Here is a 72,089-nt window from a genome sequence, read left to right on the forward strand (position 1 = left end):
GCCATCAAGTTGATAGAAGCACTCCAGACAGTAAGCACTGAACTTGACAGGGTATTCATATTTCTATCTTTTTCAGCATGAAAGGCAAAAAGATGAAATCTGTTCTACTCAGACACTTAAGAGAGAAGCCAGTCATCCACTGCAGAAACATGTTGGTCAGGGACACTTGGGAGGCAGTGCCAAGCAAGGGCATGGAGATCAGGTGCACATGGCAGTGGCAGCACTGGGTGGGGTAGGAAGGGGCCATTGGAGAAGTCAGTACCCTGAGTCAGGCTGTGAGGAGCATGAAAGCAGCCAAAACAAAGCTCAGAAAGAAGGCAAGGAAGAGGGGAAGGACATTGGCAAAGAGATACCTGCAGAGTTGGGTGAGAAAGGGAGCTAGGGCTGGCTGGCAGTGTGGAAGAGAATGGTGAGTGATAGAAGAGGTGCTGGGAGGAGAAAATTAACATCTAGTTCTTTCTTCTCTGCAGGGCTGTGCCCTGTCCTGGGAAGTGTGAAGTCCGGGGTCCTCGCTGAGCAGTGGGCATAGTGGTGATGCCCCTTTCATGGTGCATGTTGATGCCCCTTTCATGGGGCTGCCAAGGTCAGTGCTGGATTCTTTGAAACCATTCAAGCTCAGAAAAAATTAGTCCTTTTTCACACTTTGTATTCTTTGTCAGAGGGATTTTTCAGATGGACGTTTTGTTGTTGCATGAAGGAATAAAACCATGCATTGTGGCCACAAAGATTAGTAGTCAGACCTGTTTATGCACGCAGCCATCCAACTGCTGTTATTTGCATCCATATAAACAGAAGCTATGCTAAATTCTGGCCAAAAATCAAACCCATTGTGAGCTGCCTAGAAGGCTTTAGCAGATGGGAACCATATAAATAAAATGTGATGTTGCTATTAACTGGCCCAGCAGTTCAGTGCATTTCTAACAATGATTATTTGGAATGGCATGAAGACTGTTCTATCTTGAAGGATGAGCTTATCTTATCTGCCAGACTGAGGCATTTAAAAACAAAATGTACAGTCCTTCTTCTTTGGGGGCAGTGATGCTTTGAACCCCATTGCTTCCCACAGAAAAAGGGAATTGCTGCACAGTTTGGATTAACTTCTGTGCCAGTTACATTAGAAAATTCATGTTACAACTCTGCATGGCTAGTATTCCATCCTAGTTCAGCACCTACTCTCTCAGCCCTAGCCCCAGTAATGACAGACTGTTCTTTGCTCCTTTGAGATACAGCTCATTTCAAATGAAGGACTACTTGACTCTTTACAGCAATACTATATCCTATATCAGAACAAAGTAGAGACTTGAACACAAAGTGCACCAGCATTTGGTTGTGGAAAACTCAGGCTATATACATGTGAACCCAGTGAGCAGAAAGAAATAAATCCATTTCCTCAGTGTGATCCATGTTTCCTGTCCAGTTCTAAAATCCCCAGTTAGGAAATACCTCACAGGCTCTTCCTGGAGTATTGACCAGCCCTTTAAAGTGAGCTGAGATAATGACTCCCAAACAGCTGTTTTCAGTTCTCTCACGTATCACAACTCCCTGTCCTTCATTTCAGACCTTACATGTTTTCCCCAGGCTTTCTCTTTCTTATTCATGAGGTGGTTGTTGCTCTCTACATTCTTTTCTCCATCTCACTAGCAGGAAAGAGAGCAGTTTTCTAGGGTTTTAACCCATTTTATTGGTTGGTATTGTTGTCCTTTGTGCTCCATTCCCATTTTTTACCAAAGGCAATGCTTCCCAGTGCTGATGAGACCCTGTGGTGGCTGCTGCACAATTCTACCATTTCAAGAAGCTGAATTGCTTTTCTGGAAGATTTCACAATTCACTTTAGTTGAGAGAATCATCTTGTCAAAATACAGATTGAGAAAGTCTATCAGGAATGGCAGACTGTAGAGGGAGGCCAGGGTAGGGGCTGAGTTACTCTTGCCTTGGTGCCACTGGTTCTCAGGGATTGTTGTCGTTGTGCCTGGAAGTGTGGAACTTCCAGATTTTAAAAAGCCATTTTGATGGCTAACGTTAGACAACAATTGAGTAATACAGGTGTGCTCCCATGTGGTGACTGTGAACTAAATGATAGCAATATGTGAGCTCAGGAGAAAACACTGCTGGAGTAAGGAAAGCATCACCTTGGGCTCTGCTTTTCTAATGTCTTTTTATAGAGTGAGTGTCAGCTGATCAGAAGAACTCCTACCAGCTCTTGAACCGCTGCTTTATCAGCCCAGAAATGAACTTCATTTACTCGTCTCTGTATACTCTCCATGTATTTACACATGCCTTTCTCGTGGAGCTTAATCTATATAAAGGTCAAATGCTAGGGGAGTGGGTGTGTAGGGACAGCAGAGCAGGACCCTGACTTGGAAAAGACTGTATTGCATAAATTGCCATATCCTTTAGCCTGTGCCTTGATTTGGTTTATCTTTTTTTTCCAAAAGTGCCTCAGAAATACAGCCAAAAAGACCAGAGCTTCACTGCTGTAAGAAAGCAGGGCTGACTTACTACTACTAAAGGAGTAGGGGATCTATTTATGGGTTACTTTCCCAGACACAGAGATATTAAAGCTCATCCTCACAGGCTTGCCTGCTATCTTCTCCAGGGCTGTGGAAGGCGCCTTGCCACACAGTTAGCATGACCACTGGCCTTGGTGCTGGGATAGCAGCCCAAGTGTGGGCACACACACACACATACACGGACAAGAAAGGTGAAGAATATTTTTATGACATTATTTTTATGGTAATCTATTTCAATGGTTAATTTAGTTTAGGGCACTGATTTATAACAAGTTTATAGATCTTCTTTACTGTTCTTTGTTGAATTATGGAGGTGGCATGTGTGAAATGGAAGTACTTGGCCTATTGTTCTGCTTCTCACGCAACCAGTATAGTTGAGACAATAAAAAGATCTATAAAATTAATATATACAGAGAGAAAGGGACAGAGACAGAGAGAATATGTAATGCTCTAGAGTTTGATATCACATTTATCTCTCCCAGAGAGGTTAAGACTCAGAATTTACATGCAGAAATACCAGAAAGATCTTACCCTCTTATGTGAAGAGAAATGACTTCTAAGCATCCAGGCTATCATTGCATTTATTTATAAAGCCAATTTTCATGGTGTAATTTTTTGTGGTTTTTTTAGGCTAGAACCATATTGCTTTGCTTACAGCTTGGAGCTAGGCCATCTATTGCTGAGGGCTCCCTGACCTGGAGCTATTAGGCAGGCTTTTATAGAGACATAACCACGCTAAGATTTCAATTCCCCATTTTCTTTATACTAGTGCATTATATCATATTTAAATGTACCTGCATGTGAACACACACACATCATAATGCGCAAATATTTATACATCTCTCAACAAACCCTATACACTCACACTTATGAAATGTGATAATAACATTTTTATCTTACCTATGCTAAACTGTGTTCAGTGTATACTTCTGGCTACAGAGGCACTTGACTCCCTATTCTACCTCCTCTGAGGCTCTTTCTGCTATTTCAGGCCATTGAGAAGTGATTTATTTAAGGTCTGGTATCTCAGGTATTTTAAGACTTAGCTGATTTCCCCTTCATATTTATAATACAATATTGTTTCCTGATAGCCTTACTTTTATGCGTCATTTTACGACTAGGAAATCAGGACATTTTAACATACTTTTGCTTTAAAGTTTTATTTTGTAATTATCTTGTATGAGAAAGTAAGGAGATGAAAGCAGGTATAAAATACACAAAATAGTACAAAGCACATGTTTTGTATCATTAACACGGTTCCTTTGAATGGCTGATTGTTGGTTTGCTCTTGTAGCAACAGCAATAGCAATGCTCCCCTGGTCAGAGGTATGCTAAGACAATTCTTAATCAAAGCTTTAACGCAACCTTGCAATGAAATATGACCAAGGCAATTAATCCACATTAAAATGGTGAAACCACTTCAGAGCCCTGATATCTTGTCCAAGATGTGCAAATCTCTCCAATGATGTATTTGCTAACTGCTGCTATTTTAAACTGTCTTCTTTCCCCAATCTCTCCTCTTTGATTAGTTTTCAGTATGTTAAATTGGGTAAACAAATTGTGGGTTGATAGCTGTGAAACTGGTTGATGTGTCATCCCTTTATGTCCCTAAAGGACAGCGGTCTTTTTTAATAAACCTATTAATGTACCATCATTCCTTCCACAGAGTATAAATATATGGTAATATGAGGTCTGTTTTCTTGTCAACACACATCACCACTTCTATTTGAAGAAAACAGAATAAATGCACCAAATATAATGTTACAGTCAAATGGAAAGAAAATTTCTGGTTTCTACTGTCAAGAAGAAAAAGCAGAACAATAATTTGAATAGAATTGCAGTTTATCCTCTTTGGTGTTAAAGAATACCAATTTATTTTATAAACTACAAATAATTTAAATATTTCAACAGTTTTAATGGAATTTAACAGTTCTAAGATGGATATTTTGTCTCCATTTGGTGTATATTTCATCCTGTGCAATAGAAACCAGTGTTGTCCACACAGTCTAGGTTGAAGGTTACCGACACTGACAAATTATCAAATTCCTTATTCTGTTTTTAATAAACAATCTCCTAGAGTTTTTTTCTCTCCAGAAACATAAATGATAAACCTCCAAAAGCCTTATTTTTGGAAATATACCCTAGGAAAGAGAAATGGACTTATTTTCCTGACAAAGCCAAAAAGTTGGAGAGAAAGACCAAATGACAGAATCTGACTTAGTCTCCATCAAATTACTGGAGAATATTATTTGGTAATAAAAAGGAAAATACATTTGGGCTCTACATTGTTCACAGATACAGATCATAACAGCCTAGAATGGCTCTTTTAATTTTTTTTTCTTTTTTTTTTGGAGGAGGAGTTGTTAATTAACAGTTCTGTAAGGATATTTACTGGAACAGACAACTAGAGCAACTAGTGGTACAACAGAACTGCCTAATGTTTTTTTTAAGCCAAGTCAGCTTATTATTTCCATCAGATATTGAATTTCAAATATTTGCAGTAGTAACATCACAGGCTACAGGTGTAAGTAAGGCAATATTCAGGTAATGCAAAGTTTTATCTGAGGGTAAGTACCTGCAGGTAGCATCATATTGGTACAAAAAGCTTAGATTGTCTTTGCCTGGAATATTTAATTTTATTTGCAAACACCTGTCAACAGAACAGTTGTGGCTTACTTTTTGAACATATTGTGTTCCACACATTCAAGAAAGCATTTTATTGTATTTTTGAAGCTGCTAGTTGTTGAATGCTAAAAAGAACAGTTGCATTCACATCATGTCAGGAAGGATAGAGTTTCTCCTATATTCTGTATATATCAAATTACAACCTCTGGTAAGGCTTGTAATACCTGCCAGGTGATGGTAGGAAGTTTAAGGATACAGAACCAATTAGTTAAATGCCCCACCCAATGATTAGGTTTGTTGGCCTTGCATTATGGCAGTATGTTGGTGCAAGTGTCTGGAAGCTGGGCAGAATCACTCAATTATCAGAAGCCTGGAGGCTCTCCCTGTTGCAGAGCCTGTGGTAAGTAAAATAAGGGCCTTTTGTTCAGAGAATGGACAGACTCTGAGCCCTCTGCATCCTTGCTGAAGTGGAGATGGGCTGCTAACATTTTGTGAAGCATTAATACAAGCTAAACTTTCAAGAGTGCTCAAGCCTTCATAGGTGTGCCTCCAGTTGCTGTGAGAGTCTGCAGTCTGTAGGGGATGTGTACCTTGGCTGCTGACTTGTTTGTGTTTCTACTGAACCCACTCACTGCAGGAATGGAACTTTAAACTGTGGCTTGAATCAGCTGTTGGAAGGAGTCATCAAGGAAGATGAATAGGCTCACTGCCAGATGAGATCTTTGCACTCAGGTGTGTCTTTCAAAATGATATATACTTGTCTGTCCTCTCTTGTTTTTTTACTTTTTTTGCTTCTGAAAGTGTCCAAAGCTATTATTTTATCCTCTGTAAAAATTTTTGCATGTGCAGTGCAGAGAAGATGGCAAAAATTAAATTGGTTTCAGTCTGTCAAAGAAAATGGATTTAAAATATCTATTAGGACTGAAGAGCACTTATGTGCACCTCTTCTTAGACATTTCATTTTGTAAACAGCTTGATCCAGAGGGGCAACTGACAAGTCTTAATCATCTCTCTTCTGCAAACCCTTTACAGAGGAGTATGCAAGAGTTACAGTCATTTTTGCTTTAGTTCTGGCATCTGTCCTAAACTGTCTTTGGTGTGGTGTCCCAGGTAGCTGTCTATCCCTACCTAGCCATGAGAAGAGCTGCCAAAAAGCCTTCCCTCTGGCTCGGTCAGGAGCTTGTTTCATTTGGAGTCTGTTATGCTAATTGTGTACTATGATAACAAACACTGTGAGCTAATCACTGTCCACTTAAGCAGAAAACCACATATTCTTCATACTGTCTGATTGATACTGGAACGTTCCTTTCTTGCCTGTTGCAACTTTCCTTTGCAGTAACAGATACAAAAATGTCTTTCAGGTTGGATGAATGGTGCCCACAACATGTTTCTTTTGACAGTCAAGTCTTTGCAGCTGAAATTTGTGCCTATTGTTTCAAGTTTCTCCACAGTCTTCTCTGTAGAATTCTTTACAGAAGCCTTTAGATAAAAACTTTGGGCCTGCAAGGGGCAAATAATGTGAAACACGTTTCTAATGAGCAATAATTACAGGTTTAAATAGCTGGCACAATCAGTGTTCAGTGATTTCATTATTAGATGGCACCGTAATTTATGCTAATCCTGATAACGGTTCCGGATGAGAGAGGTCCAGACATAGGCGATTGCACTGCAATTATTTACACCCTGTATTTCTGAAACAATAGATATGGTAATTTGGAAATCAGATGACTATGATTTCATTTATTCTGGTAGGAAACACATGTAACAAGTTGTGTCAACAACCACAAAATTAAATAGGATTATTTGATTTCCAGTTCTAGGTTAATTCCTTGTTAGCTTTCACTGCCCTAGATGACCCATGAATCAAAGGAAGTTTATCTGGGCAGACCTGGAATTTTAACATGTTCTACCCTTTCACAAGTCTTGCATTTGGATATATATTTTCAATGCAAGCAAAAGAGGCAGGTTGAACTTCATGAGTCTGCTTTCATGTAGCTACCACCTCTGTAGTTACTGCAAGCAAAGCCAAGCCAAACCTTTCAATCCTCTCCAGCCATTCCTAAGTGATTGGGGTACTCACTTGTGCCTTCTAACTCCACTGGGCCCTTGTGCAAGTAGGCCATTGGTAAACTGAATTTCCAGATCAAATCATGCCAGTGTGATGGATGGGTGGCAGGACATCGGGGAGTATATCAGAGGTGTTTTAGAGGGGAAAAGAAATGGAAGCTGGAGTGATTTCAGTATGCAGAACACCGAGAAAACCTTTAGCAGGAGAACGTGTGCTTCAGTCTCAGGTTCATTCCTCAGCACATCAGTTGTGCCAAACAAGTCAATTAGACTGTTTAAAGCCCACACTACGTGCTTCATGTGACTGGAAGATCAGGTCCCTGGTGTAAATAAGTGAGGTAATAGTCTGTTGATTGTTGAAGTTCCTGGAACAATCAGGACTCTGGTCTTTCTGCCAAAGTATTATTCACTGCAATTAGGACAATGAACAGCACTAAAATTCTATTCAGTGCACCTCTCATCTGTTCCTCTGAGCTTGTGCAGTCTTTCTTAACACTTCAAATTTGAAAATTGGTGTTGGTATTAGTGAAATAGATGTGCATGTTTTAGGAAGGAATTTTTTAATCCAAAATGTGGTCTGGATAGTAATGACCAGTGTGTATAGCTTGTATTTCTTTTCTGTGGTTGCTGGGACCTTGCTGAGGGAGGGGGCAAGAGAAGGCATGCAAATACTGTAGCTATTAATGGAAAAGAGATGAGTTCTGAGGAGCTCATCAGTTTGCAATATTTTTATCCTGGTGCCTCTTAAATAGTCTCTACCATCAAATCTTTTTGTGATGTGATAGAAGGTCCGGGCTGGCCTTGTCATACACAGGTGGTTGGCAGTGCCACAAGAATGGGGGGTGTCGGGTTGGCTTTGCCAGCAGCTCAGCAGTGTCTGGGCTAACAGGACTCCTGCATGTTACTGTCTGTCTGTCTGCTCCCTAGTGCTCTTGCTGGCTTTCTTTTGCTCATATCCAGCCTCCTGATGCTGCCCTCCCTGACCTCCTTGGGCAAGTAGCAAGGTGAGGCTGGCCTGGGTGCCTTAGGAGGCTTGGCTGCTCCTGGGAAGCTGAGGATTGCTTTTGTGAAAGCTGAATGGATGTCTGTGTGTCAGCTCCCAGCAGAAAGGATGGAAAATGGCTGCTGAACAAGCTAGTGTAATCCACATGTTTGAGAGTGGACAGTTAGAGAGGCTTGGAAAATCATATCCAGAGGCTTTGGTAAACCTAATCTGAGCTGCTCAAGGTGTTTAAGCTGAGACATCTCACAAGAAAGGCTCTTGCTGTGGTTTTGACACTTGCTGCTTTCAGCATAGCTTGGATTTCTGATAAGACATTCCTTGTGGTATGTAATTTTCTATTTCTGACCATAGCTTGCCCTGGAAGGACATGAGAACAGCAGCTGCAAAACAAACAGACAGGTGAAGCTGTAAAACCCTCTTACCCTAGCTTTTTATTTCTGCTGGCTTTATGCTTTTAGTGTTTTGGACAGGCGAAGCTGTAGCTTAATTCCCTCTTTATATGAAAAAAATTGCTTATGTATTTAGTAGAAAAACAAATTGCTAGAGGGAGAAACCTGATGGCAGAGTATAATGTGTTGTCAGTGTCAGGATGGTACCTGTCAAAAACAGACTTCATTGTAATCAGCTTGTCTTAAGCTTTATATGCAACCCATTAACATTCCATCTTTGACTTGTATGATACCAAACCATGCTTAGAAAAGGAACACTTCAGGGTCTTGATCTCTTCCAGGAAAGTTTCTTCATTTACAAGCTTAATTTATAAATACAGAAGTTCCACAGAGCTGCATCTTCATTTCACAGGATAATATTCTGTGTCTGTGTGCTGAAACCAGTGGATGTAAACCACTTCATGTTGGAGACCTACAGCATGCAACCCAGAGCAAAAGGGTCTGCTTTTGTCATCGTTAAGATAAACAAAGACTTAACTGGAGGAAACATCTCCATTCTGGAGTTGTTTTATGTGGAAGTTACAAATCGCTTTTTTGCTGTGTAATATAAATAGTTTTTCCAAATGCTAGTGTTGTGCTATTGATATTTAAGATCACCTCATTAATCATCTTGGGGAGTAATAAAGTTATCACGGACTCACTTCCTAAAGTGGATATTAATAAAGAGCAGAGAAGAAACAACATTTTAAAATACAATATTACTAAACCTTTGGACAGGAGTAAAGATTAATTTGAAAGGACTAGGTACATAATAAAAATGTTTCCTAATGTTGTGGAAATGATCTGGTCAGGGGTCGGGTGTGCAGTGTGGGGAACAGAAAAGAAACTGTATGGATGCAAGTGGTGGTGTCATGCAGAAGAATACACTAAAATGTCAGTAGATTATCTTAGTTGTGCATGCAATTGCAGAACCAAATGGAAAGCAGGATTAGGCTGGCCTCGAGCAGTGAGTAAAAAATGTGAAAAGCAAATAATTTTCTTAGAAGGAAAGGTATAAATCATACCCTTGCTGTCTCTGCAATTTATGTGAACTCTGTCAGGAAAAAGTTGAAAAGAAAGGCAGCTCAAGGTGGTGTAAGCTTACTCAAGCTGAAGGAGATAAGGTAGTTGCCAAACTTAGAAAGAAGAGCTGATCTCACTCACAGGGAAGCACAGGAGATAGTCAAGAGGCTGTGGAAGCACACAGAGACGTGGTGGGGAGAAGCAGTAGTTTTTCAGTGTTTGCCTTTATCCCTCATGTCACATAATGACACAAAAATAAACATGTTTGCCATACACAGTGGTCAAATTTCCATGTGCATCAGCTTCACTTGGTGTAAGTGCAAACAGCTGTGATGGGGAACTGGGAGCATATGTAGACATTTAGGGGTGTTCAAGAACTTATGAGAAGGAGAAAGATGAAGTCTACATTAAGAATGGAATAAGTTGTTTGCTTTTGAGCCTGAACACCTTTGCAATCTATCAAATTAGTAATATTGCATTATAATCTCATTTACAAGGTTTCCTCAAAGATAAAATAACAAAGACTACCAAGAGTAGAGCCTTCAGAAATGAATAGCATTCAGCTGAAGCTAAAAGGCTTTTTTAAACCTCTGAAACATTGTCATGTACATTTCTGGCTGTTTGAATGACTGGGAAGTATTTCTCTTTGTTCTCACAGTATTTGGAAGTGAGTCAGGAAAATGCATAATGCATTTTATATGAACAAAAAAGTATAATATGAACTTTTAAATGAGTGCTCAGGTGTAAGTAATCAAAAATGCATGATTATATATTTTTGGGTTAATTTTATTAAAAAAGGACAACTGTTTGCTCAGGTGCCATCTGCAATGGATGAGGTAGAAGGAAAAAGTGAAAATATATATTTTATCTATCTTTTTTTGATCATTTTATGGGAGAAGAGCTGCTATTTATGAAAGGATATCTAAGTCTCCGTGTCTGAAATGCACATCAGAACCCAAACTACTTCTGCTGTGGACAGCCTGGGGACTAGTTTGATTTATTTCTGATGCTTTTGGTACAGCTTAACCTGGCACTGCTTCCATTTGCTTCCACTGACATCAGGTGCTGATTTTCCTCATGTACAGTGTATGCAAGAACAGATCTGAGCTTTATGTTCAAGTTGTTTTGTTATTCAAATCTGTTTAATTGAAGGGGAGATTGAGCTATTGGGAGGGCAAAATCCACCACCCACCACCCTGCTGCTTTGACCTTCCTGTGGACAGCATTTTCAGGACAAGAAATTGAAACAAAAAGATGCTAATAATTCAGAGCAGAGCTCTTTCGTTCTCTTGTGTAGTGGACTTGAAAAATTTTATGAAGTGGCAGAAATTATTTGAATTGATCTTTCCCCCCTGACTTTTCCAACTCGTTACAGTATTGTATGCTGTACTTCTCTCATCTCTTTGAATGAAGACAGCTCTGTTGTGGATTGTGACTTCCTCACATGCAACTCCTCCTCCCATCCACAGTCTTGCCTGGATTGTAGACATTTTGAGCAAGGAACATCTTTTCATCATGTGCCCTTAAGTGTCTGTCACAATAGGATACTTCCACCTGACTGTGGTATCCAGAAGCTACAACAGTGCAAACAAAATGTAATAGCAGGAACTGCAATACTCAATTATCCACCATTGCTACCAGAAGGAACTCTGGAAATATGGCCAGGATGTACCAAATCCTAGCCTTGGGCAACCCCAGGATACCACTGTGGATGCCAGAAATGTAGCACAGTGCAAAGGAAAGCTTAATTCATGAGGAATCTGTCAGAGAAGAAGAAAGGGAGAATGAGATGAATGTTTATGATCGTTGTGTAAATAAAAAGAAAAAAACAAAGGTGTGGTATAGGATTACAACAAATAAATACAATGCCATACTTGTGAATATTGCACAAACAAAAGTTAACAATTTACTCTATTTGGAGGCTTTGACTTTTTAAAGAGAGACCATTCATATGTTTATGTTTTTTTAATCACTGGTTTAGAGCAATTCAACAAGAACTCCAAAAATGCATTTTATGTTATTTTTCTAAAGTTAAAAATTTATTTCTTTTATTTTTTTCTCCCGCTTGCCTTTAAGAACCCTGATAGAAGTTCAGAGCCGTAGACTGGCTCACAAGCAAGAGACCACTGCTGCTTTAAGAGCAATTTAATTTTCATACAACTTATTTTTGATGCAAGATGCAATGAATGGCTCAGAGAATTAGTAAAAAAAATAATCCTTTGAAGTCATTAATTTCTTTATTTCAGCATCTAATAGGGCCCAGTTTTATAGAGATGGAGGTTTGTGTACTTCATTTAAAAAACCCCAAACCCTGTAATTAGCATTAATTATCCTTTCTGGAGAGGTCTTTGGAAAAAAGCCAAGGATTAACTGAAAAGAGGAACTAACATGCCTTCTCCTCAGGGGTTGCCCGAATTCAGCTTGGAGAGATTCTGCTGTGCAACGTGGGGCCTTTACACTGGGCACTCCCTGTAGGACCTGGATCTTTCAGTGAAGCAGCTACATGTAACATCTGGGCTTTTGTTTGTTGTTTTCTTCCCCCCTTTAACAATCAGCTGGACTGGAGTCAATCAGTGTGGAGAACAGGCCCTCCTAACTTCCTCCAGTAAGGTATTCCTCCTACTCTGTTTTGATGTCTATCTATAAAATTTCCTACATGGGCCTTACAGTATTTATTTAAAATTTTATTTCCTGTGTATACCACGCAGGAATATGTTCATATGACAGAAGTCATATGAATGTGATGTAATTTGAATGAGATAATGTTTAGAGTTATCTGCCTGTGGGAAATGCATTTAACTAGATTCTTGCCCATTGAAACATTTCTGTTAACTTTTGAGAGTGTTAATTACACCTTCCACTCTATTAAGTTGCAGGTGTATTATACATCAGAAAACAAAACTGCTCAGGATTGCACAGAAGAGTGCCCAAAGCAGAGCTGTGGCAGAAGCACTGAAGCAATCTACTTAAGGCTTACTATGTGAAAAGTTATTTTGAATTATTTGTAGGATTCTTAAATTATGTTAGAATGATTTGTATTGTATGAACTCTTCTTAATGAAGAAAAGATTCCCCTTTGCTCTGTAATAGTAGCTCTATTATAGAATCCTGGTGACATTCTCACTGCAGAGCAGCTCAGAGGAATTTTGAGGACTGAGAAATGAAACTTCTAAAAGGCTCTGTGTGTGTGTGTGTGTGTATCACCTGTGCTTAAGGGACTTGAAGTCTTGCACTTACTGTGTGTCTCAGGAAATAAATCACATTGACTGACAGCATAGATCAAAAGTAGTTGTTTGCATGGCTTCTGCACCATATCCTCTCCATTCTCCATTCTCACTTGACAAGGGAGAGGGACTGCCCTAAGCTCTAATGGAGTCCATGGCTGAAAATTAATTCCCTTTACCACTTTTATTCACATCACTTAATCAACCAAGCGCAAATACTGGAGTGCAAACTATTCTCTAGATAATAAATATTCAATATGTTTTCCCTTCTCCCTGGAGGAATATTTTGCTTTTGTTATTTAGGCAACTAGAAATCTCTACACTAGCTTTTAAAGTGCAGAAACACTGAAACTGGGTTTCAAACATAGTCATTCATGTAAAATTGTTATGGTAAGCCTACCCCTGCTGTCTGTGTTGCTTTAATAAAATGCCTCTAAAATAATGCTTTTATGAGTTGGGAAAACATCTGCAAATCCTTCTACAAGAGGACTCAGAGGGTTCAAGAGGAGCCTTTAGAAATGGGCTCCCCAAAAAAATTATTCTCTTGAGCTGGGAGCTGTATTTTACTGCCTCTTAAATGGATTTTTACCTCTGATCACCTTCCTTAAGCATATGGAGTTCCTCTTTCCTTAACTTGTTCTTTGTTTTTTGTCTTGAGTCCCTGCTGTGAAAAGGTCTAAAATGGCAGCAGGTCCAAATGAGAAGGCCAATATTAACAGACTTTTTAGGACAAGGATCCAATGATATCACTCGCTCAAATTTTTCATCTGAAGCTATTTGAATAGACATTTCCTTGTTGGTGGTTGTTTGTTGGTTGGTTTTTGGTTTTTTTTGACTCTTCCTTCCTACCACCAGCATCTTTCTCCTGGCTTCTGTACATTTACTCTCATAAAATCAAGGATCAGCTCTATATCTCTACACCTATATGGCCATGTTATTTTTAAATGTTATGTTTGTTAAATGCTGTTTGATAAATATTATAAGAACAGCACTGTTTCTTTGCCTGATACAAATATCTGGATATCCATTTTGCCATCAGTAATAAGATTACCTTTGGGGGTGGTTTCTCTCACCCATCTGCGGGACTTTTACACTACTGGAATGATTGGACTTGATGACCTTGGGGTCTTTTCCAACCTGGATGATTCCATAGTTCTGTTCTATATTTACTGCTAAAAATGGGGCTTGCTGTTTACTGTGAGGTGACTCCTTGCCACTAAGTGAGTACCCTTTTCTTTGATACCTATGCTAAATTTATAACTCTGTCTTAAAACACACTGCAATTTGCCTGAGGCACTTCTAGAAGCTTTGCTAGGGCTCGGTTTAGTTTGACCAACAGAATGACTAATACTTACTTGGATTTCTTTTTACATATATCATAGTGTATACTGCTCTGTGGTTTCCTTCATCAAAGTACTTCCTTTAAAAACTGGATTCCCATCCCATGTTAGGTAGCTCTGATCTCAGTAGGGAATTTGACTTATTTTAATATCAAGCTGTTTTTTTTTTCCAGAGTGGATTTCTAATTGTAGAATGGCTCATAAATTGTCTTTTCTAAAGTAATGTTTATTTAGCAGCAAAGAAAATGGAGTAAGAGTAATTGTTAAATGGTGACTATCTGTGCCTGTGAAGTTGCCAAAAGGGGAGAGGCAGAAGAAGCATAAGGGTGTGAAAGCTAGTACATGCCTTCAGGCAATATTTTAGTCTAACTGCATAGGTTTCAGATGGTCTTGGTTTTCATCTCACAGTTTTCAGTAATTCCAGTAGGCTAAAATTGTTCTAACCCAGATTGTTTTGCTCCTAGAAAAGTGACTACATGAGTTGTGCTAGATATAATCAGCACAGGGAAATGAAAAGAATCTGGAAATAGGAATTATTCATGCTGGTAGTCCCATTTTTACTTGATTAAACGGGTTGTGAAACTGGCATGATGCAGCAAAGGGTCCCGTGTGTTGTGGCAACAGAAGCTGACAGGAGTGCTCCTCTGCTGTACTAAGGCTTCTTCTTAAGCTCATCCTTGGCTTCTTGCAGGTGCCACATTCTCATTATCTGAGCAGAGGATTTGTGGCAAAAGGGTGTGATCAAGGCCTTGAGCTGACATGAAGCCAAACTCTGTCAGTGTACGTGGTCTTCTGGAGCCAAGTGTCAGGTGAGGATGGATGTAGTTGCAGTGTTGACAGACAGCAGGGGCGGCAGGGTTCTGCCAAGATGAACACAGGCTCTCTGTGTAAGATGCTAGTTGTTATATACTCTTCACCTCACTAAATCTGGATTTGAAATTCCTCCAGCTGAATGCCTGTAAGGGTCTCCTAAGCAGATCTTTCATGCTAGTCTATCTCATAACAGTGCCAGTGAGTCCTGACAGAGATTCCTTTAATTCCTGCCTGCACCGAGTGCAAAACTTTCCTGCAGTAGTTTAATAAATAGATATTTACCTAAGGGTCACTGAAAAGTCCCCGTGTGACCCTGCTGTGTTGCATCCCAGGTTTGGGTTCACATTATGGGTTTTTCCTTTGTTAGTTTTCCAGTTCTCTGTACCCTCGTGCATCCCCCGAGTTTTCCCCTACTCCTGTGGTTTCCGTGTCCGTCTCCCCGTTCTCGCGGTCCCACTCACCCCAAAGTCTCGTGTCCGCCCCTGCCGTGTTCCCATTGGTCGCTGTAGTACACGTCATCACCGCGATGTCTGTCAGCTGCGCTGCTGGGAACTGGTGCATTTTGTGTAGAGTCCCAACAGTGTCAGTACGAAATTCTTTGCTTTCTCTGCAGGGATGCCCTTGTTTTAGAGGTCCTAGGACATTCAGGCCTCCAGGTGTATCAGTCATCAGACAGCCTGTTGAAGTTTCCATCGAGATAGGGAGTTTGGCTGGTATTGTCACACCTGTGTCCTTTTGATGGCCTTTGTAACAGCTTCAGAGTGAGCGAGTTGGGCCTGGATAATTTACTTTCCTTATTCTGCTTCACAGAACAGCTTAGTTGTGTTTTCCTTCAAATAGGTGTTTATCTAACTCACATATAAGGAGGAAGTTCCTTAAAGATTGGGTCTGTGCTGTGGCATGGAATTCAAGTTTATAAATATTTCAACAGACACTTATCTCCTTTGATGCTGTGCTGGTGGGTGTTGCAAACTTGGCCTATGGTTGCTATATGTGAAGCCTGAGGGAAGAAATCTTGTTTCTCAGGAAGGGTGAGAATGAAATTGGATGAGGTGTGACTCCAGGTAAATAGAATAATTTTTGGTAAGGAGAACACTAGTATAAAATGTTCATATAGATTAGGTCAAGACACGTAGGAAAAGCAGTGACATCTTTAAGGTGGTTTATGTCAAACTTCTGTAAAAATACACAATGAACCAGGTATGTATGGTATCACCTTTGACTGTCAGTTGCCTGCTGTCTATCCTGGGCACAATTCCTAAGTATAAATATGCCAGAGTCCTATATCCTGTGGTAACAAAAAAGGATGGCATGGTTCAGTGTTATATGCAATTCTGGAACACTCTGTAATAGTATTAAGTGACCTGAAAGCCAGTCTATGATATCTGTCAGGATGCAGAATGTATTTTGGTAGCATTCTCCCTCCAGTGTTGTGCCTGGAGGTCCTACCACTTAGTATTTTGTTGGTTCCATATGTAAATCAAAAGTCCAAAGAGTAAAATAGGAGGAGATATTTCCTGTCTCGGGGACAGAAAACCTTTCCACATTTGTCAAAATAACTGGATTGCAGACTATGCATCCTAGATAACTCTCTAGTTAAGTCATGAAATACTATTTTTCAAATACTGAATTCCACTTCTATGTCTCCTTTGGAGTATGAATTGTTGTGGTAAGTTTGAGGGCCCTTTTTTGCTCTGAAACTAAATACAGCCAATGTAATGGAAGTAGTTATTTGTAGTGAATGCTATCTACATGGCTGAAAGGTAGCAGATAAAGGCCTGAAGTTTCAGTTTGCTTTTCTTTTTGAAGCTTGGTGGTTTGGTCTTTCACCCATGTACTGTGCTCTTTCAACTCTCAGGATGCTTTCAGAATCCAAGAACTTGCCAGTATAGCAGCTCTGCTTTCCTCCTTTGTTGCATGACTTCAAAAAATTTTAGATTTAGTTTCAATATTTGTATTTTGGCCTCTTCTGAAGGAACAAGCAGTGGTTCAGGTGTTCAGTTGCTGAAATCAGTTCATTCATTTCCACCTAATGATGAAATGGAAGTGAATGTCCATGTTTCCCAAGAGCATGAAATAATTTGGTCAATAGCCAGAGGGTTTGGCTAATAACTGAGTTTGTGGTGAACAGAAATGAACTATCGCAGGATGCCTTGAGCTATGGAAGCTACTAAGCCAAAATTTGTTAGGTTTTCCTGCTGGATCATCAAATTCCCCTGAACTGAAAACTGTTGCTCTTGAGACTCATCAGGAAAACTGTGAATTAAGGTCTATATTTACTGCATGGCTCTGGTGCAGAATTTTGGGAAATGTAAAGTATTAGCATTGTATTCATTGCTACAATAGGAAAACAATGGAAATATTCGGGCAAAACATAAAAACCCCAAGAAACTTGGTTTCAGTCATGTGTTTTCAGAAGTTAGTAATGGATGATAAAAAATTCTTTAGCATATCAAACTGAATGCTTGGCAACTGTTGGTCGTGAGCAATTCTGAATTTTCATACAGTGCTGAAGATGCATCTGAGACCAACACTTCCTTTGAAGGGTCTCAACTTCCTATGGCTGTTGGAAGAAACCAAATATTTGGTTTCAGTAGTTTTAGTGCATGTTCTTCTGTGTGGGCCAAGCAAAGTCCCAATTCCCTGAGCTGTAATTTGCTGGCAGCAACACTTTGATGTTTTCTCAGAAGAGGTAAGGAAAAGTCTGCCTAAAACTCACTTTTGTTCCTGGCAGACGTCAATGCAAATGTCTGAGTATTTTACTTTCTGTCAAAAAATGTGGGCTGAATTGTCATCCCCCTGGAATAAATCTAGTCTTCATATGCTATCATAAAAAGAACTGCAGGAATTTTTGGTTCGTGGCACAAAGCCATGCAAAAGGCGCCCAAATCTTTCTTTTACTTTAACTGCTCTCATTCCGTACCACTTGTTCAAGATAAACTCCCCATTTTTTTGTTATTGGCCAAAAGTCTATAGTTTGGTTTTCAAATATATGATTTATTGCCACGCTCCTCTATTTATCTTTCAGTCTTATTTTCTTCAGTTATGCAGTAAACATTTCATTACAACTGTCACTGAAGGTTTTCTGCTTTACTTTAGTCTTGTGTATCTGTGTGGAAGAACTCAAGAAAAACATTTTATGTAGTGTCTAATACCCAGTGCATTATCCTGTGTCATGTGCTGGGGTTTACTCGTTTCAAAAAGCCCACCTCTCCATTTGACTGTAATTCACATTTTCTAATATAGATTTTAATTTAATCACAGAAGTCCTTCATTTCCCAGGTGTGCAGTTTACTTGGTTTCTTTTCACAGGTTTTTCTCTGTTCACTCCAATGTGAGGTGGAAAAGAGCAATAGCCTCAGAATGTGGATGTGAGCTAGACTACCTGTTTTTGTAGTTATAAAGATAATTCTAATTGCTTTGGACACCTCTAGTATGTTTTAGCTTGTATAAGTATGGACTCTGAACAACAATTGTAATGAAGTCCAAATCTAATGCACCATAGAAAATACTTTAATTGCCTTTATCTAAGCTTTCATCCTTCAGTTCCACACTGTTATCTCCTGGGGTTTTGTGATAACTGGCTTCCTATTCTTCCCTCCCCTGCCTCTCACCTATCTTGATTTAGAGAGAAATATTTTTTACCTTTATCTGTTTTGTAAAATTTTTCCTATCCATTGTCTAAATAGACTTCTTTTTTCCTTTTAAGATAATACCCTAATACTAAGCTACCTTTTTTTTTTAAATAATCTGATGTTTTGGAGTTTTATTCCTGCCACCATTGATTACAAGAACTCCACCTTCACTTGTATATATGTGCGTGTATGTGCATCTGTTTCCACCTACACAAGATCAGATTCATGTTATAAATCAGCAGACCTACATATCAGGTCTGGAGACAGGAGGGTCATTAGTTTAGAAGATTCAGTTCTACAGCCTAAATGATGTAATGATTTCCATAAAGCTTTTGAAAATAATAATAAAATCATACTCTGATTTATTTTTCTTTCCCAAGCTAATGACCTGATTTAAAATGACTGTTCTAATAAAAGATGTATTGTAAGTAATGCAGATAAATAAGCCATTTGATAATGGGATGTGGGCTACTGGTCAGTTAACTTTTGAAGTTGCAGTGTTTTGTTTACATTTGTTGGAATAACCTAGACCTAGGATATAATATAATTATCCTCTTAAAGCTTTGACATTATGGAGCTTTGGGGACACTCTGTGTGCTGTATATTTCCATTAGGCACAGAGCAGGAATATTTTTATGTCAGTGGCTCTTTATTTTTAGGAGACGAGACAATAGAAGTAGTAATAATGTGTGGAAGAAGGCCAGGTGACAAGAATAAAAGCCAGGGTCATGACAGAGTGTACTAGTTTGAAGCAGCAGCTAAACATCATGTTTGGGACTAAACGACCCCTTTAACACTCCAGTAAGGAACAATGAACCCAATAAAGACAAGTTTTCGGAACCCCTCACCCCCAGCTGGCTCTTAGCTGACTTACACAGATCATCAGCTTCAGAAAATGCTTTTTAACTTGATGTCAGTGCCTGTTTTCCAGGTTCCAAGCCAAACTGGAGAAAGATTGTGTGGGATCCCAAAGCTTTGCTTGTCTGGGAATTTCTGGTCATTTGAATTTGTCTGTTCTTTCTCCTTCTCCCTTAGAGAAAAGGCTCCTTCCTTCAGAGGGAAAACAATCCTGAGTGTAGGGGATGAAGTGGTCAGACAGAAAAAACTGTTGTGCTTCTGTGTGGATAATTCCAAAGACTGTCTATGTTTCCAGCTTAAAAAAAGGTCATGAACTGGGCTCTCTTTCAGACTTTACTTAACTGTAATTTAGTGCTAACTTGATTTCTTCCTTGTTTTCAACCCATAAAATTTCTCCTGTTGACTCTGTCCTCATCAATGATTTGTTTGGCTGCAGTTTGAAGATACTGAATTGGTAATTTTTCTTATACATGTATCCTTCCTTCTGAACCTTTACATTTGCATGAATTCTTAAAATGTTTCTGCCTAATTAAATCAAACCTATTCAAACTCTGACAGGGAAAAGCAAAGGTCAAAAAATGTCAGACACCCTTAACAACCTCTATTAAATCTTGCTAAACTGAAGGTGCTCTTACTTTCAGTCCGGAAATGGCATCTTAGATTGCAATAATTGATGTGACTTCCAAAGAGTTACATATTATCAAGAATTCCACTGAGCAAAAGAGGAAAGAATAGGATAAATATGCTTAACAGAAACTGCTTCTTAGTCCAAGTACGCATACAGCAGTGGGAAGAGAAGTATTTTATCATGCTGTGCAGATTTTAATGTAAAGAGTGCTAGAAATGATGCCCACCAAATTTACCAAATCTTCTCTGGCGTTTATTTTTAAACTAGAGAGAGAAAGAAAAAAGTGCTTTGCATCATTCAGTCAACATATCAAAATTGTTCTCTGTGTGTTTGGCAGGGTTTGATACTTTGTGAGGGGAGTCAAACTGCTTGGACCTGAAATGCAGCTAGTAAGAAACTCTGAGACTTTAATTTTAATTGGCATAGGCCGTCCTATGGGTTAAAAATAGCAAGTTAGGCACATTGAAGGCTCTTGAATCACCACTTGATATAGCTGCTTTCCTGGCAAGTCTGAGATTTGGGGTTCAAGTTGGTTTATAATTTTGCATTTAGAGAGGGAAAGATCTTGCCTCTGCCCATAAAGAACACAGAAGAATGGAGTCTTCTAGTGGCTGGAACTTGAAGACGTCCTTCAGCCAGGAATGAAGTTGATAACCTGATTCTTTTACCTCATTTTCCCAAGTCCTAAGGTATTTAGTGAGTTGGGGTAGAAGAGCATTTACACCTGCTGCTCTGCTTCACTGGCAGCTTCTACTGCTGGATGTCACTAGAAGCAGCAGAGTTTGCAGCAGGGTCGGAATAAGTCTCTAAAACCAAGTGAGGTGATTGCCATGGATGTGTGTGCAGATGCTCCAGGGCCCAGCCAGCTGAAGTGAGAGCCCAAGAACTCCTCCTTCTTTTGAGAGCACAAGAGCTCATTTCATTTCCAAAACACGTCCATAATAAACTTTTTTTCATTGTTTAAAATGTTAATTAATGTGATGAGAACATGGAAATGACATGAGCAACACTGTGCTTGACAAGCTCTAGTCTGCAGAATGAAGACCTAACACAAGTTATGGTTTGAAGCTGATTAGAGATTTAGAAGTGGAGACTTCTGTGACCTTTTTTTCCCTTTTTTTTTTTTTTTTTTAACTTGAATTTTACTAATAGACACTTTTACAGAGTTAGAATTGTATTCCAATGATGTGAGTAATGAAAGTCCAGAACTTAGATAATTTAGGCTTCAGAAAACAGTGGAACAAATTTTTCTGAAACACTAAGTTGTTTTTCAGATCTTTGAAGGCACAACAAGGCACTAAGACAATACATTCTTTGTGATTCTCAAGGCTGTCAGGAAGAGCTAGAACATCACTAGTGAATTCAGAAAGAGTGGTGATAAATGCAGGTGGTCTGTGGTACTTGTATTAACACCCTCCTTGGTGTTTCTACTTAGATGGTGGTGATCTGTAGGAATCCCTGGGAATGGGTTAAATTACCCAGACACTGGAATCCTTTTCCACTTGAAGTAGTGACAGCAGAGAAAGGAAAGACTGAATACATCTACAAAAATAGTTTTTAGCCCATGCAGTCAGTGATGTGTGAGAATGATTGGAGTAAAATAAAAATGTTTTCTGACAGGAAGGAATGGATTGGTTATGTGCAGAAGTAAATTGGCTGCATAGAAGTTGAGTATATGGTGAGAATCAGCTACGTGGAAAGCAACACTCCCTAAATGACCTTTAGATCCTCATAGCTAAAGGTTCATCAGTTTGAAATTACTGTCTTGGATGAAAATGGCAAACTTAGCATGAGCCTCTGAAAATATAAGAGTATTTAAAAGTAGCTTTCTGAGAACTTGAATAGAGGACTGTTAGTAAAGAGAAAACCAGCTTGATAAAGGAGAAATAAAGCTGCCTCATCCAAGCATGTATAATAGCTATTGCTATTCAATACGGCTGAAAGGTTTTTCCTGCAGCTAATGGAAAATTCAGCTTCTAGGGTGTCACTAATTTTGATAGTGATTTCAGTGTCTTCAGTTGTCTCATACTGAAATGGGATGTGCAAATATTCTTTCATGGTCTCTTGTTTTCCTGTGTATTAAATCCAAAATTACTGACCCTTGGTGCTAGCACCATGTTGCTGATAGTTGCTTAAAAGGTTGCCTGTGGAAAACCTAATTTCCGTCTTCACTTCGGAGTCCCATCATGTAATTTAATGTGTTGTCCTCCTATCGACATCCTTGACAAAAGTAATCATTATGAGACTCTAGATTTTTTTTAGTTAAAAAAAATCTAAACAAAACACACTTATTACCTTTTCTATTATTGTCCTGCATTTTGTGTAACATTTTCTTATATTCCATTTGGTTATAAATGGAATTATAGGTGCCATGTAGTAGTAACTGGCTAAGCTCATTGGCACATGTGATTTCCATCCTTGTGTCTACTGGTCCACTGAAATCAAAACAATTTCAGAAGCATTGAGAACTTTAATACTCTTAAACTGGACCCAAGATTAAGAGTATTAAAGACCCAGGTGTTCATGCGTTATGAAGGATAATGAAGTCCAAATATTTATTATAAGGTGTCAAACCATGAATGTTATGGGATGCTTAGAACCAGTGTAACCTCTTTGAAGCCACTGGCATGATTCTAACTTTCATGGGGTGTATCTGGCTTATTAGCCAATACTTGCAAAGAGAGGGCTATGACATTCAACTTCAGACCCCTTTTTAATACTTCTGTTTGAACTCTGCACTCTGGAGAAGTGCGAAGTTTATTTTAAATTTTTGACTTAATTATCTTTTATTTGTGCACTTCAGATACAGCATTAATATTAAATGCCTGTACTTCATGCATGCTGAGCACACTCTTAAATTATTGCATGCATTGTAAAGTTCAGTATTATTGAGAAGCTCTGCTCCACTTGCTTTTTACTTTATTCAAAAAGCTATCTCAAACAAAAGCTGTTTCTTAAATTTGAAAAGGTTATGCACAAGATTCATCTTTCTCTGCAGCCTGGGGTGGGATTTCTGGAAATGTTAGACCAGTTGTTTCTTAGTGGCTTAAGAACAGAAACTGGGGGCAGCAGCATTTAGCTCTTAGCCATTTCAATTCAGAAGTTTCATGCAAGGCCTCAGCAAAGGCCATGAGTGTGGAGAACCAGCACAGATTTGATGTATTCTGGAGCACAATGACCAAAGCTTTAGTTGGACATGTAACTGCTAAGTGTAGGAACAAGAGGACTTTCTTGAATCCTGCTAAGTAGAGGGGCTCTGCATAGGAACAGCTGAGCGGGAGTCAGAGAAGCTCAAAATAATCAGAAGTGTCCCATAAACATCTTACCATGACCCTTCTTGCAAAGCAAATATCATGTCTGTCCCTGCTGCAGGGTGCTATGAGAAGTGACAGAGTGTGACTTCATTGCCCCAGTTTTGCTGATATATTTATTACCTGCTTTTAAACAAGACCTAATGGCTTTTCTGGATTTTCCACTACCTCTTATTTCATTTGCTTGCTTTTCTGAAGCAGGATGCAGATCAATTGTCTGTTTTACATGCTGCAGGGACACAGTGCTGCCATTGTTGCTCATTGGTAAACATTTTTGTCCATAATTCTCTTGACGACAGTTTTTGTTGTTAGGGGTCTGAATGAGGGGTAAGCGTATTATTGGAGGTGAATGTAAACTTACCTTGTGATGTAGGAAGAGTCTGATACTCCTTCCAGCTGCAAGGATTATAAGGTCACCAAGGAGTGTTGTTTTCTTTGCTTCATCCTTCTGAAGTGCCAGGGACCCTGTGTTAAAGCAAAGTATGTTCTGCAGCTTGCATGAGTTGCATGCATTCACGAGTTTTTAAATGTGCACTTAATCTGCACATTAAATATTAAAGTTCCCCATAACTGAGTTACTGCGTTTTAAATTGCATGTCTCAACATTGCAAACTGGTTCTTTAAATGACTGCACTTTTATTGTCTTGTTATGCAAAGAAAAAGATAGCAAGCTTTGTTAGAGCCCCTGACTGTCTAGGAAATCTGTGAGTTGATGGGCTTGATATCCCAGATTTTCTTCAGACAGTTCTCATGCAATTCAAATAATTACATTGCCCAATAAAACCAGAGAGAAAAACAATTTTCAGAAACAACTATCTGAGTTGGCCAGAGGGTAAATACTTTCATTATACACAGGGGAAAAGTGAAACCTGCTTGTATTCCAGGAAAAGAAAGGGATCAGAGTATTCCAACATACAGATGTAATACTGAGAAAACAAACTTGGCCTCTGTTAAGGCTCTGTTAAGTTTTCTTAAAGGTCAGCATGGGATTTTTTTTTCTCCATAAATGTAATGAATGGGGCTCTACATAATCACCAAAAAGGATTTAGTATTTGTCAGTATATTCTAGAGGCAAAGAGGGAAAACCTCTTAGTATTGAGGATAGTAAGATATGGTTTCAGGGTTAAACGTGTTCATCCTGTCTTATACTGGGATGAATGCAATCTGGTTGACTGCAAGGGAATTTGGGAACTAGTGTTTCAGCTTTGGCAATGGAGTAAGACCTTGGTTTTCTACAGTCTAGCACCAGAGTCACCTGGGTCTAATTGTTTGGAGACTTTACCTGCTCTACCTCTTGAAACAGGCCTCTCCAAAGTTTTAATTGTCATGGTGAGAGGCTTTTTCATGCAAAGTGACAGCTGAGAAAAATGCCAGACTTCTTTGGAGCAGATCTAATATTGGTGTACTCTTTGTGAATGATCACATTATGAAATCAGGAGGAATTATCCTTCATTGTCAGCATGATCATCATTGTGTCAGTGATTGTTCTTGGAAATACCCTGCATGGCTTGACCCTGACAACTGTACATAGCGTGGTGCAGTTCTTGCTTCAAGGACATTACATTTTTGTAATGACACTGTACAGGTTTTGGGAGGGAAAAAGCTGTGTGATTATATGGCCATGTTTTCTTCTGCGATAACTCTATGCATAAAGTAGCTTTCTATCTTCCTGACTGCTCCAAGTAAGAATGACATGTTCACAAACTGAAGACCATTAAGAATGACAACGAGCAGAAGGACTTAGAGTAATGAGGTTGGGGATGACGTAACTGATGCAATGACAAAAGGAAATTACTTTAGTAGCTGGCGCATCCAGCAGCATTGACAAGTGAGTGTAAAGTTACAATGACAATGTAGTTTTAATATCTTGACAACAGCTCTGGTAAGCTGGCCAAAAGATGCATGCAGAAAGGAGTCCCTCAAAGTGGAAAAGGGAAGCAAAAAATGTTTGCAGTTTGACCAGAATGACTCTTTCAGTTACAGCTGACCCTGGAGGTAGAGTCAGAAAAGACAGATAGATCCATAGAACCACTGCCATTGGAAAAGACCTTCAAGATGACAGAGACCAACATTTGATCAAGCACCACCAAACCAACTAAACCATGGCACTAAGTGCTACATCCAGTCATTTATTGAACCCTTGCAGGGATAGTGACTCCACTGCTTCCCTGGGCAGCCCATTCCAATGCCTGTCCATCCCTTCAGTAAGAAATTCTTCCTGATGTCCAGCCTGAACCACTCAGGTCACAGCAGGAGGCCATTTCGTCTTGTCCTGTCACTTGTTGCCTAGGAGAAGAGCCCAAGCCCCACCTGGCTACACCCTCCTTTCAGTTACTTGTGGAGAGTGATAAGATCACCCCTGAGCCTCCTTTTCTCCAGGCTAAACAACCCTACTTCCCTCATCTGCTCCTTATATGACTGACAAGAAGTGGGAATATACAGAGAGAGATAAATAGCTCAGTAGAAGTGAGGTACATTTGCAACTCCTTGGCACACATGGCACAATGGCAGCAGAGGGACTTGGACAGCAGACTTAAAGGGAGGTATTTTGCAGAGGGGAATAAGCTGGACCTCCATTTCATACCCAGGGGAGACAGTCTGGGCAACCTAGATTTGACTGATTGGAACACAAAAAGAGCCAAACATTCCGTATTTGAAGTGTCAGATTCTCCTCTTCATTTTTAAAATGAAATTACAGGCATTGAACCCAGCAGCTGAAAAGCCTGTTGAATGAGTTTCTTTGTACATAGAAGGAAAAAATCTGTGTTCTGAAGAAAAACATATGTGAGAGCTTTGACAGAGGGCTCACGAAATCCCAGGTAGCAAGACCAGAATGTAGCACTTGGATTGTCCTGTCAGCCCACCTTCATTTTATTACTACTAACTGCCTCACTGGCCAGCCACTACAGAGAATCACAAAAAAAAACACCACAAAAGCCTAAACAAAAAACTCCCTATAAGCATTTTCTGCTAGATGAACTTAGTATAGAAAAGCCTAAAAATATCACACTTGATTACCAGAAAGTGCTTATGCTGCCTGCAAGGAGAAAAGTGTGGAGGGAGCAATGTTGGGGCAGTGCTGCTCTGGCCTTGGCAGGACTTATGCAGCTGCAGTGTCCCTGGAGCTCTGGGCTTTGTGATTTTCTGAACCCTAACCCCAAGTGCAACCCTAACCCTAGGCAGACCAGGAAAATGCTCATGGAGGCAAGAGTGGCTGTCATCTTCTAGTGTGTTCTTTGAGGCAGGATTAGATCTGCTGTAGATCAGCAGCCACCAGGCTGACTGTAATTCCATGTATGTGGATGTTACAATGGTGAATTGCCAAGTGCTTGGCACTCCTGGGCAGTGGTAATAGAGTTGCCTGGAATAGAATCGTCTTGCAGTTAGATTGGTTTCCTCGGAAGGAAACTAAACAGAGGGTGAGAGTGACGGAAAACTGCCTGTGAAACAACCTCTGACAGTCTGCAGATTTCTGTGACATCCTTATGTTCCCACTGAGACGGGGTCTGCTTGCTTTGAATGACCCCGAAATCGTAAAAGTCCTTGTTCCCCTAGCCCAGCAGCTGAAAAAGAGATCTGGAATGCATGAGGTCGAGTTTTAAAGGTTGTTTATTTTGTCTTATCTATAACATTCTCTCTCTGACCTGCCGTGGTCTGTCTAGTAAAGAAACCATAGCAGTCTGCTGCGGCAGTTGCCCGTTACGACCTCAAGCAGTAAGAGTGCCAGCTAGCGCTGCCTTGTGAGGCCGTAGCCGCCATGTGAGCAGGCACGCGAGGGTTGCGGAGTGCCCCAGTGTGGGTAAGCAGCTTTGGTAGCTTCACGCTGAGAGGAAGTGAAGGGATGAGAGAAGGACACTCTGCCTGTGAAACTGAGAACTTTTATTCCCCCATGCGTGGTCTGAGAGAATCGCCCTCAACTCATTGCAAGGCAAAATGGCAACAGGATAAAAGGTTACAGCAGATTAATCAGGGGGTGGGTGGACAGAGGTGGAAACCTGCCTCGCCCTATGGGGACAAACGTTAGAGGAGTGACATGGATCATAACAACCAATGTTAGCATAACAGAAGTGGGTACAGCGTTCTGGGACAAATAGAAAGGCTAAGGTGGGGTGATTGACACAGAACTTTCTGGGGGTGGTTACATGATTGACACCTGACAGGGAGTGAACAAACTTTGACTGACAGAACCAAATAAGGAGAAAATCTGGGAGGAGTGAGAAGATTGACAAGTGAGCTCTCATGGTAAACAACCCGGAGCAAACCACTGTGAGGGAAAGATAGGGGTACAAAGAACAAGCCTAACTAACAATAATAAAATCCCTGACTAAACCAACCCAACCTACAACTGTCTGCCTCGAGCCTGGGGCAGCTCCCACGTTATATACTCAAAATTACATGTAGTATGTTTACAGATTTGTGCCAATTCCCATCACCTATGTTAGACAGTGAATCTCTACCTTAAACCAATAGAAAAGTGTCACCATCACACCAAGATATGGAGGACAAGATGAAGAAGGCTAGGACATGCCCAGATTCCTCCATCTTGTATCCCTGAATTACATTCTAAAAACCCCAAAATTCTACTTTTCTGCCCTGTGTCAATTCACCTATTACACTACTCAAACTCTTTTGGCTTGTAATTCCTCATACAGAGTTGGCAGCCTCTCCCACAGGCTAAAATCAAAGCCACAAGTGTTTTTAACTTCTTGCAAAGGTCCCCGAGCCCCCTGCCTGGGTCTCGAGACAGCCAGGGCAGCCAGAGGGATGTCCTGGACTCCAACACCACTGCACAACAAAGGGTGTAGTTTAGAGCTGTTAATGCTCCACCCACAATGCTTTCCAAATTAGTGCCAAGTATTGGTCTCCTTTGAGGGATCAAGAAGCAGCCTCAAGTTCTTACAAAGATGATTGGCTGGACTGGATAACAATTGTTCTGTGCATTCCTTCAGTTAGTCACCTGTAAGACTGTGTGAGGAAGCATTGACAATTTCCTATTACTTCTACTTTGCATGACCTGATAGTAACCAGACCAGTTCTCCTTAGGCTCCTCATCAGTTAGAGTCATAATATGTGTGCTCTCAGACAGGTAAGTAATGATGAAGATCCACCAAATCAGTTGTAATGACTCTAACATCCTGTACTGATTTTTTGTTTTATGTTGATTCACGCATACACGTTTGCATTGGAAATCCCAGCAGAAGAAAGTCCTTGGTGCAAAAAGATGATTTGCACAGAGTAACTCTCAGGTTTTACTTGAATTTGAAAACAGAACTCGGGAAACCCTGGTGCCAGCAACTGGCTTGAAATACATTGCTCATGCTTTTCAGACAAGGGTTCAGTAGCTTTGAATCTTTGAATTAGGAAGCACAAGTAAGTCAAAGGAGAAACTGAAAATTTCAAGTAGACTGGACTCAATATTTCCTTACCAGACTCCCTTATGAAGAATATGCTATAAGCTGTTGACCTGAGGCACCCTCTAGCATTTTAATAATAGCAACTGTAGGTAATATAGAAAAGCCTTGTTTAATATTTTTTAAATATTAGTCTCTCTCCTTGGGCATATATCTGATGTTATCTATTTATTTAACTGAATGGCGTGAATAATTTTGACTGGAAGAAAACTCCAGCACAGTAAATCCCTGTATAACTTAGAGGATGATCTGACAGTGGAGAAAACCCACTTGTTTTCACCTCTGCACTGCATGATTTTTCAAAAAAATCTGTACATCCAAGTTGGCCAAATTCAGGTGAATACCTCTGTCAACATTTGGTCTTAGACATCTTTTCTCTTATTTCATTATTTCCCAACAGTATTTAAAGTGAAAAGGGCAGCTAGAGATGTCTGGTCAGTTATGATCAACAAGAGCCTATTAGATGACCTGTCAAATGTAATGCCTGGCTAATTATTTTTTTTTTCCCCTAAGGCTAGCTGGGAGCTTAAATGTCTCTCTTCATGAGTCGTCTGTTGAAAAGAAGCCTATCCTCACCAGGATAGAAATAGTTGTACCTAATAGTGCATATATAGCAAAAGTGCTTTCACCCACTATGTCATTATGTGTAGGTATGCTAAGAGGATGAATACTCTATAAAAAGTCCACTTTTGTGGAACTCTGCATAATATTCTGCTTTAAGTCAAAATTCAGAGAAATGTGACAGGCTATAAAGTACAATTAAAACTGAGTGCATCAGTAATAAGGAGCCACAAAGCATGCATAATCATGAGATAAATGACCTCAATGGACAGATGATGATGAGCCAAGGAGAAGCCAAGGTCAATTATCAGAACTTCTAATTTTAATACTGTAATTAATAATGAATATTTCAACAAAGAATGTTTAAAGAATAATTGTATTCTGGTATTAAAACCTGTTAAACATTAAACTTATGCAATTTATGCAAATGAATCTGATAAGAAGAGACAATTAAGGTTTATAATTAACAGATAAATACAAATGATCCAGTGATGAAGGTCTTGGTTTCTCCTCTGTCTTATGAGACAATGTAATTGATTTTTATAAATGCTAATTTATATGCACTGCTAACCATTAATACATTGAAGAGATCATTTATTAAATTAAAGATGAATAGTGGTGTATGCAAAGATAGTACCTGAATTTTCAACATTCTAAAGATGAAAAGGAAGCAGAAAATACCCCAAAGCCTTGAATGATTTAGCTTTGTTTTTTTTTTTTTTTTCCACTAAACAACTTTTGACACGCCAAGTACAAGGTATAGGAAAAAAAGTTTAACGAAGACAAACAGTCTTTGTTCAGTAAGTCTTTATGTGACAATAAGAGGGATTTTTGGCACAATGCTTGCCTTTTAACATTTGTTCTCATGGACTAGAAGTAATGTGCATTCTTGTTTTGCTTTGCTGTGCTCTTTCTTTGTGTTCTTGTATGAGAAGATGGCACGTTCACCCTGGAATGAAGCTGTTTTTAGCAGGGCAGGGGGAGTTTTTCAGGACAAGTGTGCTAACTTGGCATTCTCTCACAGTCACCTCCTTGTTTTCTGAGGTGTTACATTGACTCTGTGCTTTTTTAAGAGTTTCTGCCTTCTCCTCCTTTTAAATGTATAATGGCATTTTGCCAGGCCCTGTACCTATAATTACATGTAGTAAGTTTCTCTCCTTTCTTTCATTTAAATCTCAATATTAGCAGGAATTCTGAACCAGCTATACAATGAATGCATTTTACATTATATTTTGTATCCACCCTCAGAACAGTAATGCACTTTAGCTTTGCAGGAGCAACTACAAACAATAGCTACACTTAATTTAGTGTAGCTTTATCTTTGACAGCTCTTCCCTTCTCCTCTGTTTTCCAAGGGTGAGGCTGTTGGCTGAATTGCAGCAAAGCAGGTGCTTGCAAGGCAGCGCCAGGAAAGTGGCTCCCAACAGCTCAAAGAAAGTCCTAAAGGGTCAAGGAAAGGGCAATGAAGAAAGCATGCTGTAGCAGATTTGATTACCTCTATGATTAAATTTCAAAATTATAAGAGATCTTTGCAATATCTAAATATAATGACTGTCTATTTTAAGGCATGCTCAGTAATTTCCCCCCCTCTTTTTCTCCTTAATTTTAACTTCTGTCCTTGGCATTGTAGTCTGTGCTGAATTGCACTCTGGAACTGGCTCAGGAGGTTAGCACTACAGGAGCTTCAAAAAGTATGGACACTTTTGCAGGAATAGGCAAAATTTACACCTACTGATGCAATCGGTGGAATTTCCATGGTCTTCCATTGGCAAGTGATGTGGTCTGATGGGTTCAGCAGGGCTTCTTGATCTAAATCCATGCAGAATTTGACTTAATAAAACATGCATTCATTTTCTGCCCCCAGTAGCTATGGTACAGCCCAGGGTATTCTTCTGAACACATTTCTGGTGCTGTCACAGCCACGTAAGGAAAAGCACACTTGTCTTCTCACACAGGTCATCTTCTAACACAGATTAGCTGGGGATATTCACCATTAATCAGAATTATGGCCCTCTGCTTCTAGATGCCAGTATGATGTGCTTCTCCCAGTTTCTGATTTCCTTGAACAAAAAGCACTGTCGATTGTGATAGTTCTACAGCATCTACCATGGTGACTGACATAGGCACTATAAAATAAGTGTGTCTAGTTTCAGTGGTACATTGAAAAAATATCTGTTCTCTGATTGTTGGACAGCAAACCCAAGTGGTAAGGCAGAGTTTGTTTAGCCACTGTTGATTTCCATCCTCTGGGAATTCCATATTTTAATCATATTTTAGCCCCTCCTGCAAAGTGTGATGATGGCAAACAGTAGCCTCCCAAGCCTGTTGCCAGCTCATCAAGTACATCAATACTTGGAATTAGAGAATGGCAAGCTACTTTTACTACAATGTTTGCATTGCTTTTTAATCCTATGTAGCCAAATATGTGGAGAGAAAGTACGATTAGGAGGAAGAGATTCAGACTTCGACTCACTTGAAGCTCTTTGGGCTTCCTAAATCCCTGGTGTGGCCAGAGCCAGCTGGAACAAGTGTCAGATGGGGGAGGGGAGTGTCCCTGTGCTGGGTACTGGAGCAGCCTGGCAGGTGGTGGGCTGCAGCCTTTTATGTTCTGCCAGGTTTTGGACTGGTTTTTTTTGCTGTTGCAGTGATTCAGCACTTTGCACTGAAACCCCCTTTCACTGGGAAGTTGCAGATTGATTCTAGCAACAGGTGTCAGTAAAGGTCTAGAGAATAATTCTCTTGGGAATTTTGAGCATAAAGCCTTTTTTTTTAATTTCCCAAGTCTTTAATGAGCCTTAATATAATTAATAGATTTGTAGTGAAAAAGCTTGTTGCCTTTGATTCTGGAGATGAAAGTTCAGATATTTTTGAAACATTTAATTATATAACAGATGCTTCCCTTGTATTAAGATTCAAGAATGTGGCTTTGATTTAAAAGAAAAAAAAAACAGGCAATTTCAGGACACCTTTTCTGAATGATCTACTATGTTTTCGGTCCTTTCCTCCTCTCCCCACAAAAGGTGCTGGTTTTATACCTACCCACATTCTGCTGTGATCACTCTCACAGTCTCTAGAGCTCATAGCCTCTTCTGGAGGCAGAATATTCCCTGAAAACAATCAAGCAAAGTCCAAGCTGAGGTTCCTATCCTTCCCTAATCCTGCAGGTTGCAGACACACTGAGGATGCCTATTCCATTTCTATTTTTATTGAAATCACATAGTAAGGACTGTTTTTAAAATTATTATTTCAGAAAAATAATGCTATAAGAGCAAGGCTTTTTATTTATCTGAACTGCTGTAAAGCAATATATGATTATATGCCAATAGCCATAATGAAAACATTCAAATAGTTTGAAATTTCCTGAACTTGTTGAATTCTTATATGTATTTTGCACTTACCAGTCCTTTACATGTTTTGTCATGGTTTTTAGTTACATGATGGGAATTAAAATTAGAGGTGTTTAAATTTGGAAATCATTGGAATTTTGGAATTTGTCATGTTATGTAAAAGCAATACTTCAGAAATTTCCTGGGAAGTTGGAAATTGATTTAGATGCTTTTGGAAAAGTTTTGTTTGAAATTCTATGAGTGTACTGGCAATTATTCATGTCATTTCAGTTTTACAGTTTACATAATCCATTTGGAGAAAACGTCTGCTTTCTTCATTTCAGCCACCAGGAGACACTTGCTGTACAGAAGCGAGAAGGTATTTTAGTTAATATAAAGGAAAAGCTGACCAGAATCATTTGAAGAGTAAAGTACAGCTGACAGCATTGAAATGTTTATAATGGGCTGTATTTTAGCCACCAAGTAAGCTGGAGGGAACCTGCAGAGGTCATTTAAGTCTGACACACTGCTCAAAGCAGGGCTAACATCATGAGTAGCTCAAATTGCTCAGCCTGCACTGATCAAGCATGAACATCTATGCAGAGGGAGATTCCACAGCCTTTCCAGGCAGCCTTTTCCAATGTGTTACTACTTCTGTTGATGTTCTTTGCACCCTTATACCCCACTGATATTTCTCTTGTTGCAGCATGTGACCTTTGCCCCAAGTCTGTTGCTGTGCAGCTCTGTGGAGCAATTGACTGTCGTCTTGAGCTGCTGCAGGTAATGGAAGCAGCTAGAGTGCTGCTTTAGCATGCCAGGAAGAAATGTCAGATAGTAGTCCTTGAGTGCAACCAACAGGAGGGCTTCCCTAGGGTAACATTTTGAATGAAAATTTCCATTTCCAAAACAATCTGTACTTTTAAATTCTATTTTAAAAAATTATGAGAAAGAGTCTCAGCATTTCTTAATTTTCCCCTAAATTAAATACTTCTTATGTTTTTGAAAACTACTCATTCCCATGTCTGAAAATCCCCAGTATTTTTTAGGTTGGGTGCAGACTCTTTTCTGCTAGGGGTGGTAAATGAGTGTGGGGCAGCTGATTGCACCTTTTTATAAATCTTCTTCATCTTCCTACCAAGGTCTGCAGCTACAGTGCAGAGCCAGACCAGCCCTAGCTGGGACCAGAGCAGGATGGTTATGCCCCGACAGAGCAGTGCTTGGCCCCACAACTCCTCCTCTGAGGCCAGGCTGATAGCTCCAGTTGTCAGGCAGGGCTGGGGAGCTGGATCCAGCCCCAGTTAATGCAGCTGTAATGTTTCTGGCAGCTGGGCCAGGATCTGTGTGTGGCAGTGTGCTTGAGGGTGCACGTGGCCTGTTCACAGGGAGCAGAGCTGTTTGTGAAATGGGGACACCTGAAACTCTCTCAGAAGCTCCGCGTTCTGCACTAGGGGGGAAGAGCCTGCGACTTCAGGAGAGCACAGCAGGGCTGGAGCCAGCTGGCAATGCTGTAGAATGGCGATTTCCCTCCCAGATTGTTGTCCCAGAGCCAGGAATTGCTTTTTCCTGCCCAGTTGGTGGCTAGGCTTTATTCCTTTACTAATTTCTCTACCAGCAGTGGTCATGCTGCTCCTCTGCTCATGCTAGGGACACGTGTGAGGAAACACACCCTGGTGAAAGTGTTGGGCTGCTCTCTTGCAGGGCATCGGGGCTGACTGCAAGGGGCTGGCATTGAGGGACGTTTGGGTGCTTCCAGCCTGTACCAGAAGCTGCAGGGGACACTTAGAGAGGGGGGAAACATAAAATCCTTACCCAAGAGACGACTTTTTCTCAAACAGACTTTGAAGCAAGTTTTGCTGGTGCTTTCTTCAGCTGGTCTTTGCTGGTTTTTCTTTGGTTCTTCTGCTGAACTTTAAGAAGGCCTTTTGCTTTCTGAATGACAGCCAGATGTTCATTGCAAGCTACCTATTTAAAAAGTAATCTTGAGAGATGTTGCCTGTGTGGCACAGAAAAGTGAAAATAATTCTTCTTACAGGCAATAACACTTCCACAGTGAATGCTTCACTCTGGTTGGGGGAGAATCTTCAAAGCATGTTTATATTTGTGTTTCTGTCTAAGCATTGTGGTTTTGCCTGCAAAGAGATTTTGTTCTCTTTTTGGCACAGATGCACCAGTTTATTCAGCTTTAAGCAATTTTGCTGAGCTGCAGCACAGGTTTGACTGACTCTTTCCTCCTACAGCACAGCTGTAAATCACTGTGAGATGCTACTGATGGCACGTCAGCCGTGCAGAGGGCAAGTTCTGCATGGAGAGGGGGGAGAGGAGTTCTCTTTGATCAGTCTGGCTTCAAAACCTGAACATGGCTTCAGCTGGGAGGCCACAGCCATGTGAAGGTGGAAGTTCAAATTCCTTCTTCCAGGGGATTGCTCTTGTAGCTGCTTCACGAATGTTCAGTGTTCAGTTGTTAAAAATTTTACCTCTGCAGCACTGCATAATTTGGGATTTCACAGGAGATTCTAAATGTCCTGTTAATTTATATACCAGCAAGCACAGCGCTGTTATGTTAAATTCAGAATGAAAACATGAATGGAAACATGAACCCTTGAGATCGGCATGAATCAGATGGGCAATAAAAAGAGGATTTGATTTGTTCCAAGAGATTCTGTGAATTGGACTACATGTGGCACTGATGTTATAATCCAATATCTTATTGGTTTTTTCAGTGAATTAAATAGCCAGTTTTAAATAAATGAATGTCTAAAGAGGAAATATTGCTCTTAACAGAGACTGATACCTAAGTGAACAAATTAGTGACTTGGTAAAGATTTGACATGATATCTTTTTTATTTAGCAGGTGAGAGAAGTAAGGCCAAATTCTCATATGATCTTCTTCATCTCGGTTACAACACTTTGTCTCTTAAGATTGCAGGAGGTTCTTGCATGGGCTGGTTGTTTACTGTTTGCTATCAGCCAGTCAAAAAGCAGGTGTATTTATTTATTTATTTATCATCTTTTAGCAGGAAAGAAACATCACTGTGAGCAGGCAGAACTTTTGACAAATGCTTGAACCCAAGGCCTCCTAAATTTCAAAACCTAACACACTGAAAAACTTGATTTTCCTTTTCTCTCCTACAATTAGAAGACCAGCAGAGATGCAGAAACATCTATCATGCAGTTTGTAGCTCCTGTCATATTGCACTGTTATTCACCCTCTTGTCTTTCAAACAATTGGCCTTGGCAATGGACCAGGAAAAAATGGTAAAGGTAGAAGATGTGAAAGTGCAATTTTTTACTTGTGTGAAGAAACCAGAAAATGTCAAATAAAGCTGACATTCAAATATAGTTGGACAAGTCAGACTTGTTTGTGTTTAGAGGCAGGTCCCTTTCCCTCTGTTTCAGCCCCACCTTCATGCTGTGATATGCGGGTTTCCAAATCTTTAACACTGTGCCGTGTTCTTATCCAGGCACTTTCTAAACCCTAGCACTTAATACCTTGAAATGATCGACCTCTGCGCATTCTGTTCCCAGTTTCCACAAGATGTGCATTCCTTAGTGATGTGGTTTTTTTTTGTTTTTTTTTTTTTCCTTGGTATACAACCTATTGACTCTTTTGCTGGTTGGTTTTAATTGGGTTGTTTGATAGCCAGGACTATTTAGCTTCAAGTACTTGAGCAGATGATTGGATTCTTTAAAGGTTAAAGAATCCTATTTGTTCCCTTCCACAATAGATTTAAATCTTTATTCTTCTTTTTATAACCAAGAAATTGTTTTCTAAGAAGCAGTCTGTGGAAAGCATTATTAATACTTACCAGGTGTGAAGCATGAGGTGACGGCTTTGTTCTTTTAGATATATGTAGATGCTTAAATGATTTTTATCACAAATGAAAACATCAGTACTGGCCTTCAAATTTTCAGCTTGTTATTTTAGAATGCCTAAGAGAAATAAAAACAAGGCAAGGAAATCTTTTAATGGGAAAAGTTAGAGACCTTTCTTAATTTTGGCTCAGCACTTTTGAAAAGTTTTTTTCCATCAAGGAATTAACTGCTTGCTTTAACATCCCCTGCAAGTCTTTTTGGACTTTTCAGGAGGGGAAGATACTGTGCTTAAGCAGTGGTGTTAGGCCAGTGGCTTGATGCTGATATCTGTAGCAGCGTGTATTTTGCATATTCTGCAATAGAGTCTTGAAGGTGTGCTGAGCTCCTGAAGGGATCCAACATACATATTCCTTGTGTGTTTTTCTGCAGGAGCTCAAGGCTAAAGCAGGCATTTAGGAGGAGCTAGAAGACAAGCATCTGAAGCTCATCAGATGGCCAAGCTGAGATATTTTAATATATGAGAAATAAAATTAAATTAAAGATTGGTGGAAAAGATTTCTTTTTTAGCAAAGTATTCTGGTCCATTAGAGCAAAGGGAGTGGCTGCTTATTTTGCAGTTCTGTTTTTTTTCCCCTAAAAGTACTTTGTGCATAGGGCTCTCACTTGAGGGTAATCTTTATCATAACTCATTAGTTCTTATCTAAAATCAAACTACTATACTTGATTTTACACGTGTAGTGCCCTGCTTTTAATACTGTAACATGGTTTCATTGATCTAAAGAACTGGAGAGCAGGAAAGAGGAGATGGTGAGAACAGAGCTGTGTGAGTGCCTCCACACACATACAGAGGGAGAAGCCAAGTCAAAACTGGGGTGTCTTTTTATTGCCTGTGTGATGTAGGGATCAGTTCTGGAGCCTGCTATGATTATTTATTTATTGACAAAGAAACATACTGGAAGACAGGACTGTGAATGGGCTGGAGCTGTGCTTGGATGTGGAAGAAGTTTTGGAAACCAAATCTGATTTTGCTATTACTTCATGCAGAACTGAGCTTTGTTTGCTGAATTGTTTTTTTTTTTGAATGCTTGCAGGCATGGTTGTGGGTAGGTACAGGCTTTAGGTCTCTCCGTTCAGTCTCTGGGAACTGCCAGTTTTCTCAAGGACTTCCATAATGAAGGGCTTTTGCTGGAAAAGTGTGCAAATTGCATGAAATTGCTGAGATGCCATTTTTCTGAGGTGCCAAACAGCATAATGACAAGTTTAAGGTATTGGAATATCGCTAAAAAGGTATATCTCATTAATGAGATTGTAATGTCAGTGTTTTTCTGGCTTGGGACAGAAAAATAATAACAAATTATGTGAGGATGCAGTACTAAGAGTCAATATAAAGAATACCTTTTGAAAAAAAGTCCGTTCCAAAGCTGCCCATAGAATTTCAAATACTACCCACTATATAGTATGTTGTTTAACAAGAAGCAGAGAATTCTAAAGTGTACTGACAAGCAGAAACACTTCCTTCCCTATGCATTATGTGCAACAGGTTTGAATTCTAGCTTGAGGAAAACCATCCCAAGTGGTTTGGAAAGCCAGAACTGTGGCCTGCATTGCAGCTGGGAGGCACATGAAGATGTGATAATATTTACACAGAATATTATTCAGTATCTAGTTATGTGAAATGTATTAATCAGCACTCAAATCTTTCTTACCTGTTTTTAGACTCACCTGAATGCCTCCATAGCTTTTGCTTAGCTAGACTTGTTTGGCTCCCTTCCTTGGCTCTAGATTTCTAGGTGTCTAGAAATGAGCCCCCTTTTTGCTGGAATACTGATAGTGAGGGAAGCTGGGGAAGATTTCTAAAGTTTGCACTGTAAGTCCTGTGTCTAGATGCAGCATATATTTGTAAATGACGATATCCCTGTGCTGTGGCACTGCCTGCTGGAGTCCTGTGTGTGTAGAAGGACTATGCTTTGCAGAATGAGAACAGCACCCCAAGCAGGGAGTGGACACACCTGCCTTTTCTGTGATCCTGGAGGAAATATGTTTGAGGTGCTCAAGAAGAAGGTAAGTTTAAAACTGAGATATGTAGGAGATGAGCAGCAACTGAGGTGGGAGTTAGGTGCTGATGTCCTGTTTTGGGTCTCAGACTGAAAAGTAATTTTCCTGTGTTCTCTCTACAAAGCCTGGGAAGTGTTGTCTTCCATGAAGCATCAAATCTGCTGAGCTGAGTTGGAAGGTGCATAGTAGATAAATCTTACATTATCCTCGTGTGTTCTGTAGGAGAGTTAGCACTGTTTGCTATGAGCTGTTCATCCAGCCAGTGCTGCTGTTTGATCTGTTTTCTTCTGGTAAGTTGCTGATAGATGTTCAGAACAAATGGCTGCTGTGCAGGGAGCTACACAGTGCATGGGGGAAACAAATCTGTTCAGCCACTCCTGCAAATGCTAATGAGTTCAGCTAGATAATACTCTTGTTTTTAATTCAGATGTACCGCTATACGCTGGTTTCCTGAGCACTACTTGTACAAATTTTATCTGTCTTTGTAATGAAACAGACAGTAAAATGGGTGTTCGACTTGCTAAATTGCTGCAACTGCTGCTGTAACAACTGAATTGCAGCAGGTACAAACAATGGTGTGTGCTGGCATGGCTACCCAAGCTTTAGAACTCCCTCAGACACAGAGGTGAGGTGCCAGAGAGCCAGTGGTTGAACTCACTTCTGCAGACTCTACATAAAGTACCAGACACACTCTTGTTATCTAAAATAGAAGTACAACAATGTAATTAAAAGGGTTATTGAAATTTGGCACTGAAATAATCCATCTTGGAAAACCTTTATTTATCCCTCCATATACATATTTTTAAATAGAATCTGTACAGTGCCATTCTTCTCATCTGAGGCTTGGAAATGTCATCCTCCCCTTTGTGCTGCAAAACCTCAACACTAGAAACAAGCCAGGGAAAGGCAAAGAAGACCAGGACACAATTCCTAAATCTGTCCTAACATAGGCAAATTGTTTAAGTCAACGTTCCTGCTAGCTGTGAATATTTTGATGCTTAATTGTCCAGTCAGAGATGTCTGCAGTCTTGCTAACAGCAGTTGGGTTGCAGGACAAGCAGTGCTTTGACATTTTCTCTCTTTCCCATTCTGCAAAGAAGAGATTGAAGTGACTTAAATTGGATGATTTGTTTTTTGTGTGTGTGAAAGTTTATCCTCTGAAACATAATGTATTGGTCATTATAGATTGAGGATGCAACTGCCAAACTGTAATTTCAGTTTAATTAATATTTAAAATTAGTTAATTTTTTTTTTTTGTAATTTCATCAAGAAAAAGGAGGGGGGAATGTTGTGTGGTTTTTAGGTTTGTGGCTTGATACACAGCTTCTCCCCACTGTCCCTCTTTCACACTCTTACTTGATGAAGTAACAAAGTAGCAAAGCAACAAAGTAATTCTGTGTACATAAAAGCAGCTGCAGCTTCGCTTGCTTTCAGCTGGAGTGCTCTACGCCTCTGGAGTACCGAAGTGTAGGAATCTCAGGCTGCAGTGATTCTCAAATGCTTAGTGAATGCATCTCACAGTGAGCTTTCACAGCTCTTCCTCAGTTTCCCTACCCATAAAATGAGGATAAGGTATCAGGAAGATGGAAGAGCATTTTTGACAGCTTTGAACAGAAAGCACTCATAACTGTCAGTGTTTCCTACCTTTATTTTTTTCTGCTGACTGAATCAGAGGGACTTCTTTTGAACCTAACTTTTTTTCAGCAATTTTTACACTTCTCAGCCATTTTAGTCTGAGCATGGAAGAGAAAGGTATAACAACCTGTCTAAAGTACTTTCATAACCATATGAGAAATAATGTTGAAAATTATTAAAATTAAGGACACACATTGTATATCCAGCTGCCAGGTCAAGGCCAGAGCTACAGGAAACTTTAACATAAATATTAATATAGCAGGCACTTTAATTAGCTGTGTCCTTCAATCACTTGTTATTTGCCCCCTTGGTCTCCATCTTGAGCCTTCATAGAATAGGATGACCCCTACTTGTCAAGTCGGATTTCATTCAATTTATCTAATTACTTTTGGGACCCTTTTAATACATGCTCCACAGAGTGCTAAGATTGCCCAGCACTGTCTCTATTCCTGGACTCAAATATATAATACAGGATGCAAAATGCACATCAGAACTCCTGCTTAACATAAGCACAGCCTGCTTTAAACTGCACTTCTTATTAGAAATTCCTTGCTTCCAATCAGCTGACATAGCTGGGAGCAACTGTACTTCATTTTTCTCGTGTTAATGCTTTGCCTTTTTATTTCTGTCTTTTTCCCTTCAAGGCTGTTTTTGCTCCAAAGTTAATGGAAAGAGAACTGAAAAAACTGTCTGAGAGCATACCATAGCAGTGTAACTTTTGGAGAGGTGTTGGTACTGGTGTAAAAAGACTTTTGCGGATTTTGCCACATGGCAGTGATTTCCCCATGATGAGCTGCAGCCACAGGCCCATCGGTGGTTTCTTCCAGCTTGTGGATACCTTGCTGGTCTCAAGCAGCAATGTACATTTCAGCTTAAAAGAAAAATAATGGTTATTTTCTTATCCGTTGCACAAATTCCTTAGGAATATTACACAGACCTCAAGCTTTCTGCAAATTGTGTGCTGAGTCTGATCTCCTAGAAAGTTAAGTACTAGGGCCTTATGTAACCTTCAGATTTAAAACACCTTTTTCTGATTCAGTCTTGGATAAAAATTGATTGGAATCATATGCTGATTTTTAACAAGTAGCATCCAAACACACCTGACTTTAATATACAGTTGACAGACCCACCTTCGACTGTTTTCTAATCTTCCTCCTTACAAGGTTAGAGCTGTTTTTAAGACAAGCCTAGTGTGAAAGGGAGAGGCAGACATAGTGGCAAGGTAAGTGAGTTGGATTTGCCACAAAGATTAAAAAAAAAACCTTGAAAGCAAGGGTAATATCTTGTGATATGCAACATTTATTTTTTTTAATCCAAAACCTCTTGTTTCTAAAAATAACAAGTATTGGAAAGAGAACAATTTGCTTGCTATGAGGGGAAATGGGCCAGCTTCTTAACAGGACACAGCAATTCTAAACAGTCCTAATCAGGAGGGGAAGCAGAATGTGCTACTCAGTTGAAGTTCAAGGGCAATTTATAGAGGCAAAAAATAGTATCTATTACTCTAGATAGAACATGACTAAATTAAAAGGGATTATATCTTGAGTGTGTGAAAAAAAATTCAATAGAATTACTGTCACCTGGTACTAAGTGGCTGGAAACCCATTGCTTTTGTTCTGGATCATTTTGCATTTATTAGATTAAATTGTAAATTTGGAGGGTTCAGCTGCATTGGGCAATATCCTTGGGATGCTGGGCTTGCTTGGGCCAATGAAACCTGGGGAGGTTTCTGCAACCCATTGCTGGCCTATGCAATTAGTAAGGTTGGATATCTTCAGATCTCTGGGCATTTTGATTCCAGTCATATTTTTTACTGTAATTAAGAGGAAACAGCAACATTTTAATCGGTTTATGGGCCTCTTCCTTTCAAAAAAATTTGCTTTTTGGCTCCTTCCCCATTTTTATCCCAATCCTGCACCCCACACACTCACAGGGCATAACCCCAAATCTCAGCACTTATTTTCTTAGCAACTTTGGGTACAAATTCCTGCAAGTGAGGCACAGACATGTGCAAAATGTATGAACTGCAATCTAAGAAATCTCTGGCAACAAAGACATGCTCTCCCAAACACAGTATTAGTTAAGATATCTTCTGATACTTTATATTACTTTAATACATTTTCTAATGTGTTAGTGGAATGGAGGAAGCAGAGCAACATCTAGGAATAAACTGTCTTTAACAGTCTTTTCAGTTTCTATTTATGCATAATGTGTTTCTGCTGTGAAGATGCTATTTTATTTTAGTGATATTTAGGCTGGTTTCTTAAGTATGAGTATTTTACATAGAGCATATTTAAATGTATGCATATTTATTAAGACATGTGAACATTTTATGAAGTAGTTTTGATATTACTTTCTGCATTCAGACAGTCCTGCTGGGCTTTCTAAGGGCAAGAAGAGGAGGTGGGAGGGGGTGGAGGAATTATTATGTGATCTTTATAGAGAAATTATTGGATGGATGAATGGATGATGGTCTGCAGCTGAAATGTCTTGAGATATTTAAGAATTAAGTAAAGATGGTCAAATGTTCTTTTAAACAAAAGAATGGTTTCCCAAGGATCTGGTAAACCCCCTGCCTCACCCTGTTTTCTGTGGAGAAATGTTGTCTTTTTTAGAATTCAACAGAGAGCTTCTTTCTCTCAAAAAACTAGAAATATTGCTGTGTTGTCTTATGGCGTTTTCTAGCTTCTGTTTTGTCCTCTGTAAGTCAGTGCCTCCTCTCCTGTCTGCAGCTCTTGCTTTACTGTGGTGTGAGTGTTTCCAAGTGGAAGGTGCTGTCAGCTAAGTTAACAGGGAAGATCACAGAGTCACTTATCATCTGAAAGATGAAGGGTACAAAGAAGTATCTGAATTGATCACTGAGGCAGTATTTCGATGCCACCTTTTTTATATTTGCAAGTGTTAATTTTCATCCTAAAACTGAGAATATTTCTGGGAGATGGTAGTTGAATGTCCAAATGCCCAATGGTAGACTCATTCATCCTCCTACCAGAGCAGTGGTGAAACCTTTGGACCTTACTGAGAGGCAGGTTTGGTAGGGTCTGATTCAGTTTATTTTGGAGGAGCTGAGTCAGGGCCTTAATTAAAAGCATTGAGAGACTTTTTAGTGCTAAAGGAGACCAGTTTCCTGCAAAGAACTTGCAATTATACTCCAAATGTACCCTGCACAAAGGCATGTTTTGCCTTTACTTCAACGCTGCAAGTCAAACCATCACATCCAGTCACAAACAGCTTCAAAATTATCCATCCTTCTTTGCCATTTCATGGAGTGCTGCTAATACGATGGAATGGGCACGAGAAGACTTCCCTGTGACAATTTGAACAAAAAGGGTTTTGGCTGCCTTTCAGACTGAAAATAGTAGGTGCTTACATTTTTAATCACAGCATGAGCGAGAGCTCACGTACACACGTACACACACAGCACACTTGCTCTGACGTGGGAATGCGGGTCTGGAGGCTTGTTGTTGACAGCAGGGTCACATTCAACAGTGGCTGTCTGATTAAACAAAAGTAGGCTACAGCATGGCAAACAAATTGTGCTCTGGGTTTCTGATCTATCAGCAGCCTTGCCAAAATGCCAGCTAGCTGAAAAGGAGATTGCATTGTTTCTAATGAAACATGCTGTGCTCACTTGTCTAGTGTGTGCTTTAGGAAGCAAATGCAACTGGTCCCCTTTCATTTGCACAGTTCCTTGGTTGCTGCTGCCTCCTGTTCCTCACACATCAAACAACTGCATTAGATCTTTCCCAGCAGCTTTATGTATAGTTTAATATTTACATGGGGGGAATAATTTCTCTGTCTTACAGATAAGATGTGCTGATTTCTGTGCAATTTGTGGTTACAGAAAACTTACACTTTTGGGAAGACAGAAATCTAAAAAGAAGCACTGTGTCCTCCTAAGTAGCCTCATTATTATCTTAAAAACAATTCCTCATAGAAATAAGTCTATGTGTATGGGCTTAATGTTGTAAGATTCTTGAGTAGTATAGGATGTGTACAGAAGGTTATTGTTGGAATTGTTTTTGTTGTTGCCTAACTGCAAATGAAATAGTGGCACTTCCTGCTACCATAATGTACAACTCCCTGCCAAGAGAGCTGTTGTAGATCAAAACTCTTATGCATAGTACAGTAAATGAGAATCTCGCTGGTTGAAATGATTCTTATTTAACTGTGGAATATATCAGCTAACATAAAAAAGGCATGATCAGATCTCCCTGTGGTCTCCAGGCTCGGCTGACTAATTTTCAAACACTGAAAATTCTAGATGGGGAAGTAGAAAAGGAGAAAGCATTCATGAAGAGTAGATGATACCAAAAGATCTTGCAAGTAGGGTCTGTTCCTGTGTGTGCTGAACAAATGACACTTGTGGGGGATGGTCAACAATGACTAAGGAAGGACAGCAAGAACTTTCAGAAGTTCAGTAACCATGATTTATGTGGAAATCTTGGAAGAAATGAGTAACAGCCTTAAGGTAGATCCAGCATGGTAGGAGTGCAGAGGGGAAGGACCTGCACATCTCCCTGCCTGTTGCAGCAGTGTGGCTAAAACACAGTAAGGGGGTCTTATACGAGATATTAAAGATGCTTTACAAACTATGTGTAGTCAAGTATTGGAATGGATTCTGCGCAGTCCCTGTCGCTGGAGATTTAACACTTTTAGAGTCCCTTAGAGAAATGGATTGATTATTCTGGAGGAGAGGAAAGAGCGTGGACTAAGCATCCTCTTGAGAAGCTCCTGGTTGTGAGCAGGGGTGTGATTTATACCTGGCATTCATGTGACTGCCACAACTGTTGCTACCACAGCAGAAGGATCAAAGTCAATTTGCTGTCCCAGTTGTGCCATAGTTGTGTATCCAAGTCAAAGAGCATCTTTGACACTTTCCTTCAGAAGAACTACAAATACTGCTCAAAGTGACAGCCTGTAGTGGATGGTAGGTTTCTAGAGGTGACTGCAGCAAGATCAATTTCTGTCTTTAGTAGAGGGGCTTTAACAGTTACAAACAAATCAATTCCTAGTAAACATTAGTGATGTGGAAAATGTACATATTCCGGGGTCACCTTTCAGAATTGTTTTCCTTCAGCAGGTGGGCATCTTTTTGAGAAACCTTCTAGAGCCTAGCTAAATTCACAGTGACAGCAAAATATAACACTCTTCTAGTTATTTACTTTACTGATGGTGACTTCAGCTGATGCTCTTGAAGAATGTTCCTGTGACTTGTTATAGGACCAGGCAGACCTTATGAGGATAATTGCAAAGCAGTTATTTTGTTAAAATACAGTGCTATTTTGCAAAATGCAGCATAGTCTTCAGGAGTATATTGGTTTTAATAAGGCTGGAGAGATGAAAACTTTATCTAGTGCTTTATGCTTAACTTGTGAAGTCACTGACCTGCCATGATACCATATTTTGGGAATGAGCTGCTGAGACATGAAGTTGGTTTGACAACTTTACAGGTCAGTCTCCTAAGCAAACATATTCCTCTGTGATTTTATTCTGGGTGAAAAAGCCATCAAAATACTTCGTTTCTGCAAAAAGCTGTCAGCTGTGTTTTTTGGTGGTTTATATATTTTTTTTTCATAGAAGGAGGCGGGGGAAAGAAGATATCTTGAAAGTTACTGCAAAAGAGAGAGAAATTTTTTGTTTAGCAGCTTGTGAAGTACCTGAGGTGCTTGCTGCTCTCCCATGACTCTGTATTGCATTGCTCCTTATGCTTTATTACTATGTTTCTTTGTCCTTTTATTTTACCCAGGTGTGACTAGAGATGGTGTTTTAACCTTCAGGCTTGTGCAAGGCATATAAGGTTACTGTTATGCTTTTCCTGGGTTGCAAGTCAGATAGACTCTCCTGAATGATAACTATTTATAATGTAAATTAGCACTTTGCTGTAGGGAGAAGCTGATCATGCCTTTTATTCCTCTAGTAATTTATATTAGGCTGTTGGCCTATCTTAAACCCAGATTGTAAGCTATTTCTGGACTCTCCCACTTCTACCCTCTAATCCCTACTTTTCTATCACTGTTCTTGGATTATAAACAGTAAGGGTCCTCTATTAATTCAGTAGGTGTGAGGGCCCACTGGTTTACAGCATAGTTATATCAGCTTCCCCATTGCAACTCGGCTAAAAGCACATGGGGATGGGAAGACGACAGGGTTCCCTGTCCATCCTCCCCTCCCATCCCACAGGTGATTTATGCAGTAGGCTGTCAGAGTACTTGCTCCTAATGCTCCCATGGCTGGACTGAATTGTAGTCTGGACTACATTCTCCACAACATATTTAATACCACGTTGTAGATTCCTGTTTAATTAGGATAAATATTTTAATACAATTTTTTTTTCTGCCTTTATCTGAGAGATAGTCAGTGGCTGTATGGTTGGGATGTATTTTGGCACCTGACACAGCTCAACAGCATATTTGAAACTGCAGGTGAGAAGCAGTAGCAATCATGCCACTCTTTGGCATGACTTTCTAAACTCCCTCTTAAGTGAGGGTTTAGAGCACTACCTTTCTGCCTGTATCAGTCAGAAAACAATCTACTTCTTACCTTTATTCCCTGCTGATCTTGTTTTTAAGCTGTGGCTTTTTAGGAAAACCATAACTTCTTTACAATGTAGAATGACCAGTCATGATATATAATACTCTGTGTGTGTGTGTGTAAAACTATTCAACTGTGTTGTAACTTGGAATTCTGAATAGTATTCCTTCATTAATGTGTTTAGAGAGCTTATGTTTTACACTGTGCTGTAGTGTACTGCCACAAGAAGGATTTTATTATTTATTGAATTTCTTCCTGAATAAACATAAAAATCCAACAAAGGAAGTATTACTGTACAGATAGGCAAGTGATGTTAATAATAAATATACTGACTGCAGATCACCATTCAGGTCACTATTTTACTGTTATTTTTTTCCTGACTTCAGGAATAAAAGATTATTTCAAGAAGCTTTTAAAATAATTTTCTTAATTTCTTTCTCTCATTACATAGGTCTAGTCTACACACAAGTTGATACCAAGAGCACTGAAAGTATTTTGGTGTTAAGTCTGCTCATAGATTGGTCTTTCCACCTAGCTTTGAAGTCTTGCCTGTCTAAAGAAAATCACTACTGATGGCCTGTGAGCAGTGGATGCAGCTGAGCTGGTAATGACCATACCTTGTCTACAAGTGTCAACCAGAATAAACCATCTTTTACTCCTTGCAGGAATTGTGGCTGAAATACAGTTAAATACAGAGATTTCTTAGTGCAGACTTCACAAGCTTTGTTTTCTAACTGCAGACATTTGAGGGTGCTCTGCTTTTCCCATGAGTGTTGCCTTCTGCTTCCTCTTGTGTTGTTTGAGAAGTGCCATGGTCTCCAAAGCTCCTGGCTCCACAAGGGGATATCCCACAGCTGATAAGAACCATGTTCCCTTGAGACTGCACGCACATTGTTTGGGTGATCCATTTTCTAAGGTTTCTCTGACAACCTAGGTATGCATGAACAAAAAATATGGTTATTTCTTGTTAGATATATTTGGTTGCCTTGGTAACAAGAGAATAATTCATCTGAAATGCAACTGGATAGGATAATTGATATATTTTGAGGAATGCCTACAGGCAATAATAGGGATTTGTCTGCCACCAGTGGTTCCAGACTTCAGAAAAAATAAGGTTAGGCTCTGAAACAAGAACAAGTGTGTTTTCTGTGAGTCTGGATGTAAAGGTAATACTATTCTTCCTCATGCCTCTGAGAGATCCTTGATGGACTTTTCTACAACTCCAGTGCAGATCAAACTGCATCTATGATTTCTTTTGAATATTTATTTTACACAATCCAAAGAGTTTAGAAAACCTCTGAAGTAATGAGCTCCCACTATTGTTTTGTTTCTTTGTTCTATGAATGAAATGCCTTGCAGCAATCTTGGAGGCTCCTGTACAGGAAATTCATATTGACACTGATGACCCATTATTACAGATACTAATGACTGACTACCAGGCATTAAAGCCCCTGGCTGCTAAGCTGGCTCACTGTACTCCAGTTTTCATGGAAAATTTATGAATCTTGATCATCCAGTATTTGACGTTTACTTAAATGGCCTCATGTTTTCACCTTGTTAAATGTCTCCCAGGCCCTGTGCAGGACACAGTAAGACCTACTCCCCAGTGAATGAGATGTTAAAATCTGATCCCTATTCATGTCCGTGACAGGAAGGGGTGTAAGAATGGCATGGGAAAACAGATGGGAAGAGTGCCTGTGGGAAGACTGAAGAGATGACCCTGGGGTCCTGAGACTTGCTGGGTACATGCTGGAGCACAGCTCTGACTTCATAGCTGGTTGATTTTCTTCTTGCAACACTAACCTTTCCAGAGGGATTATTTGCCTGCTAAGATGTTCTGCCCTAGGCTTTTTTCTCTCACTTGACTCGAGAGTCTGTGTTTCCATGACTGTTGTCTTGTCTTCTCCCAGTAACTTTTTCTGCTCCCAAACAAGATATAAAGCTGGCAACTAATTTAAACAAGGAATGTTCAGCCTGGTTTTAAGGCTGCTTATGTGAATTCATCAGAAGCTTGACAGTTCAATAGCATTTCTGGAATATAATCTCAATTTTCACTGACATTTTATTAATTTCACCTTTTTCATTCTGGGTATGGAATCTGATACCAAGAAAACCCTCTATTCATTTTAAACTAGCTCTGAATCAGGTAAAGCTCAGAAAGATCTGTTTTCCTGGAGAGGAAAACTATAACTTCTCAAAGTTTCCCAGAAATATAAATTCTAGCAGTGACAGATCACAAGGTCAGTATGATTAGAAAAGGAAGTATTTACTTTATTATAGCAAGGCACCAAATGGTGTATGCTTTCACCTTGAGGACCCTAGGAAGAAAATGTTTCCAGAAAAAGTAAGTTAGAGCCCTAATGAAAGTAGAAATACTTTTCATTCCCTCAAGACACTGTTCATTGTGTTAGTATCCAATCCATCAATGCGGTAAATAGAGTCAATAAATAAGGTAGTTGTCTAACATACTTCAAGATTTTGTGCTAAGGGAAATATGGTTCTCTTTCTAGCACAAGACAAGATCTTTCTTTAGCCATAGACAAGGACAGGCTGAATGGATTATGTCTGCACTTGAATCCTTATATTGGAATTTGCAATTGGTCAACCATTTAAAATCCTTCTAAATTTATCTGTGCTATGCTGTAAACTACATAAGCCTACAAATTTTAGACTTTTAGAATTCACAAGTAATTCAAGCCGTGCAAATAGGTAATATTCATTCCTTTTTCAAGGAAAATGTTCAGTTCACTGTGGTTGAACAATTACAAGTATTAAATCCGTAAACAAAAGTGATAAAAAGAAATATCTCAATTGAGGTTAATTCTAATACTAATGCAGAAGATAGTGATATATTAGCTCTTGTTTACCTGTCTGTTATTGCCTCTGATCTATTGCGATCTTTTTTCCTGCAATAAATAAGCATCTTAAACTTCAGTTTTCCTGCTGAAAATAAATTGGGTTTTTTTCAGTTGAGATAATCTCAGCCTAAAAATACTCCAGGTTTTCCTTGTTTTATTTGGCCATGGGCAATCTCTATGGAAGTTTACCTTGACTATTTGCATGGAAATGAAAACTGGAGCATCTTATCATACAGAAATCATACCCCGAGAAACTTCATCATGCTTGCCTCTTGAATAAAGCTGAAAAGTACTGTTCTTCCTCCTCCTTTGGCAATTTCAGAAGAGTTCCTGACATCCAAACAGCTGTCCAGCTGCCACAAGATGCCACAGGGCAGAATCATTTAAAGCTCATTAGCTCTAGCCCAAGCTTCAGTTATCTTAGAAAACATTTGACAGACTGTCACAGGCTATGTTATGGTCTCCTTCACTATGTGTTTGATAAATTTTAATTTGTAAGTGCACAATTTTAACACTACTTTCAATTTATTCTTTCTCTAAAAGAGCATGTAATTGACAATGCTGGGATGTGTGGTATGCTAACAACATACTTGTTACTTTGTCATTATCTTCCCCATCCAATATATTTGCGAATGATAACAAATTTCTATAAAAGCCTCTTACATAGTATGGAGTTTCCTGGGAAGTTGGTAAGGTTAAAGCTTGCAGAAACTTACAGCTTCTTCAAAGATGAATAGTAAAACAGTTATTTTGAAGTTTGGTTGTACTGTCTGCCTTTCTTATCTCTCACAGTGGAAAAAGCCCTTGACACTCTATGGGGATTCTCTTCAAAGAAAGTGGAACATGATCCACACATGAAATTGTAGCCTTCATTGAATTATTAAAAGTCTGCTGCTTTCTGGCAGCAGGGTCAGAGATCTTCAGTCCTACTCCATATTTTACCTTTCAAGGCTTTCTGTCTCTTACTACAAAATCTGCAGCTGAGAAAATTCAGTGTAGTCTCTGAAAGGACTCCCAAGCACTGTTATTGTTTTCTTTGATTGTTTTGGAGATGTTGTAAAAGGAGAAACAGGTACAAAATTTTAAAAATTACTAAAACAAAGTCAAAGGTGGTAATTTGAAATGGAAAACTCCTTGACTCTTTTCCAAACACATTTCAGTGTTTCCCTCTATAGTTTCCCATTCTGCAGAAGCTGTACATTTCTTTAGGATCAAGACGATGGTGTCCATTATTTAATGGGAACTAGTTTCTGTGCATTGGAGATAGAAGGAATTCTCTTGTACTACAAGGATCCCTTCTACAGCACTGCAGAGCAAGAGCTGTAGAAAACATTCTGCCTGTGGTTTGCTTACTTCTGGAAGGTCAGCTCTGTTTAAAAAGAATATACAGCGTGATGAAATTAGACCCATACTAACCTTATAATTAGGAATGTTGCTCTGGAGGGGAAATTCTGAATCACTGGAAATGCTATAGCCAGTCAACCAGGTCACGTAAACTCTTCCAACAGCTGATTGAGCTCCGTTTGAATCTAGCTTTTCTTTGTAGTTTTTTATTCCTGCTGAAAGGCTGTGCTGGGGCCTTCCTGCTTTCAAGGCTAGAGGGATGAGCCTCTATCACAGCTGACTTCTTATGTGTTGTTTTGAAATTTATTGCTGGTTGAGTCAGCTTGTTTTTGTGCTAATATTTGGTTTTTTCCATGGCTTCTTTTCCTTTGTTTTTTTCTGTTTTCCCCCTGCTGCCTAACTGCTTTATAGACAGTGTACCTCTCAGTCATCAAGCTGTTGGGCAAAAAAACTCATCTCTCAGGCAAAATGTGCTGCTCCGTAGGGTGTCTACTGTGTACTTCCCTTCTCTGTTCAAACTGGGGAACCAGTTGCAGTGTCTTCCTTCTATCTGTCATCTGAATTGCCTTCCCATGGGAACTGGGATATAAGGGATAAAGAGGGCAGCAAGGCCTAATGTGGCCTTGTCCTCATGTGGAACTGAGACATAAAGGGAAAGACCTTACAAGCTAAAGACATGAAGCATGATTTGAGGTCGTGCAGTACAGCTACAGCTTGATTTTCTTTGAACAGCTTGAATGATAAGGGGATGGTGAAAGTAATATATAGCACCTGCTCTACCTGGAGTGCATGTTCTTCAGACACGGAATGGGTCAGCTAGATCTCACTAGTGCTTCATAAGTGATTTTAATAATTTTTTGCATCTCTCAGAAAATCTAATCTAATAGAATCCTTGTCTACAATCTGAATCTTTTACATCTGAATTATATTGGTAGTTCATTGTTCAGGAGCCTCCATCCATCTCAGGTTTTCTCCTTTTTTGGTTCTTAGAAATAGATATATTTATAGCAAGAATGCTTGACCTCTATGTAGCCTTGTGCTTGGTACAAATGACATTTTCCTCCCATATGTCTCACTCCAGCTTTTAACGTGCTTCAACTTTTTTCACTGGTCTTCCTCTGTATTGGAACCCTTATGTTCTGAGACAACAGCAAATTTTAATGCTGCAAACATATTTTTGCACCATATCCATTTAAAAAATAGGAATCAAACTTAATTCTAAGAAAAAGTAATGAGACATTACCTGTTAATTGTCCTTCATCTCCAGGCTTCTAATTTTGCTGTAATCTCCTCTTTAGCCAGTTATTCTCCTAATTTATTATTTAATATCATATCAATCTCTAGTTTCTGACTTAGTGATTTCTCTCTGATGCCACATCATTAAGTATTTTTACCATTGTCCACATAGATTGAATCAGCTGCCTCTCCTTGGTCTTTATTTACTTTCATATTTAGTCTTGCTTGTTCTACTTTTAATAAGCCTGTGCAGCATTTATTTCCACTTCCTTCCATGTCCTTAATTATTCTTTCCATCAAAGTTTGCTCTAAAAAATTGTGTACAGTTGTGGTCAGACTAATGATCCTCTACTATGTTTCTTCCTCTTTGCTGTCCTCTGGCTGTATGACCTCTTGGAAGATTTGACAATGAATTCTGGAGGAGCAGACCTGCAACTTCAGAAGCTATTTCTTTTTGAGGCTTGGAAGAAGTAACCCAGACTATTGCAAGTTGGAATGTATGGAGGCCTTCAGCCTCTTTCTGCTCTAACACAGTACTTGTGGTTCCTATTTTTCTTCTGTTTAGCCATTCTTCCTGTACATCCCCCCTCAATATTTCCAATATACATGAGTTAACTGACATAAAAGCAGTTGGGTTTTGGTCTAAACTGTAATTGTCTTTAATCTCTATCCTACTCCACCACAATTTCAGTTCCCATCTGTACTTTATTTTTATTATTGAGCATTTCATTGCTACCTTTTGGAATGTCTCTGCATGGCTTAATTCTGTTTGACTGCCAATAAAATTGCTAGCAGAATTATTCCCATAAGGTTTTGACTTCAGTAATTTTCAGATTTTACTTCTTAAAATGACTGTCAAAAGAAAGAACATGGCATCAAAACAGCACTTGTTTATTTCTGGTCAAAAAGATACCACATTAGATCACTGAGTTTTATCATCTTGCATGTTGTATTGGAAATGTGTAGTGGTTTTGGTTTGCCAAGTTGAGATTTCCCAGCTAATGCACCAATTCACTGCTGGCTAATCACCAGTACACTCTCTAGAATGATTTTTGTTTTTTTACATGGGTGTTCACAGAGGTGTATTAGCTTTTTTTTTGCATTACTTGTGTGAGTACCTCCCATGCAAAACTACTACAAAGTGGTAATATGTTGAGTGTTTCCCTTCCCTTCCCTGAAGTTTTGGAGATATCTTTGCATTAGCTCATAGGTATTTTCAGAGTGTTCTCAAGGGGCTAGAGTTCTCAAGAGTGTTTGTTGAGGGGATAGAGAGGAGGAAAATGTAATAAACAGGATTTTTTTTTTTTGGAGAGGTTGGTGGATGGGGGGGATGTATTCTTTGCCTACTATCAGTTGTGGCACAAATCACAAACTTATAAACAATCAGAAAAAAGTTAGTCAACTTCCTTGGTAGATTTTAAAAAGTTAGAAAAAAAAGTTAGTCAACTTCCTTGGTAGATTTTTGCTATATATATTCTGGTTCACTATATATTCAAATTATTTTCAAGGTAACTGTATCCTGATTTTTAATGCAAAACCAACTAAGAAAAGGAGAAAAAAAAAAGGGCATGATTTTTTTTCTTATATCACAGCTAAAGCAAGCTTGACAGACTAATCATTTTTTGAGGTGGAGGGAGCAGGAGGAAGAAAGACGAGACAGTCATAAGGCTACCGGATCAGTTTGGGAACAAAAGCTTTTACCTGGTCTCAATCCATCATGCTCTAGTTTGGGACATTGAAGACTTTAAGAAATGGCAAAGTTTTCCCAGGATACGAAAATTTTCTGCTCAGTTCCAGTTCTCTTATTTGCACCCCTATCCAAGCTTCATAATTAACACTGAGTTAATTTTGAGGCTACGGTTCCTTGTTTTACGTCTGTTACCGAAGAACAAATGCTGGTTTTGGTTGAGGTTGAGTTAATTTTCTTACCAGTATCCGGTGTGGGGCTGTGCTTTGGATTTGTACTGGAACCAGTGTTGGAAGTTCAGGGATGTTTTTGTTACAGCTGAACAGTGCTTACACAGAGTCAAGGCCTTGTCTGCTTCTCACCCCACCCAGCAGTGAGAAGGGTGGGGATGCACAAAAGGTTGGAAGGGGATGCAGCTGGGACAGCTGACCGCAGGGATATCCCATACCATATGGCATCATGCTTGGCATGATGGGGGAAAGGTTGTCTGGAGACCACTGCTCAGGGACTGGGTGCACTTTAGTTAGTGGTGAGCAGTTGTTTTCATTTGCATCATTTGTGTGTCTTAGGCTTTATTTCTTTCTCTTTGTTATTTTCTTTTTTGTGACAATTTGAATTATTTTTAAAAAATATTTTAATTATCAATCTGCTTTTATCATAATCCATGAGTTTTTTCACTTTAACCCTTCCAATTCCCTTCTCCCCATCCCACTGGGGGAGCAGGTGATGGTGCTCAGCTGCCAGCTGAAGTTAAAACATGTCAGCCATTGGCACAGTCCGGAGGGACCCGTGAAGTCACAGGAGGAAAAAGAAGCAATCCCTACCCAAAGACCTCAGAAATGATTGAGGGAAGATTTCTTGAGTAATGTTTTTAAATGCAGTTTTCAGATAGATATACACACACACACATATATATTGGTGTGGTGCATAAATTATCACAAAGGCTTTCTTTCTGCATAAGGGCAGGTTTAAATTTGCATCAATAACACTCAGTCAAAAAACTCAGCCAAAAAGGAGCTGAGGTAGGGTTCTGAGCCATGGCTGGGGTGTGAGGAGCGCCAGGAGCTGGGCAGGGACAGTCAGGCTTGTGCCCTCAGGGCTGTGAGGGACACTGAGCCTGTTTGTGTGACCATTCTAGGCATGCTTATTTGATTTCAGCATTCAGACAGATACTGTGTATTTGAAATATAAAGTAAAATTGGGTCAGTTCAGTCCTATAAATGTCATTTATGTAGTTTAGCCATCAGAATTTGGTGTAGTTTCCTGACCTCAGAGTGATATAGGACTAAGACTCATCTAGGTTCAGAAACTCCCATGCAAAGACTCTGATCTGTGGTAACAGCTATTAACAATTTAAATGAAATATAATTAGGATTTGGACAAAATGTCATGAAAGTATCAGTGAGACAGAAGCTCCAGTTACAGAAGCCTGTAGTTAATGTTGTAAGGGACTTAGAAATATGTTATTCTAAAAGTGAACATATGAGCCATATAGTTCAAACAAAATTATTTTCCTAGCATATAAGGATCCCAAATTTTATGAAATTCAGACCTATCTTATTATAGTTTTTGATATTTCAAGAAAAAAGTGAAGAGAATGAGAACTCTTTTGCTTCCTCTTCTTGATACACTTTATCTTGCTTGGCTTTGAATTAAAACTGTGACATTCAGTTAGGTGCCAAAAATGTAGTAGTCATTGATTTGACACAGAAAGAAAAAATATGAATAATTTCCCAGAGAAATACAATTTCTGTAGGATTTCAAGTCCCCACTTAATACTATAAAGCAGTCTTTTTTCTTTTGTCCCTCTCCTGCAAAGATTTTGATGGGAAAATTCCCATATTAATACCTATAAATATAGGTATTAAACTGAACCAGAGGAGGGAGCCTCTAGTTGTTCTATGAACACAATGAAAACCTGTTGAGAATTACAACAAAGTGAGAAACTTTTCAGTTAAAGAAAAAAGCAAGCAGTCAAGGCCTTTGTGGATTCCTATAGTTTTTTCTCAGCAGCTCAGTGCCATGTCTCCGTGAAATCCAATCCATGAAATACTTGCAGCTGGTGCTGCAAATGCTATCTGTACTGCCAAAAAACTCTTCCTGTCTTCAGACCCGGGCCTCCCTCCTTTCCCTGTCACAGCAGTGTAGTGCCGGTCCTTTTCAACTCGGGTTTGCTTTGCTTCTCCCCTCCTTTTGTCTTCCTTTCTGCCCTTTTCCTTCTTCCAGTCCTGTCCTGATCACAGCTCCTGTTGCCCACTTTATATGGCAGCAGTTTGGAGTGGGGAGCCTGGCAATGGGTGCTGCTCAAGGGACAGCAGTGAGAAGGAGGCAGTGTTTTTATCAGCCCAGATAAACAGGCATGGAAGCAATCCACAGCAGGATTGTGGTCGTGTAGGTCAGTTCACTCTGCTTTGAAGGGTGCAGACACGGTGTACTCTTCACATCCTGAAAATGATTTAATCTGTAGCAGATGAGCAGTCACTGCAGCTGTTGTTTCCTCTTTGAGGCTTTACCCCATCTCCCTACGTGCTGCTAAAAATAATATTTGAGCAAAATGTTACTTAAAATTACAAACATTGGAGTAATTCAGAATGTGTGTATACATTCTGCCTACTGTAGCATTCTGAATCTTCAAATTGCTATACCTATACAACCCTATATTGTGTTTCTTTCTTCAGCTTCCTGAGTTTGGGTACACAAAACAATATAAAATACAAAAGTCAGAAAATTCTGAAATCAGATTGCCTGTATGTTTGAAATTGTTATTGCTTGCAGTGGTTAAATGCTTAAACCCCGTCTATTTCTTGTTCTGTTAAACAAACCACTCATAATTATCTGACCATATGTAATCATGATTCACTGAGCAGCGAATGAACAGAAGCCTTCTACACACTGGCTGAAAGGACTCCTTCAGTCCTTCCTCATCATCACATGAATGACTTCCAGTAAGAATGAGCAATTACAGATTAAGCTAAAGGTTTAAGACACTGATTCAAAGCTGTAACAACTATTATTAAGGGACTAGCATTGAAGGGGGATTATAGTCTTTACCAGTGAAGTCACTTTGCCTTCATTTTGCTCTACAGGTCCCACACTGATGAGTTGTTTTAATGGCAATTTGTATTTGATTACTGTCTGTGGGTATGGTCAAAGCCTTAGCATGCAGAAAATATTGTGCAAAGATTCCCTCCATCTGCTCCTGAACACCTTCCATTTGCTATTTGACAGGAAATATTTTCCAGCGTTTCTTCTTGCATGTGAGAGACACATGATAGAAAAAGCTACTCCCAAAACTTCCAGAGGAAGTATTCATTTAACACTTGTTCATTTTGAGATTACAGGTGCCTGTTTAAGTTCCAGCACATGTGGCTTTAGTTTTCTTAATTTATTTGTTTTAAAGGGTACATAAAAGATGTAATATTCAAATCCAGATCTTGGATCTTTCCAGAAATTGCAGCTCAATGTTTTGCTTTATTCCATTGCTAAAACGAAATATTGTTTTCCTGAGTAACATGTGAACAAGAACCCTAAGGATTATATATCAAATTAATAGCTTCAAAAGTATGCAGTACAAGTAAGTGATAAATTTGCTTCATTATAATTTTAATTTTATATATAATTATAATTTTATATAATTATAATTTTTTCCTTTCATTTTTAGCATTATATCTCAAATAATCAGGTATGAACTGATTCTCAAATACAAATCTCTTCTAGCTGCTGTAGATAATCAGGCTTCAGATAAAAATCATGGCACTTCTCATTTTTATCATCTGAATCTGTCATCTGATCTTCATATGCTTAAAATTCAAAAATCAGCTCATTCCAAGGGTCTAGTTAGATGTTCTCAGTCTGCTGCAAGTGTTACTAGCCTTTCACTGTAGGTTGATTAGGACCGTTTTGCTTAGCTGGTGGCAAATATCAAATTAGTGCATGCTTTTCCCTAGATGATATCAGTCTTGAATGTAAACGAAAGGAAGAAAATAGGCATTAAAATTTCACCCTTTCCTCTTCTGAAAATACTGTATGAATGTGTTTGTGTCACACAGGCCTGAACTGCCACTGTCTGTTTCTCAAAACTCACTAGAATTACCTTAGCATGCTGTACTGCAGACAATGCTTTTCAGTGTTCAGTTCTCACTGAAGTGTTTTCCTTCCTTGGCCCTCAGCCACAGATTAATAGTCTGCTCTCAAAAATGTCAAATTTAATTGAAAAAGGAAATCAGAAAATAAAAAGTTGTCTGGCACGGATCCTCTGGGTCCCACTCTTAATAGCTTTGCAGACTTCTCTGTTTCATTGACCAGTGTTGGAAGGCGAGGCTCTCGCTGTCCCCACTGCAGCTTCTACCTGGAGTCCCTGGGCACATCCAGCCATGGTGACATGAGAGGAACGCAGCTAGGTTCACTTCTGGCTCACTGCCTGCACAGAGCCATAACAGGCCTTTTGTTACCTCCTTCCCCTCCCTGCTTTGCTAATAAGCTGAAGAAAAGCAATAGCATGAGCTGTCACATGGCTAAGGACAATGGGCTGCCATCTGCACCTTGTTATTTCTGGGCCCAATGCTGTGCATCCCAAGGGGGGCTGGAATGGAAGGTGCAGATCTCTGAAAGGAGACTGTGGATGAGTGGGCCAAAAGTTTTCCTAATAAAGCATGAAGCAGGAAGCATTTGGTTTAGAGCCTCTGGTTTGCTGCGCTTTGTATGTATCAAAGGGAATTGTGAAAGAGCTGGATGTCTGTCATGGCATGCTAGGAATCTGAGAAAGCGATGACCCCAGCTCACCACATAACTCTAGAACTGAGAGCTGGGATGTGCCATTCCCTCTGATTTACAGAACTGCCTGCCACAGTTTTACTGTGTGCCTCTGAAACTGGTAGGAATGTCTAAACCACAATCCTACTCTTGTGTGAATTTACTGAAAAGCAGAACACTGAGGTTTTGGCTCAATTTCATGCTGAGGAAAAAACTATTGAAGCAAAGCATTCTGCCTAGGAAGCAGCTGTTTATAGCTGTTGTGGACGTGCACCAGTCCCAAATTCTGTATGATAGATAGCCTATGCCCTCAGTTTTCAAATCTTTCCAATGCTTTTCTTTGGTTTTGAGTCCAGCAGACTAAAGAAATCTTGTATCTTACAGGAAGAAAATTTGCAGTTATAGGAACTTGGTGTTATGGAAAGAGTACCGGGACAGGAGAGTGCCACCCTGCCCTGGGAGGGTCTCTTCAAGTGAGCATCCATCCTGCTGCTGTGTTTAGATGCCAGCAGCATCCATGTGATCCCCATTACTGGCCTACTGGTAGAAAACTGTTTTGATCTAGAAAGCAGCATAGTGTTGATGATCATCCATTCAGAGGGAGGCATTTCAGGGTTGGGTTTTTGCCTGTGATATCTGAAAGAATTCTTACAATTTCTCTTCTGTGTTTTATCTTGGAGGGAGGTAAAATGTGGCGGAGAAACAGCTGCAGCCAAGTTAAAAAACAGAGTGCTCAGTCCAGTGCAGGTGTGCAGTGAGTCCTCAGTATTCATGTGTCATAGACTTTTTCCTGCCTTCACACAGTGCTACAAAATTGCAGAAGACAAATTTATAGCAGGAGCCATTATTAGAACTTGTGGATTGCTGTTGAATATGTTGTGCAGGTCAGATAAACTTCTAAAACACTAGGACTTGTGCATGTGGGGACTTTATTAAGAAAAGTGTTAATTTCCTTAGAATAGATTTTAAAATATATTTATTTTGCAGCTCCATAATCTGATATCTGTTCTTCATAAAGAGATAAGAACACTTGATACAGATAAATGAGGTCACTCTTAAATAATGCATTCAGAGACGTAGTCCACATTTTCCTCATGATTTCCATGGTTTGGCTCTGTTCCAGACAGACTGTTCCCCAGGCAGGTCTGTGGGAGAGTGAAAGGCTGTATTTGTGCTGAGAACCAAAACTGGAGAGGTAGGGAGTCCTCAACAAGCAGCCTTAGCACTTTCTCCAGTGCTGCCTATAGCAAGGAGACTTGCCTTGACAGGAAACAGAAGTTGTGGGACATTTTTGGTGGATGGAAGAGTGCCACAATAGAAACAAGGTGCTTACCCATGTTCTGTACTCTCCAGCTATATGATGGAAGGCTAGGCTGCTCTCCCCAAAATACCTTCTTCCTTTGAGATTGAAGACTGTGCTGAATAGTGACTAGAATAAGAGTGGGGATAGTGAAAGTCTCTTTACAACTCTTGATTTACCTTGGGCTAATTGCCTCACCTTCCTTATTCCTAAATTTCCTAAGCTGTAAATTGTGAACAATCATAGCTGTGACTTTCAAAGTCCTTTCACCAAATTCAGGAATAAAAACTGAGCAATATCCATGAGACTAGTCTAGGACTGCCATCCTGTAGATGGATCATGTTTTCCCCAAGCATACCAAAGAGCTGCAGCCTGTAATGGATTGCTTTTTTTTGTTCATTTCCACATCTAACATTTCTTCAAGAAGAAGTAGGTTTGCAGTGTTGAGTTTTGTTTAGCTCTGAATGTTATAGCCTCTGTATTGTGTTATAAATGTTTGTGAATTTTATATTGTATATATGTAGGCATTATTTAGTCTCCTCTCTGACTCAAGGGTGGTACTGCTGAGTGTTGCTGGGAAAATCAGGCTTCTGCTTTTTATTTTTGTCACAACTGTTTAAGGCAGTTGATCTCTGGGTTTCTCTTGTGAGAACAGGAATCAGACTGCACCAACACCACTTTTTCTACAACACATTTTCATAGACGGAGAGAACCTGGTGCAGACTCCCATGCAGTTGTCATTCATGGAAAGCTTTGCCTTTTCAGTCACTTCTAAGAAATTCTGTATTACCATCAAAGTAAACAATTCAGCCAACATTCAGCCTTAGTCTCCTCATACTGGGGGGCAGCTCGAGTTTACATTAACAAAATTAGGATCACTTTTACAGAGGTCTGTTGGAAAGGGTGGGAATACTATCTTCAGTAAAATAATGATCCATCTCAAAGTAGAACTAGATAGAAGTTGGAAAACAGTGAACAAATGCTACAAAAGACAAGTAAACTCAGGCTCCTGAAGAATACAATGTATTTTCAAAGTTACACTGAAGAGAATTTACTGCCTACAGATAATTTTCAATTTGAATGATTTCATATAGGCCATGAGAACATTCTTCAGATATTTACAGAGAGAAACCAGTATGCAATCTCTTCACAGATTAGGGGAATAAATGAATAAAATTAATTTACATGACCTACCTTCAGAATTCTTTAAAGATTAAGTACCCTAAAATTAATTTGCAGTCCAGCTAAACATTGTTTGTAAAGACTCTGTGATTGATTCTAAATGGATGAAAATAGTTACCTGAAATATCTGTTTCCTAATAAATGAGGAATGAAGCTGACTAAGATGGTGGGGCACCTCCCCAGTGTTAACCAGGTGACAGCTGTAGAAACAGATGCAGTTTCAAGGTGTCATTTCAAGAGATAATATGGTTATGAGTTAAGGCAACATTTTGTGGTCGGCAAGTGCACTGATACATCTGTATGTTTGGGATTGTGGGACAGTGTGAAATTGACCTCAGAAGAAGCAAGGTTGAGTCATTAGATGTTGCTGTGGATATGACTTGTAAGGACCATTTTAGTCTCTCAATTATCAAGCAAAAATCTCCTAAGAGATCAGTGTTTCCTTCAAGTTGCAATTAATATCGGTTTTTGTCAGTATGTAGGACACAGAAGGATTTGAAATCTCAAAATTGCTGGTTACAGTAATAGCTACTTTCTTTATTAATATTTGGAGAAATAACGAATTAACTTCTCGTGCAACTCTTTAATAAGGAAGTACAAGCTGCCTTTGAAGTACTAGCAGCCCTCTTGTTCCTGTGTTATTCTGGCACATGTAATTATCTCTCTCCAAGACTTTAAGCTGTTATGTTTATCAAGCAAATCAGCAAGTAAGTCAAAGTACAACTCTTAACCTGAAGCAGCCTTGTCTGCAATGCAGGAAATAGAATTCTGCTGCTATTTTGTGGCACGTGGGGCTATCCAAAATTAATCTTCATCCAAATCCGATAACTTTTACCAATATATCAACTAACAGAAATTATGGAGAAAGGTAAATATACATGAAAGTAGAGGAAAGAAGTCCCAGATTTCAAATCTAATGTGCTTCTGTAATAGGTTCCAGTCTGAAAAAGAAGTTTGCTGAAAGAACTGAATGAAAAAAAATCTACCACATTGTTCTATAACCCAAATGGAAACGGTATTTACAAATCTTCATGTATTCATAGGAGACAAAGTGTTCTTCTTACTGAACTGAAATAATGGAAGTAAACGGGGATAAATTATGTTCTTCAAGAAAACTCTGAATCCTTTTCTACATGGACTAGTTTTGCCTCTTTAAAAATAAAAATACATTTATCTCATTTTTTTATGGTGAGGACATTAGTAGATTTAAAGAGCTGTCCACTTTGTTTACATTGGGTTAGTTCCCAAAGAATGAGAGATCCGTAGAGTCCTAGACTTTCTCAAAATACTTGTGTACTATTCTAGTTGCAACATCCATCCAGTTTTGCATTCTGGGACATTTTCCATTCTTGGTTTTCTACTAGAGTCTGCTGTATTTATCAATCTCATGGTCAAATTAAAAGATTCTTTGATTCCTTTGATACCATCTCATTGTGCATGTGGTTTCAATGATTTCACCACTGATTTCATGTTGCTTGAAGGCACCACTGACCAGTGTAAATCAGATAGCTGTTACTGCAAACCAGGTTAGTGTGCATACTCTTGTAGCGTGGGTGATGGTCCTTCTAACAAAGTATCCTTTCCCAGCATTCTAAAAGGTTTTTGTACTCATATATTCATTCTTCTTCTGGTCAAGTAATATGGATGATGAACACAGGGCACAGGACTGCCTGCAAAAGGACAGTAACCAGAAGAGGCTGTGGAACACCAGGATCTAGAAGGGCCTTAGGCTGAGTGCAAGTTATCCATGAGTGTCTGTAGCACAAGGCTAGTTCAGGATCCCTTTCAGTAGAGGGGTTGTCTGTCATCACGTTAATTGTTGCTCCTGAGAACTATTTGCTGATTTCAGACCAGTTTAGTGATATTTTTTTAAGTGTGAGGGCTGTAATCACTGGTGATAATGCTATTTAAAACAGTCCTCTGCCCTCATTTTTCGAACACCAAGTGCTACAAAGGAGATGAAATGACAGATTTGCAGGACTGTGATTCCAGTGAAGCACAGAGGTCACTGATGGGACCTGATTACAAACCCTCCAGTGTATTTAAGTACTTACCTCCCACTGAAGTTTTCTATGTATTTGTTCTTATGAAATTCCAGAGCATAATCTAAAATTAAAATTCTGATTTTGTCTGCAGGGGAAGTTAATTAGCAAATCTCAACTTGCCCACCAATATCACTTTCATTTGGCATTAATAGCAAGTTTAGCACTCAAGTCTCTTGTTTTTTCATAGCAAACAGTCTCTACTTATTATCATATTAAAGGAATGCCACTGGTTAAATCAAGCAGTGAATATAAATAGCTGTATTACTGCCATCAGGCATCAGTGTTTATTTAGTGAATGTGAATCATGTGTGCCTCTTTGATCTGGCTTTGACTAAGCCAGTGCTGTTTTCATACAAAAAAGGTTATTTGCAAACAATTCAAGAGTGTGTATATATTAAACATGGAACTAATCAATATGGAAGGGTCTTTGCTATTTTGACAATCCTGTGTGCTGCCACAGTGTCTTTAAGTGTTTTGAATTTCTCTGTGAGTACCTGGGTCCCTGAAGACACTTAGAGCTCTTTTCTTTGGACTAATGAAGATCAAGATTGAAATCTGGGCCCCACTGAAATCAGTGGCCATATCACTCTCGGGTCCCTGTGAAGGGAACATATCTGGCAGCAGGGAAGACAAAAATAATCAAGGACAACACTGATTTATTTGTGAACTGGTTTGATTACAGTGCATGCATGAGAGTATTTGAAAGAGAAATTTGTTTGTGCACAATCAGATAAGCAGATAGACTCAGACCTACTTGTGCTCATTACTCGCACTGAACCTTTTATTACTTTTTGCTAAGGCAAAGATCCCGTGTTGAATTTTAAAGCTGAACCCCCATGCCTTCCCTTCAACAAACTATATGCAGACTATTGTGTGCATTAGAAAAGCAAATGATAACCCATAGGTACTGCCAAAGTAATGTTATCACAGTCGTGATAAACAACTTAGAATGAGACTCATTCTGATGCCAAACATTAACCTGGGCGAAATAGCTGACAGGAATGATGTTTATTCAATCATGGGTCATGACTGACCTCAAATGCTCTCCACTGAGGGAACTGGGGATGACAAATAAGTGGAAAAATTGTAAAAATACCCAAACCATTAGGTGATTTCTGAGTCCAAAATGAGCATCCATCCCTCCCTCACTTTGTTACTTCTACTATAATGCAAGGACATACCTAAATTTTAGGACTAAAAGGAAAGCTGGACCTCAATGATTTGGGCAAATTTGGTCTTCACCAGTAAACTTGTAGCAAAGTTGGATTAGTTTTGCATCATTTGAGATTGCTTTTTTTATGACTTGATGTCATTTTGAATGTTAATCTTACCTATGTTTACAGGGTGTTTGCATTATAGGTGTTGCAGAAAAGGAGTTTTAAAACTATTTGGAATAATAACTGTTCTAGGAAAGCATAGTGGAGCAGTGAAATATACCTTTCAGTCTTGATATTTTGTAATCAAGTGAATTAGGCTTTATCTAACCTAAGGAAAAGGGTGAGAATTTTTGAGATAAGATGGTGATAATTTTGAACAGTGTAAAAGGAGAATTTCGGTGTGTTCTTTTGTAAAGACCATGTGCTATTCATGGTAATGTTATGATGTTCTCTTGACTGACTGTGCATTATGCGTCAGAAACTTTGCCAAAGAAATCCAGCCAGAAAGGAATGACCCCAGTGACACAGAGGAAAGTCCTTGAAGGAACAGCAGACATACAGTTATGGACGAATACCTTCCATCTGGCCTCTATGGACTGGACTGATTTATTCTTTGAGTTGTTGGAGTGAGTCTAGAGAAGGGCAACACAGCTGATGAAGGCTCTGGAGCACATGTTCTATGAAGAGAGGCTTAGGGAGCTGGGAGTGTTCAGCCTGGAGAAAGGGAGGCTCAGGGGAGACCTTATCATTCTCTACAACCACGTGAAAGGAGGGTGTAATCAGGTGGGGGTCAGTCTCTTCTCTCAGGAAGTGACAAGACAAGGGGAAATGGCCTCAAGATGTGCCAGGGGAGGTTCAGGTTGGATATTAGGAAGAATTTCTTCACTGATAGGGTGGTCATGTCACCAGAGGACACAAGGAAAAACGATGCACCACAGCTATGGTCACGATGAAGAGACTAATTTATTTCCTCTGACTCCAATCATTTATAGTTTTCAAAAGGTGCCAGTGGATTGGAGGGTGAACGTGCCACCTCTCCAATGACACTGGACAAACTACCAGTCTATCAAATTTCTCCGCCTCTGTGAAGGAATGCAAAACAATAGGTTGTTTACAGAAAGTTGTGTGAGAAAGTTTTCTACAAGAATGGAAACTCAGAAGGCTTCAGAAAACCTTAAAAAATCAGGGCAACGTGGTCAGACATTGGAATGGGCTGTCCAGTGAGGTAGTGGAGTTGCATCCCTGGAGGTGTTCAAGAAGCAGCTGGATGTGGCTCTTAGTGCTATGGTTTAGTTGACAAAATCAAAGGCTGGACTTGGTCTTGGAGGTTTTTTCCAACCTAAATGATTCAGTGATTCTTGTCCAGAAAGGAGAAATACCAAGGCTTGAGGCAAATAGAGTGACCAGATCTCACTTCTTTTAAGGGATGTTCTTGATTTCATTGACTGTTATGTGGGTAAATGGAAGCTGGATCAATCAACCATTTGTTTTATTGGCCCAATCAAAGCAATGTAAGAGTTGATTGAAGTCATTTTGCTCTGCACAGTTCAGCCTGAAGAAATGCATTATTTTAACGCAAACTTAGCCAAAGCATGCCTTAAATGAAAATCATGGCTGTGACTTCATGGTGGGAATTTATCCTGTTTATATATATATATATATATATATATACACACACACACATATATATTCTTGCACCTTTACCTAGCTAAAAAAAGGCATGCATGGAAGAACATTTATAAAAAAATAATGAAATAATAGTTTGTTATCTGTGTTAGTGAATTTTTCACTGACTGTAGAGATTACAGTGTCTCAAATTGTGTAAATACCGCCTCACCTTGACAAGAAGTCTCCTGCTGTGCCTTACAACTGGGTGTGCATCCAGACTTTCAGACTTTCTTGTACTATATTTGAGAAGGAGGTTCTACAAAGTCAATCTATTTCTCAAGACTTTTTGACATCAAAATATATATCTACAGTTTGTTCACTTAGTCAAAAAGCTTTTTCTGATGAAGAAAAAAAATTTCAGTTTTGAGTAATTGTTTTCATCGTCATTATGGTGGATTACTTCCAGAGCTTCCCACCATGGTACTGAATTTCAGATTATTCTCCTAATGGATGCTTTAACAAGTAAAGCTGTTACAAAAGGTATCTGAAGTAATACCCTTTTTCCTACATTAGTCTCAATGAACAAACTGGTGATATTGTGAAAGATATCTTCAACCTTTGCCCCCAGCATTGCTGACAGCCCTTCCATGTGCTTTGGCAGCAGCTCCAGCAGAATCTCAACTCAGAGGAACTGTGGGGTATTTGCACATTTGTATGTGGGCAATGAGTCTGCTCACCTTGTCCCAGCTCAGGTGCAGAGCCAAGTATTCTATAACATCATTAAACAAACAGCAGAAACTGTTGGACACACAGAGAAATATTTGCTAAATTACAGAATCTTATCAGAGGGAATGTGCTCTTGCTGTTTGTTGGTGGGACTTTCCAGGAACTGGAGATACATAGGGTCAGAAATTCCTGGCAGCTTCAGCACAGCTGAATGCACCCTCAGTGTCTATTTGAAACCACAGATCACATGCTCTCTTGCTCTCTCTCTCCATTCTGTTTAATTTCTCTATCAACTCTAAGATGTGGAAAAGATACATAAATTTCATTTCAATCCATACCTAATGTTTTTTGGCAATACTTTTTAAGAAAAGATATGATGCCTTGTCTCATGATGGACAGTAGAAGTCATCCTGATCCTGTTGAAAATTAGATCCTCTTTACAAAACTTTTCCAATCCTCTCAAGAGGACTTAATTATTTAGATGGGAATATAGATAATATGGATTACCAGGGCCCCAGCTCTACAATATACCATGTGTAAAGAAATAGTAAGGAAATTTCTAATAGTGTCTTAGAATCTACAGACAGACATCCCTTCAGGAATTAACAACTTAGTTTGACAATTTTTTTAGTAGAATTAGCCTAGATTTCTAACATGAGAATACTCGGTAGATTTTGAACTGGCTAGCCACTTTGAATGGAGAAGTGTAGAACTTTTAAGATTATTAGAGTCCAAGTGAGTCTTATTGATAACCCTTCAGGAGAAAAAATTGCAATATGACTCTGACAGTATTCTAGACCAAAGAATCCATCTATATGGAGGATTTGATGAGTACCCAGGACAAACTCTGAAGGCAAATACTAGACACAATAAACTCCAGTCAGGAGCATCTGCACCATAGGAAGACAAACTCAACCTTTTGTGCTGCTTGTAGAGCTCCATGTCATTAAACACATAATGTGTAAATAAGATAGGAAGTTTGTGTGTCACTTATGTGTTATGTCTTCTCACTACCAGAGCATTTCATTTTCTGGGAAGTGAACTGCTTGGTTAAAGAAGAGTTTAAAAAACTGTATTTCAAGCTGAGCACACACAACAGTCATTAAATCGGCACTCAGGTCCCATCCCATAAAACATTTCTGAGTCTATGGGTCTCTACACACATGCATAGCTCTGCCCTGCCATTTTTTATTGAAGGATTACAATCTAACCAGGTAACTAGGCCTTGCCTAAGGAGTCTATTGAGCCAGTGTAAGTTTCAGATAACACAATAATGTCATATTTTATTTGGATAGCTGAATATGAAATCAGTGTTGCGCAGGGTAGTTCTGTAATAAGGGTTTCTTAAACATTTGGCTCTGTTATTGCATTAATTCTCCTTTATAACCAGTGGTTTTGTTATTTATTTCTAAGTGTTTTAGATACAGTTCTTAAGAAAAAAATTAATGAAAATATCTTGCTGTATATAGATATTTAATAAAAAAACCCCAAACCCAGAAAGATTTCTCATTTAATTGTTTTTAAAAGGTGCATCTTTCCTCTTTTAGTTTGCTCTTGCAAGTTCTTTGTGCTTTCAGCATAAATGTGGATGTCTCTTAAATGTTTAGCATGTGTTTGCCCATGGCTTCTTGATATCTGATTTCCTTGTATCAGCCTCTGCTCTCTGCTGCAGCTCGGGTCTTGTCCCAAGCTGAGGAACATTCAGAAATCTCATAATGCCTGTCATTAGTAGTTAATATCCTGTGATGGATATGGTTCTATGATTGTTCCTATCTGGTTTCTGCTCCAGTGAAGACAGACCAGTCTTTATTTCAAGAAATGATTCACATGGGAAGTAGCCTCAGTCTGCAGTTATTCAAACTGTCCTGGAGTGGTTTGCTAATATTGTATGGAAGAAAGTGCTGGGATGCTGCTGACTGTAAGCAGTCTTGCTGGTACAGATTTTAGCACAATATTCTGATACAAAATTAGCCCTTTTGCCTTAATTAGACCCGAGCACTGCTCAAAATACATATCTTGTTATTAAGGGATGTTCTCGCTACAGCTAAGCACAGACATCCCCAAAGCCTTGTCTGCTTCTGCAGAAAGAAAACAGGGATAGGCTCTGTCTTTGTAACTGTGAAGCTGCCTGCCTGCCAGGGTCTTCCACTGGTCTGGAACTTCCCACGCCCTCCCCACAAGTACAGTCTCTAACCTGAAGAAGGCAACAATTTTCAGAGTTCTGAAGGCATGGTTATTTACCTCAGCACAATGTATATGTTTTAATCTTGCAGCTGGTTCTCATGCTCATGAACTTGAGGTCCTGAAGCCCAACTCTTTGGCTGCTGCATCTGGGTATTTAGCAGCTGTTGGGTATGTTATATAGATGCATCTGGGTTTTTTAAAAATAGGTATGAAAATATGGGTGCTGATGATAGTGATGAGAATTGTTCTGTCATGAGTTGTGAGGGGGAGTGAGATGCAGATTAGAGTTGTCTGTTACCACCAACTGCTTCCTGGTTTTGTCACACATTGCAAGTGTCTCCTGATGTTGCAATGAGTAAAAAGGGAAAAAGTCCCAAACCAACCTGATATTCAGTTCTGCAGAATCATTATGGAAAATCTACTGAAAATTTTGTGAATGAATGAATGAACGAATTAATTAATTAATTAATTAATTAGTTTGCTGGCTTTATTGTTGTGAGGAATTGAGCTGTATTTGTCGGCTTGAGATGCCTACAGGTGTAAATCTACCTAGACCAGAGTCTGCATGGTGAATATTTAGTGGAAATGAAGAGTCATTCATGGAATGGAGGTTGGAGTTGAAGGGTAAAATTTGTGTTATGTACACAGCACTCTTTCTATTTTAAATAGCTGTTTTCCTTGGGAAATAAAATTCCATTTATTTCACCATGAGATATTCTGGGACACAAACAAGACCAAAAGAAAAAAGTAATGGGTAAAATATTTTATCTACTTCTCAATCTTTTTCTCTTCCCAATGTTTATTATATTTTGTTCAGTTTCTTTCCCCTTGCCCTTCTTTTTCTTGTCAGGCCCAGTTTGTTAATTTCCATTAGCATTTCCTTGATTTTTGACCTCTTTTTTTAATGAAGTTACACCTCGATTGTCTCATATGACTATTTCCTTTTCCAGGCTCTGGGAAAGCTCCCTTTCTTCTCTGGGAGCTCTGGGCTCCCTTTCTTCTATCCTGAAAGTCCATTTCATTATCCTCTCTCTCTCTCTCTCTCTCTCTCTCTACCTTGCTCTCTCATTTACTACTGTTCCATCTTTTGATTAATATTCCAGCACTTACCTTTCATGCCCTTGCTCTAACACCCCTCCAGTGCTCTTCTCCCTGATTCCCCTATTCTTTCTTTCATCTCTGGTTTTTTCAGAGCAGCATGTTCTTTTTCTCATACCTTTGTATCTAGGAAAAAAATGTTACAGGTAGATGCCAGTTGGCTTCATGGCTACTCACTCCTTCCTACCTGCCTTGAGGTTTCACACCAAGACAAGACACAGGGAGCTGGGTGGTGTACCAAGAGAATCAGAGAATGGAGAATGAACCCATCCTACATGTGGACCTCATATTCAAACAAACTCATATTCAAACACCAAAGAAATTTTACACTTGCTTGAAACACATTGTTTTGGTCAAGAACTTAGATTTTTCATAAACTATTTACTGCAAAGTAAATTGAATTCTGTGTCCAGCATTACTCAGCTGGAACAGGAATTTGGAATCTTGTAATAAACTTCTTTCCTGAGAAACTGCTTCAAAAGGGCTTTTAGTAAGAGCAGTATGATAAATTTTGGAAGTTCAGTTCTAAGTGAATAAACATGTTTCTGAGAGACAGGGAGAGGAGGAGGTACTTATTTTCTCATGTCTCATGAAGGCACTGAAGGGAGGTAAATATCTCATGATAACCACACCCCTTGTCATACCCTATTAGTCACATCACACGCTTCCTGAGCACAACAGTTCTCTATATTCCCCTGACATTTTGCACGTCTCATGAGTGCAGTGACTAGTTATCATCCTCAGGGTGAGCACCCGTTAAGTGCAGTTCAGTGAGCCTTTACAAGAACCTCTCATTGTCTACCTACCCTATGCTAGGCTTCACAGAGGCTGTATTTGCTCCTTCCAGGACAAAATGCAAATGGATGTGATTAGTATGTTTTGACCTTAAAGTTGTGCTATATGAGTCAAAAAGGAGCTGGAAACCTTTCTGCCTTTTACTACAAACCTTGAGGATCGCATGCTATGGTTCTGCCAGGTGGCACATGCAGCAAGTCTGCAAGGTAGCATGTAGGTGGCCTTCTCCTAACTGCTGCTTCTCACATGCTGTGGGCCCACAGGACATTGGTCCTGCCAGACTCCAGGAAAAGAACTTCCCAAGTGGTGCATTTGGGGGTTCTAAGGTAATAGGGTTGCTGTTGGCTGGAGAATAGTTCCAGTCATGGGCATCCTTATCTGTAAAAGATGATGGCAGCCTATACAACTTTGCAGTAACTTTGTTAACCAGGAGCTACTTCAGCTCATTCATCCTGTCTCTTCTCCTTTAAAGCCACTGTAGGTAGGGGAAGCAAAAAGAATTAGCCACTGAAATCCCTTTGGTTTGCTCTGTCAGTTAGTAGGCTTCAGTAACCACAATGTCCAACTGCTTCTTTGTCCTTGAGATTTGTATATCTGGTATGACAGCACCATATTGTGATCGTGTTGCATCAGGATAAAAAAAAGATATGGCACAAAGTACTTTCAGTGTGAGAGCCTGTCCTGGAACGTCAAATAAGTGAGTTTTTGTTAATTTTTATGTATTGCTACGTTATGGATGAAGATGCAGAGAGAAACTGGGCTAGGTTAGGTGCTCAGAGCACTATGACTCTAGTCCTTCCTTCATATAAATGTGATAAAGTATGAAATCTTCCTCAAAAAAATTCTCTTTCTCTTTGATGGGCTTGAGTTAAAAATAATAAGTTAGAAAGGGCAACTGCTGCCTATGAGAAACACAACCAAATGCAGTTATGGTTCAAGACCTGAACAAAAACATTATGTCCATGCATAAGGCAAATACCTTTTCCTGGAATATAGGATGCTTCCTTTTGTGTGTCAGGCTCTGACTACTGAGTCACTTCCCGTGGGTTTGCATTGTGCAGATTAGCAGGTGCAATTCTAAGCACGTATAGAAACTTCCTTTCTTACTGCTCTCTCAAGGGCTGTCCTTGGCTTCCTCTAAGTTCAAACTTCTCTACTTCCTTACCTACACTGTATTTCTCTTCATCTCTGTCTCTGCCTGTCCCTGCTATCTGCTCAGGCTTTCTTCCTGGCAGCTTCTTTCATTTCTTTCTTTTCTTTGGCCAGTAGTCATAGACAAAATAGCCAAGCTAGTCTGTGGACTAGTAGAGCTAACTCT

At 39.5% G+C, this 72,089-nt stretch overlaps 2 long non-coding RNA genes across 3 annotated transcripts; both read left to right on the top strand.

Moving 5' to 3' along the window:
* The first annotated feature begins 5,541 nt into the window (after nucleotides 1-5,541).
* LOC137475553 (uncharacterized) lies at nucleotides 5,542-44,718 on the top strand. Its single transcript, XR_010999946.1, has 3 exons — nucleotides 5,542-5,867; nucleotides 41,429-41,487; nucleotides 42,998-44,718. It is a non-coding gene; the product is annotated as an uncharacterized lncRNA (long non-coding RNA).
* Nucleotides 44,719-58,388: 13,670 nt separating this feature from the next.
* LOC137475554 (uncharacterized) lies at nucleotides 58,389-62,579 on the top strand. 2 transcript variants are annotated; one of them, XR_010999947.1, is made up of 2 exons: nucleotides 58,389-59,219; nucleotides 59,664-62,579. It is a non-coding gene; the product is annotated as an uncharacterized lncRNA (long non-coding RNA). The 2 variants fall into 2 exon arrangements; XR_010999948.1 differs by having other exon boundaries at nucleotides 59,800-62,579.
* The last annotated feature ends 9,510 nt before the right edge of the window (nucleotides 62,580-72,089 follow it).

The sequence above is a fragment of the Anomalospiza imberbis genome, chromosome 6 (genome assembly GCF_031753505.1).
Source record: "Anomalospiza imberbis isolate Cuckoo-Finch-1a 21T00152 chromosome 6, ASM3175350v1, whole genome shotgun sequence".
Taxonomy (NCBI): Eukaryota; Metazoa; Chordata; class Aves; order Passeriformes; family Viduidae; genus Anomalospiza; species Anomalospiza imberbis.